Source organism: Papaver somniferum, chromosome 9 (assembly GCF_003573695.1).
Source record: "Papaver somniferum cultivar HN1 chromosome 9, ASM357369v1, whole genome shotgun sequence".
In the NCBI taxonomy this organism is placed as follows: domain Eukaryota; kingdom Viridiplantae; phylum Streptophyta; class Magnoliopsida; order Ranunculales; family Papaveraceae; genus Papaver; species Papaver somniferum.
In genome coordinates this window covers 158,026,835-158,098,923 of record NC_039366.1, presented here as the reverse complement: position 1 = coordinate 158,098,923, position 72,089 = coordinate 158,026,835, and the positions used below count along the sequence as shown (strand labels likewise).

Sequence of the window (72,089 nt, the reverse complement as noted above, 5' to 3'; positions counted from 1 at the left end):
AAGCCAGATCAAATAGAATCATACTACTGTTTTTAATTGCAATAAGGAGATTAGTTCATGGGATGTACTCTGAAGAAAGGAAACTTATTGATATTTTTCTAATTTGAGACATTGGATATTAGTCCACGTGAGCCAACTCTACATGTCACAATTTTTCCAAATATGTTAGTTGACATAACTTTACAGGACCGGTGTCCAGCCCGTAAAAATAGCCGGTTCTAGAAATTCACTCATGTCCAATCCACTAAATTGAGGGTCGGGTATCCACCCGCTAAATTTTGGTTTGGTCCGGATAAAATTCACGGGTATAGACGTTTTGCTCACCCCTACTAGGAAGCATGTTTTTTTCTTTCTTTATGGGGACCACTTGTATTTTTGGGACAACTTTGTGAATTAACCATCTAATATAAAAGAATACCGGGTGTCCTAGAAATAAATGTCGGAACTTCGGCTTCATAAACATCATTTAATTAATTTTAACAAAATGGTAACTTCCCTTATGTTAAAAGCATCCGAGACCCTAATATTAACATATTTTGTAAGGTAGATAAACAACATATATACAACAATCTGATCGAACTGAAATATGAATGACTTGGGTACTAGATCATAATGTATGAATCAATACATCATAGATAAAAGCAATGTCAATTAGAACGGCATTATAACGTGATACACATCACTATAAGTTCAAAAGAAAAAACCTAACATCATCAATAGAAAATGAGTAGATTAATCCTTTAACTGTATTCATTACTGTTATTTCCTTAAATATATATATAGAATACAAAACAAAGCTTGTCTAAGTTAGGTTAGATAAAGAGCGGCCGCGATTTGTCTAGGAGGGATAAATCTACGGTCGTGGTTTTATCAACTAACCATTATAAATACTTTATTAATTAGTATCATATTAATCGCTCATAATTAACTTTTAATAAATAAGTTTATTAAAAATTATATATTTATATTGATCGGCAAAGAATTTGGTGCTGGCGAGTTTCGAACTCAGGTAACTGATATCATCACCCAATGACTTTACCACTGTACTACAGTGACCCGGTTAAAAATTATATTAATAATTTTTAATGGTGGTAATGAAAAAGCGGTGGGTGGTGGAAACAGTGACGGGTATTTGTGAGTGGTGGAGGTGGTAACATCAAATATTCATTTAATGAATCTAATAAATACATATTTTTATTAATAAATAAGTTTATTAAAAACTATACATATATTAATCGGTAAATAATTTGGTGCTGGCGAGTTTCGAACTCAGGTAACTGGTATCATCACCCAATGAATTTACCATTGTACTACAATGACCCCGGTTAAAAATTATATTAATAATTTCTAATGGTGGTAGTGAAAGAAGCAGTGGGTGGTGGAAACAGTGGCGGGTATTTGTGAGTGGTGGAGGTGGTAACATTACTGGTGGTGGAAAAAATAGTGGGCGTGGCTGGTTTTTACGTACGGTGGTGGATGTTAGTGAATAGTAGTGGACAATAATAGTTTTGTGTCTTTACAAAATGGGCAACATTTTATTGTGATAGATGTAGTTGGTTGTTTTTAGCACAACTGGTAAGGACAAAACGCAGATATTTTAAGGAGGATATTAAATCATATAAGACAATGTGATCATGACCGCTGGATCACCCAAATGGGATCCCAGTTATTTATAGTACCCGATCGGATAAATCACTATTTTAGGGATCAATTTATACTTGCAGAATACAAAACAAAGTTTGGACAAGTTAGGCTAGATAAAGAACGATCAATTTATACTTGCAGAACATAAATCTACCGCTATAAATGATCACGTTTAATTAAAATTTTATAATAAATGTACAATTGATATTTCATAATAAATATTTCTTTAATTAATCAAATGAATATATTTTTGTTGATACATAATAAATCTATTTGATATTAACCATATCAGTAAGCATTAATGGTGGTTGTGATGGGAATAATGGTGGTGGGTATTGGTGAAACTGGTGGAGTGGTGACGATAGTGTGGTGGTGGAATAAGTAGTGGTAGTAGGGTGAAAAAGGGGTCCTAAGATAGGTAAATTAAGCACTAATGGTGGTTTTGATGGTGGGTGGTGGTTGTGGATTGGCAGTGGGGATCATGGTGGTGGGTATTGGTGAGACTGGTGGAGTGGTGGCGATATATGTAGTAGTGGAAGAAGTAGTAGTGGTAGTAGGGTGAGAAAAGATGTCCTAAGATAGGTAAATTATTTAGTCACCCTTGGTTAATTTTTCTTTGTTTTGTTTTAATCTGATTTTAGTTTTCAAATTACTTTTTTTATTATTTTTTAAATTTAAAACAATTTTTAAAGGCCAAATTTTTTCAAAAAAGAAGATGTTGTGATTTTAAGATTTGCCGAGTAGGTGGCAGGAAGAAAAATGAACCTATAAAAAAATTGACCAAACACAAGGCTACACGCGAATTAATTGTAATCGGTTCAGTTTCTCACATCTCTCATTATTTCCCTTTTTTGTCATGGTTTCTGTTTCTGTCATTATTTCTCCCCTACTTCATGGGATTATGCAAGGCTATGCGTGAATTAATTGTAATTGATTTAGTTTCTCACATCTCTCTTTATTCCCCTTTTTCTTTGTCATGATTTCTGTTTTTGTCATTTCTCCCCAACTTCGTGTAATTATGCATGCTTGAGAAATAGTTCATGATAATAGGTAAAAAGACAAAAAAAAAGGATCAAGAATTAAATATTATTATAAAATTTAGGAAAATGAATAAACACAAATCTATGTAAATTGGGAACCCAACAATTTATATCAAAGAGAAAAATTAAATTCTAATGCTAACAGATTTTGCAAGATTTATCTAATTGATTTTAAAGTAATTTTAGGTGTTTTTAGTTTTGTTACAAGTTTGGTGAATGACCTTTGATGATATTTTTTGAAGTAGTGAACGCAGTAATGTTCTACTACCCATAGGATTTGCTCTAACGATTAACTATGTTTGTCCCAAAGGGTTGTATGACTTACATACACAATATTAAAAGATTCGAGGATAAGGACATGTTTATTAACCAACTCCTCGAAACATTTAGACCTGTATCGATCGGTTCGATTCTTCTCAGACAATTACGACATGTATGAATAGATGGATACATTTGAAACACATATCCTTTCCCGTGCCGTTACGACACGGGTTGAGACCTAGTCATATAAACACTATATAAACATAGCATCATCAATATATATATATATATATTGAAAATGCGGGGATCTAATAACCACACCCAACAATTCATTTGACAATTTGAGAGGACTTACTCCAATATACTTTCTAGAGAATCAACTAGACAGTCAGACTCAATTTAAAGTAAAGTATGTCAAAGAGTTTAATATCTCTATTTCACAATGTAATAAACAAATCAAACAGATAGAAATCCGGGAGCCTGATTATTACGTGAAACAACTTGAACGGTACCAAAGACCAATGTTCAAGCGTCAATCAATTTAAATCAACAACCAAAGGTTGGATATTCTAATTGATTGATCTTAACGCACAACCTGTGATATTTCAATTATATAACAAAATATAATGCGGAAAAGAAATAACACAGACACCATAATTTTGTTAACGAGGAAACCGCAAATGCAGAAAAACCCCGGGATCTAGTCCAGTTTGAACACCACACTGTATTAAGCCGCTACAGACTCTACCTACTACCAATTAACTTCGGACTGGACTGTAGTTGAACCCTAATCAGTCTCACACTAATTAAAGGTACAGTTTCGCTCCTTATGTCTCTGATCCAAGCAGGATACTACGCACTTGATTCTTTAGTTGATCTCACCCACAACCAAGAGTTGTTACGACCGAAAGTCAAAGACTTGATAAACAAATCCGTCTCACATAAAAAAGTCTATAGATTGAACAAATCTGTCTCCCACAGAAATACCCAAGAGTTTTTGTTCCGTCTTTTGATAAATCAAGGTGAACATGAACCAATTGATAAACCAGTCTTATATTCACGAAGAACATCCTAGTATTATCAATAACCTCACAATAATCTTAATCGAATAGCGAAACAAGATATTGTGGAATCACAAACGATGAGACAAAAATGTTTGTGATTATTTTTATCTTGCCTATCAGAGAAATTAATCTCGAGTCAATTTTTCAATTGTACTCAATACGATAGAAACGGGCAAGATCGGAACACGCAACTACAAAGAGAATAGTTGGGTCTGGCTTCACAATCCCAATGAAGTCTTTGAAGTCGTTAACCTACAGGGTCTCGAAGAAACCTAAGGTTAAAGGAGAATCGACGCTAGTTTATGCACTAGTAACACACAGGAGGTGTGGGGATTAGGTTTATCAGTTGCTAGAGTTCTCTTTTATATAGTTTTCAAACCAGGATTTGTAATCCAAGTTACCTTGGTAACAAAGCATTCAATATTCACTGTTAGATGAAAAACCTGATTCAACTAATCTAATATCTTTCAACCGTTAGATCGAACTTAGCTTGTTATACACAAATGAAATGTACCCTCATTTAGGTTTATGTAACCGTACCCAAACGTGTACACCATGTTGGCTCACAAATAGTTAACCGAGGTTAGACATATGATTACTCTCATATTAACCTTATTCATCTTAACCATAACTAGTTCAAATGACTTAAATGAAACTAGTTAAAGAGTCGTTCAATTGCTATATTCTCATAGAAGTATACAAGAACACAATTGAAGCAAAATCGGTTTGATTCACTCGAATTAATCATGAACATTATATCCACGGTTTGCAAAGATTGCATTCTTTATTATATAAATGTTTATGTTCATGTTCATAACCGATTTTAGAACTTTAACCTTCAAGTATGCAAACGGGTACACATACTTGAAATAGCCGGACCAAGATTGGGTTTCGCCAGTACGTAAACGGGTACGCGAACTTGAAATTCCAGCAGAAATTCTCGGACATGAACCTGTACGCCAGTACACAAACGGGTACGCATACTTAGATTCCCGGATTTCTCAAACCAACGGGTATGCAAACGGGTGCGCATACTATGGTTCCTGAATATGGATTACATATGTGCAAGAGTGCACAACATGACACATCCAATAATGGTTAAGTGTTCTAAACTCTTATTTCAATTGTTGAAACTTTCTTAGAGGATGACAATAGTCGTTTTCACATACTATTAGCATCAAAGCAATTTTCAAGATATTGAAATAATCATAACGAAACACTCCAAGACTACACCAAATGATTGTATCACACAAATCATGTAAGATGTTACTCGGCAATTTTCACATGATATAAGATGAACTTGTTCGAAGCGAAAGCTTGCCAACACATATTTCGAAAAATATGTAAGCGAGATAAACTCAGCTCGAAATCTCAAATGTATATATAGAAAACTATTTCGTAATACGACTTATGTCTCAATATAGGATATAGAATATAAATAGACTTTTCAAGTGATAGATGAGTTTCAGTCTCCACATACCTTTTGTCGATGAAGTGACACAAGCTCCCCTTAGTAGTTCTTTGTATTCAAATGATGAACGTCGTGGAGTCTAAGCTTACTACACAATCTATTTAGTCCGAGACATCTATAAATAGGCTTGAAATCAAGACTTATAGTTTTGATCATTAACATTGACAAACATGCTTGAGATAGCAACGCATGCGAGTTCGACCGAGCAGTGCTCTAACAATCTTCCCCTTTGTCAGTTTTATTGACAAAACTATCAATACATATGGATTACAAAATAATTAAAAATTTGTAGCTTCTCATCCAAATGCTTGATCTCGTTGGCATCTTCAACACGACTCGAAAAATTCGTCACTTCCAAGTATTCCATGATTCTAAACGTGTTCAACTCAGCATCATAGTTGTTGAAGATCCGTAGCGATAACAATGAGAAAACAAATGCTCTCGATCATTGTTATACAATATTATACTGTTATTACACAACATCAAAGTTCAATTGTATCACAACTTTGACACCAATACTATGGTGATATGTATCATTCCCCCTTAGTCAATACTTCATCTTGACATGAAAACCACTCCCCCTTACATAATGATCCGTAAACCGTATGTATTTGTAGTATGAAACTACACATTAATTCTCCCCCTTTTTTGTCAATATAAATTGGCAAAGGTACGAAAACTAGTGGATCCTCATGAAATTTTCATACAGATACTTCATGACCAAAAGAGAATAACATACCAACTTATCTATATGCAATGATAAAGCCGAAGTTAAATGCATTCATCGAGGAGTTTATAAAGATACAAGATAACCTCTATAATATTCCACAACCGCATCCCCCACAAAGATTTGGAAATAAAGCACAAGTTCAAAAAGAACTCTCCCCATAATATGTCATTCCTGAAAGAACAACAAAGACGACCTTGCTTTTACAAGAAAATAAGGATTTCTTTGGATATAACCAAATCACATGAAAACATAAATTTGAATCCAAAAATCTCAATTGAATCAACGACAAAAATGATCAATTCAATTGTTCATGCTCGACATAAGAGAACTTACGGAGCAACACGGTATATGCACAAAGATGTGGATCGGAGATCGACCAATACTGCGGAATGTACAAGGATTCATTCTATTTTTCATCGCTATTTGCATAATGACATATAATAGACTTAATCCTTGTAAGCAAAAGTGTATCCTTTCTTTCATCAAAATTTGCATAATGACATAAAAGGCTTTAACTTTTGTTTGTCAAAAGTTCATTCTATCTCTTATCAATACTTTCATACCGACATAATAGAGATCATTTTTGAACAAGTATGGGACAGTCACAGGTTCACGGACGTAAACAACATATCCCATAACAATTTGCATTATATAAAATCATAAAGATTAAAATTGCAAAAATCATCTTCCAAAAAACTTAGAATTTAAATAAATAAATCTAAAAACATGAAGATGAAAACATTGGAAATAGCTATGTGTACTCACAATAATGGCTATTACAAACCCTTGTAATCCTTCTAAAAACATAAGAAATAAATTCTCATAAGAAGTTTCCTAGACAAAATAAATCAAAAACAACTTTAAACCCAAAGAGCAATCACAAGCGATAATCAGAGTTCCGGTACGGAAGCTTCACTGGTTCCAAGACCTTCAAGCTTGTGACAGACAGAATTGACAGCTTCTTCATACACGACATTGAGACGGTCCTTAAGACGCGTCTTCATTAACGAAAGTTCGGTGTTGACCTTAATCAATTCAGTTCTTAACCCATCTAGCTCTTTTAGAGTGTTAACAAGCAAAATTTTCGCATCGTTAAACTGACCGATAAGGTTTTGAATAACTTCATTAGAAATCTCTTCATTATCCTCAATATCTGACAAGTTATTAGTAGATTGAGAAGACGTGTCATCAACTTCCACGGGAGTTTCTTTCTCCTTCTCCTTAAGTGAAAGACCAAAACCCTTATCAAGAAAACCTCTTGGAAAATAACAAGTTCCCGGAGGTGATGTCATTCTTAAAAAAATAGCCTGAAGTATGCGTATTTTTCAAAAGTCGGGTTTGGTATTTATAAGGTTTCACAAAAACCAAAAGATTAGGGTTTTTAAAGTCGGTTCGTGACATGTAACAAGGATTACCGTACGAACAAAAACTTGGCCCATTAAACATAGACGACTCAAAAAGAGAACGACTCAAATAATATGACTATACAACGATAGTGTTTGCCAGTGTGAGAAATCTCACATATCTTAGATCAATAAAAATTGTATTCTTACAAGAGAACAATTTTTAGAGTAAGAGTGGCAATTTTGACACAACAAGAGATTTAAGATTATGACAAAAATTATTTGTCAACAACAAAGTAAAAATACTTAAGCAGAAGTGTTCGTCAATGATCATCCAACTAAGAACGATAAGAGAATATCATAGAAAATTAGAAAAACATTTCGCCATCAAGTATACCTGAATAAATCTCACTCTGTCAGGATTTTTATTGAGAGTGAGGTTTCAACCTTGTGATTAATTAACACAAGTATGAGCCTTGAGATCATTAAATGAACGTTGTTTTCGGTTAAACCTCTTTTTCCTGATCTTTGGAGGAAAACCATTATGATGTGAAAAGCTATCATAAAATTTACTATCGTCAAAATATGACGCAAAGTGTTGATTCTTACTTGAAGAATTTTGGCCAGATGGATTTGACAGCCTGGAGATAATTTCTTTATATCCTTCAATTATCCTTTTTAGGTTGATTTATATTTCTCCATTGCATCCTTCTTCTGGTATATTTTTCACATCATTAACAATATAATCTCCCTTCTTAATTGAAGAATGTCCATGAGTTTTTCTTGACCAAAAATTATTGGGGAGTCTATTAAGAACTTGAACATATGAAGAACACCTCGAATTGACTTTCCTGGTAGAATACACAGGGTGAGTACTAAAACCAATTGGTTTAGACATACGAATGTCAGTTACACCTTTGAGAATTAAATTTAAGGTGTGTTGAAGATGAATGAAAGAATTTTCATTCAACCTAGATTTCTTATTTTGTTCACCATGACCTTTTGAATTACAAAAGAGACATATTTTCTGACCACCTGAGTGATTAGAAGGAACAGACTCAACACTATTGTTGGGAGACTTTTTCCTTCCATTTGATGTGGATATTCCTTGATTAGAGGAATACACAGGCACATCCTTTTCGACAGGAAGGGATTTTGGTTTTACTTCTGAACCTGATTCTTTTACAGTTAGATCAGAAGTAATAGGTATGGTGGACTCTCTGGAACACTCTTGTAAGGAGAGTTTTATTAAGAGGTGTTCAATTTCCAAAGCATCCTTTTTGAGTTTTTCCTCAAGTAGAGTTCGTGAAGAACAGACTGAAACATTTTCCTCATGAAGGACCTTTAAACGAGAGTCAAGCTCATTTACCATACCAACAATATCATTGACTTTGTGTTTCATGAGTTTTAGAATCACTGCACTCTCTTTGGCTGCATTCCTTCCAACTTCAGAGTCAGACTCGTCAGTAAGGTAGTCAGGAAAACATTTGTCAATGTATGTCTGTTTCCTTGGAACACAAGGTTCTTCTATATTCAAGATTGACAAATCTTTCTCTTTAATAGACTTCAAAGAAACATAAATTTTATTTTTGGCGATGTGTTTATCAGAGACAACATCGTCCATCCTCAGATCGCTACAAACACAGACTTATAAGGTCTTTAATGTGTTTGCCTGCTCTGATACCAATTGAAAATGCGGGGGTCTAACAACCACACCCAACAATTCGTTTGGAAATCTGAGAGGACTTACTCCAATATACTTTCTAGAGAATAAACTAGACATACAGACTCAATCTAGAGTAAAGTATGTCAAAGAGTTTAATATCTCTGTTACACAATGTAATCAGCAAATCAAACAGATAGAAATCCTCGAGCCTGATTATTATGTGAAACAACTTGAACGGTACCAAAGACCAATGTTCAAGCGTCAATCAATTTAAATCAACAACCAAAGGTTGGATATTCTAATTGATTGATCTTAACGCACAACCTGTGATATTTCAATTATATAACAAAATATAATGCGAAAAAAAAATAACACAGACACCGGAATTTTGTTAACGAGGAAACCGAAAATGCAGAAAAACCCCGGAACCTAGTCCAGTTTGAACACCACACTGTATTAATCCGCTACAGGCTCTAGCCTACTACCTATTAACTTCAGACTGGACTGTAGTTGAACCCTAATCAATCTCACACTAATTCAAGGTACAGTTGCGTTCCTTAAGTTTCTGATCCCAGAAGGATACTACGCACTTGATTCCCTTAGTTGATCTCACCCACAACCAAGATTTGCTACGACCCAAAGTCGAAGACTTGATAAACAAATCTGTCTCACACAAAAAAGTCTATAGATTGAACAAATCTATCTCCCACAGAAATACCCAAGAGTTTTTGTTCCGTCTTTTGATAAATCAAGGTGAACATGAACCAATTGATAAACTGGTCTTATATTTCCGAAGAACAACCTAGTATTATCAATCACTTCACAATAATCTTAATTGACTAGCGAAACAAGATATTGTGGAATCACAAACGATGAGACGAAGATGTTTGTGATTACTTTTATCTTGCCTATCAGAGAAATTAATCTCGAGTCAATTATTTCAATTGTACTCAATACGATAGAATCGGGACGATCAGAACACGCAACTACAAAGAGAATAGTTGGGTCTGGCTTCACAATCCCAATGAATTCTTTGAAGTCGTTCACCTACAGGGTCTCGAAGAAACCTAAGGTTAAAGGAGAATCATCGCTAGTTTATGGACAAGTAACACAATGGAGGTGTGGGGATTAGGTTTCCCAGTTGTTAGAGTTCTCCTTTATATAGTTTTCAAACCAGGATTTGCAATCTAGGTTACCTTGGTAACCAAGCATTCAATATTCACTGTTAGATGAAAAACCTGATTCAACTAATCTAATATCTTTCAACCGTTAGATCGAACTTAGCTTGTTACACACAAATGAAATGTACCCTCATTTAGGTTTATGTAACCGTACCCAAACGTGTACACCATGTTGGCTCACAAATAGTTAACCGAGGTTAGACATATGATTACTCTCATATCAACCTTATTCATCTTAACCATAACTAGTTCAAATGACTCAAATGAAACTAGTAAAAGAGCCGTTCAATTGCTATATTCTCATAGAAGTATACAAGAACACAATTGAAGCAAAATCGGTTTGATTCACTCGAATCAATCATGAACATTATAGCCACGGTTTGCAAAGATTGCATTCTTTATTATATAAATGTTTATGTTCATGTCATAACCGATTTTAGAACTTTAACCTTCAAGTATGCAAACGGGTAGGCATACTTGAAATAGCCGGACCAAGATTGGGTTTCGCCAGTACGTAAACGGGTACGCGAACTTGAAATCCCATCATAAATTCTCGGACATGAACCTGTACGCCAGTACGCAAACGGGTACACATACTTAGATTCCCGGATTTCTCAAACCAACAAGTACACAAACGGGTGTGCATACTATGGTTCCCGGACATAGATTACATATGTGCAAAAGTGCACAACATGTCACATCCAATAATGGTTAAGTGTTCTAAACTCTTATTTCAATCGTTTAAACTTTCTTAGAGGATGACAATAGCCGTTTTCACACACTATTAGCATCAAAGCAATTTTCAAGATATTGAAATAATCATAACGAAGCATTCCAAGACTACACCAAATGATTGTATCATACAAACCATGTAAGATGTTACTAGGAAATTTTCACATGATATAAGATGAACTTGGTCAAAGCGAAAGCTTGCCAACACATATTTCGAGAAATATGTAAGCGAGATAAACTTGGCTCGAAATCTCAAATGTGGATATAGAAAACTATATCGTAATACGACTTATGTCTCAATATATGAGATATAGTAGAAATAGACTTTGCAAGTGATAGATGAGTTCCAGTCTCCACATACCTTTTGTCGATGAAGTTCCACAAGCTCCCCTTTGTAGTTCTTTGTCTCCAAATGATGAGCGCCATGAAGTCTAAGCTCAACTACACATATGTCCTAGTCTAAGACATCTATAAATAGGCTAGAAATCAATACTTATAGTTTTGATCACTAACATTGACAAACATGCTTGAGATAGCAACGCATGCGAGTTCGACCGAGAAGTGCTCTAACATATATATGTATATCATATAAACATTAAAAAAACTAAACTAAAACAAATAAAACAAAAAGCTAATTCTTCTATTATCATACTTCTTCATTTGTTTTCCTGAAAGGATTACATCGTTGACGATTAAGCACGAGGTATATCCAAACGTATTATGGAAGCCTATTCTCCTTTCATAGTTTTGATTGATGAAGCTGGTTAGGATCAATATAAAAGTTTCAAAACTGGGTTCAACTAAGAATCTTTTTGTTTTCATCTTATCGGGACTTCAGTTCGTTCTTCACACACGAAAAACAACATTGTGATTTGGCTTGGAAATTTTCCCCGACCCAGTTGAACCTCAATATTGTCTTCATAGTTCATATGTATGCTGAGAAAAAACTATGGTTTGACTAGGAATTATTTTCCCGACCTAGAGAAACTTCTTCATATGTGCAGAACATAGTGTGGTTGGGATGGAAATAAAATTACAACCAACCCAAACTTCGATATTTTTCTTGGTACCTAACTCTCGCTATCTAAAAACTATAGCTCTAACTAAGGCTGCACATGGTCCGGTACGGTCCAGTTTTCTTATAGAACCGGTCGCTGTACCTGGTGTTGACCGATACCTCATTTTGAGGACCGGTATCCATGTACCTGGACCTGTAAGACCGGTTCGGTACAAGACCGGTTCCGGTATTTTACCTTATGTCAAATTAAATCAAATCAGAACTAGGAAGCCATTAACATGAAACCAAAGAATCAATTCTTCAGCTTGAAACCCTGTTAACTCACGGGTTTGAGCAAAACTTAATGTACCACTAACATAGTGAATAATAATTTCAATTTAGTATTACAAGCTTGATCATTCAAGATGCTCTTCGAATCCAACAACAAATACACTTTACTAATCAAGTACTCCCTCCGTTACTTTTTAATAGGCCAGTTTCTATAAATAAATATTTCAAAAAATACGCCAGTTTCCTAATTGGGAAAGTCAAATGTTACTTTAATTTTCTGGGACCACTTTTCTTTTAACTTCTTTTGATGACAAGTGTTATGTGGACCATTTCACTTATTTCTTTGGCTGACAAGTGTCATGGGGACCATTTCACTTCACTTCTTTTATTGACAAGTGTCATGAAGACCACTTTTAATGATTAGTTCTCTTAATTTCATTAATTTTCTCAAAAAAAAAACTAGCCTATTAAAAAATAACGCAGGAAGTACTAAATATCAACAATTTCCAATACAATCAACATAATAGTGGTAATGTCAACAAATCACATGGTAACAGGGAAATACAATCACAATACTTCAAAAAAATTAATGTATCTATTCGTTTACTTCTTGAATCTCAAACTGAATCTCACCCACAACAAGTAACCAGGACGACTTGTTTAATTCAGCCCACATCGATGATTGCGAAGATTATTGCTTCAAATCATAATAAATTACATTTTCAATTGGTAATCCATGTGATTTTAATACTTCATATATATCTTTAGCAGGATCTAAATATAAATATGAAGAAGAAGATGATACATAAAAAAATTGAAAGATTAGAAGATTAAACAGAGAAAATGAAGAACCCATTTTGATTTTGGGGAGAGTGATTTTGAGACGGGAAGAAGATAAAGTGAACAGAGATTCAACATGAAGCAGAATAAGAAAAAGAAGTGATAGAGAAACAGGAGGCTGCTCTTTAGAGAAAAAAAGAAAAAGAAAAATGATGAGTAACTCTCGAAATAATTTCTAAACCTAGAATGGAGGGCTGCGATTAAATACTCCCTATGTCCCTAATTAGATGACCTACTTGGTTTTAAGTTTTGTCCCATAAATAGATGACCTATTTTTGTTACTATAAGAAATATGTATAATTTGATAGTTATGTTTATATTCGTTACGTAGGTATTTTAAAATGCTTTTAAACGGTATAAAGTTTACGAAAAACCGTGATATAGTTTAAGAGATAAATCATTTCTAAGCTTTACTAACATCCTTGTCTTAAAAATTGTGCAAACTACAACTAGGTCATCTAATTAGGGACGGAGGGAGTATTATAAAAAAATCTAACGACTGATCTTAACCGGGACATTTGGTCCGGTACAGGCCGGTCCCCCCAAGAACCGTTCCCTATACCGGTCTACTTCGGTTCTCAACTTTCTGTCCCGGTCCCTGTACCACCTACACCGGTTCCGGTACGGTTTTCCGGTTACAGTTCGGTACAGGGACAAATAACCGGTTCTTGTGCAGCCTTATCTCTAACCTTCTAAAAAAAAATTGGCTTAATCATAAAAAATTTATTGCTGAATATTTACAAAATTATAACAGAATGTTCATCAAAACAGGCTAAGACCAACCACAATTATGCAAAAGGAAAAACAAGACCAAACTCATATCAACACAAAACATGCCTAAATCTAGCAAAACTTGAAATAAGTAACTTAAGGAAATTCAAGGCACACCGGAAAATCTAGCTGCTCACTACACACATTTATCCCCATCTACTCATTCTTGCTCATTTCTTAGCAACTGAAAATTTATACAACTGAAAGCATTTTTAACTTTAAACCACCTTGCTTGGAACCAAGGGATATTATTCTTCAAGAAGGACAAAAACACTGCATGTGAATCAGAAGAAAAACAAATATTTTGATGATGCAGAATTATCTCCCACCCCCAACACAAATCAATGTTATAGCTTCATCTATAAATCGAAAGATACACCTAAACAATCAACAGAAACACCAAAAAAAGCAACTTTGTGATATCTTCCAACAAATCCATATCCGGACAAACCAAGATTGCCCCTAGAAGCTCAGTCATAACATATAAGAACTTGGTTTCCAAGAGGGGAATCTGAAACATATCTCTATTGCATATATGATGTGTACTTTCCTAATTCTTATGCCAAAGAAACTGCAGAAACTGCATAATCTTCCAACCATAAACTGAGATCCTCATTCCACCTTTTGATATGCATTAACAGTATTTTGCGAAATGGATGATTCTTAATTTCACCAGTTTTAAATTGGGCTGGACAGAATTATGCATAATCTTGTATCTCAACATATATTCCAACCATATCTTTGAAACTTGAAAGATACCACATCTCTTTAATTACAACAGTTTGATGTTCTGTTCACTTAAGTATATCTTCAAAGGAGTGAGGATCCTTAAAACTATTCCACCCAACCATTTCTACCACAAGTGGATGAAGGTGCAAAATCACAAAACATGCTCAATATTATCTTAGCAATATCCACAAAAATAAACATTTAGATATAGTACTTGTTAGAGCATCGCTCGGTCGAACTCACAGGTTTTGCTATCTCAAGCTTGTTGTCAATATTAGATGTACAAAACTATACATTGATTTCTAGTCTATTAAAGTCAAGTCTCAGACTAGGATTAAAGCATGGTAGTTGAGTATTAGATATCACTGAATAACCCTTGAGGATTGAAGATTAAACAACAAATGAAAACATTTGCGATAATTTCATCAACAAAGAGGTATGTGTTATCCTAGTTACTCATGGCATATACCATTCTATTTTATGAGATGATGTTGTATGATTGTGGTAGATTTAATATTACAAAGAAAATATTTTCAAGTTAAATTTTATCTTGGTTAAAATATCAAAATTTGATTCAAACAATGGATGTTCTTGGATCCTTAGCAATCTTAGTTAGAACAATTTATGGTTCACAAACTATTTTTGTTTAAGATGATCACTTGGAAATTGTCTAAGAAAAAAGTATATACTGTCTGGGGATATTTCAAATTTAAGAATGAGAGATTTCAGAACTGCATGGTGCAAGGTACATATACCTAGTCAATATGAATTTTATGAATAGTAGATGTTTGCAACCCCTTTGATCTGACTTGAGGAACTGACAGAGATTTGCAAACCCAGTTAGCATACCCCTTGAGCCGGAATTTGCAAACTTCAAAGAAGTTTGCAGAGTCGGTTTGCTAACCTATCCAAATCTACCTAACTCTATATAGCAGAAGATCACGAACTGTTTTATATGATTATGTTCACTTTTGCTACAACTCTCATAGACACTTTTAAGACATTTTTATTCACAAAATCACTTTGGAATTGTGGATCATTGGTTTAGTTTTCAGTATTTTTGAACACTGTTATTGCTTATAAGTTCAAAGGCTTACTTAGCCATCATGGACAATCATTATGCACAGTTCCAGAACTCCGTACAATATGTAGTGCATATTCTTCTAAGTAATTTCAAGGTGGAATTTTCACATGCTTACATAAATTCCTAACTAAGAATATCATCTAAATTGAGAAATTCTTTTCTTGAATCTCAAGCAACCTTAGCTTGAATTAATAGTTATATGTGGCCTTGAAAAATATATAAATAGAGAGATTCTTGCAACTAGATTTTTTAATCTCCGACACTCTTGAGTCCTAGTTGCATAGCTATAGTCGTCCTCTACAACCTAGGTTTTGTTATGAAACTTTTCTAGGTTACGACTCTGAAGACTTCACTTAGGGATTCGTGAAGCCTGGTCAGTGATAGACACATTTTTGTGTCTAATTTGACCTCAATTGATTATTTTGTTAGCACTCAATTGTGTAGTTATTGTGTTATTTATGTGTTTGTAGGTATTTTTGGGAAACAAAAATATGCAAAAAAAGTTGGCTCAGAGAAAGTGATAAAAGCACCCCAAGAAAATTATTAAAGACACCCTCATATTTGATAGGGACACCCCCAGGCACCCTAGTGTTAAAGGCACCCACAGATTGGATATGGGGCGCTCCTTCTTCTTTACCAGTTCAACATAATTTGGCGGGAATCTTCATTTTGAACTGCGTGGTTTTCTAGATCGATTTTTTACGAGATTTTCATGAAGAATCTCTTGGATTTTGACTAGGATTGGTTTGATTAATCGAACCATGGTCGACAATGCTTTTGGAATAGAAAAATAAATAAATTTTCATATTTTTCTTATCAAAACATGGAAACAAATACACATGATATGGTTGAAAGATGCGTAAGCTATGAGAGGATTGAGAGAAAAGATATTATCGTAAGATTATCTCTATCAAATCTTAGAAAGGATATTTATATCTCAGCAGACGCGTGAAAAGGAAGAGAAATAAAAAATCCGGAGGATATTCTCTTTCACATGTGAGAAGATTTTAGGGTTTTCGAGGAGAGATATAGCCCTGTGAGTATATAAACAGGTTTTAGGGAATCAGAGAAGCATTGTTTGGGAAAATTGCGGAGAGAAAAAATAGTTGCAGTGGGCGATTCATCACCAGCAAGAAGAATAGAAGAACATGAAGAACAAACAGTTGAAGGCTGTCGTTTATTAATTGTCGCCTTTTCATTCAAAGAAGAACAACCGTTCTGTGGCTGTCTTTTATTTTTGTTCTCTGTAACAGTATAAACGTTGCATATTTTCTGAGTTATTTTTATTTTCTCTTTTTATTTTGAATATGAGGAGCTAAACTCCGTTACTGAGGCAACATATGAAACCATTTTTCCAATAATAAAGTGGTATTTTTCTATTTAATTAGTTTCTGTAATTATTTTTATGATTATTTGCATTAAACGTTTTTTGTTAATTAGTTGTGATTTCTTTTGATGGTACATGCTTGGTCTAGGACTTTTGATGTTCCATGCTTTCGATTTACAACTATTATTTCAAAAATCACTTAATGGCAATATTTTAGAGTCAATTTGAATGATGAGTTGCGTGAGAGTAATATTAAATCACTTAAAAATTGGTTATTGGTGGAATATTTTTTCTCTATAATCTTAATGTCATCTTTAGTTTGAGTTTTCAATTTTAGTATTAGAATTTAATTTTATGACGAATCTTCAGAAGACTGAGCGAATGAACAATATTTTTTACCTGTCAGACTATTTTTTTACGTGATAGTTCTTGTATCCGATTTTGTTCTGCTGGTAATTGAAGTTCAGGAACTTTAGATCAGGAATAATATTGATAGAAATCACAAAATTCTCTTCGTCTCAGATTTTGTCCACAAGATAGAATCTAAAATCTTCTTTGATTTGTTTGGATTGTTCTTGAGAGGTGGTTAGTGATCTAGGATTCTATTTGGTAAGAGTGTAAGTGTTTCGGATCTGCGAGGTTTGCTAGATTTATCTATTACAAAAATATTTCCAAACCTTGATTGTATATCTAAAGGGAAATCAAATAGGCTTGTTTGTTAAAGGAAAATAGGTTTTAAAAGTCTTCACCAAGGTTGAAGTAACTCTTAAGATGGAAAGGACGTTAGCTAAGGGAAAGTGTGTATGGTCTTGCGAGAGATCCAAGAGACATGAGGAGCACGGGTGCAACTGAATTGCTTGGAGGGTTACTTCGGTCTCAATTACATTCCAGTCTGAAGTCTGATACCAAGATAGTATCTCTAGTGGTTTAATACAGTGTGGTGTTCTAAGCTGGACGAGGTCCCAGGGTTTTTCTGCCAGTGCAGTTTTCCTCGTTAACAAAATTTTGGTATCTTATGTTTTCCTTTTCCGCAGAATACCGCATAATATTTATGATATAAATATCACAAGTAGTATGTAATCAATCTAGATAGTTTGTCTGAGATCAAAAACAAAACTTGTTATTGTTGAATACATATCATGAAAGATAGATTGCAAGTTTAGTACTTGTTATAATTCAGATCTTAATAACTCGGGTACAACTAGATTGATCTTGGATATTGATTTTCGAGATCTTCCATATTAATCGCCGAAAAGAAAAAGAAAAACTTCGTATACAATATGATTTTGTGGTTTTTGTTTTGACCTACTTGTGATTGTATTAGGTTTTTCCTTACAGGTTGCCGAACGAAAAGGTTAGTTACTTTTTTGATTCTCTTTGTACCCTCTCATTTCAGTAGTAAAACCTTTTTCATCGCATTCTCTTTGTAGCACAAATATTATTGACTATTTTTCAGACATTACTTAAAAAAGGGTGAATACTAGGTTCCAAACCTTCTTAATCCAAGAGAGTGTAGGTATCTTCAATCTTATCCTTTGAACTGCTGAACCAACAAATCTTTTTCTAGAAATATCATGCTTGGAAGATGCGCCAAGATTAATAAACTTTTACATGGAAGTAGGAATCTGCCAAGTTCTATTACTTATCAAATCAGAACCTTTCAAATATTTATGAGATTAAATAAAATCATCATCTGGAAAGTTATAAAAAATATATCTATCAGAAATCAACATATCTTCCTAAAAAAACTCAAATACTTAGAGCCTGTTTGGTACAATGTTTAAAAACAGTTTTCAAAAATTGTTTTCCACTGTTTTAAAAACATACCTTTTTTCCTTGTTTTCATTTTCTAAAAATTGTTTAATAGGATAAATAAAAATGTTTTTGAAAACCAAAGAAAATCAACTAAATCAGATCAAATGTAAAGACTCGTCTAAGAGATAGTAATACTAGCCATGACTCACTTGCAGTCATTCCCTCAATCTCTTACTTTGTTCTGAAAAGAAGAAGAAAAAAAAAAGAAAAAAAAAGAAGAGAAAACACAGAAAACAATAATTTGTTGTTTTCATTTTTTATTTTTGCAAATAGAGAAAACAAATAGAAAACATTTTCTAAAAATGTCTATACCAACCGCGTTTTCTCCTGTTTCCTGTTTTCTCTGTTTATAAAAACAGAAAACTATTTTTGAAAATTGTACCAAACATGCTCTTATATATCTGATTCATTTAATTTGATCTGAGTATCAAATATAGTTTAGTACTAATGATTCACAAATAATAACATAAAAGAATTTCTGACATTAAAAAAATCTCCCTTATAAAGCATAGTTTGGACAACTTAGGCAAGTTAAAGAGTGGTCCGGATTCATTTTTGGGAAAGCTAAACCCATGGTTATGGTTTGCTTTAATCTCCCTTATAAAACATAGTTTGGACAACTTAGGCAAGTTAAAGAGTGGTCCGGATTCATTTTTGGGAAAGCTAAATCCATGGTTGTGGTTTGCTTTAATTAAAATTAATCATTATGAGTATTTTATTAATTAGTGTCTCATTAATCTCTCATAATGAATAATTTATTAAATTTTCATCATTTAATGTCCTCTTAATTAATCTAATAAATATGTATTTTTACATTAATAAATAATTTTAATAAAAATTATATCAATAAAAATTAGTGGTTAGTAGTGGAAGAAATAGTGGCTGGTAGAAGCGGTGGTGGTGGAGGCGATAATATTAGTGGCAGTGAAAAAATAATGCCGAAGGGTAGTTTTATGGTGGTGATGTTGGTGAATAGTCGTGAACATTATTAGTTCTGTATATTTACAACACATGCAACATTGTATCGTGAAAGATGTAGTTGGCCATCATGATTGACAAAAACATATATCATATTTTGTGAAAATATGAAAATTTGGCTACAAAAATTTGTGATTAGCCAGATTATGAAAATTTGGCTATCATAGGTCGTCGGGGTTTCAATCTATTCAAAAGTTTTTGGTCTATAAATGTGAGATTTTCTCAAGAACCAATTTTTCGTTCATATTTGTTTAGACTTGGTAGAAATAGAATTTTGATTTCATCTTGATTCAAAAACGGGTTAAAATAAAATTGATTGCAATACAACAGAGTATATAACAATAAAAAATGTAATTGAATAAATTAATTAACAATCTAAGTTTGTTCAATCAAAACTTTACTCATGATGTGTGTGATTTAAAATTAGAGGTACAACAAACGACCAACGGGAGGTCGCGGCGATTGTGGTGGAGAAATAAATGGTATTAGATGGTTTTGTGGTGGTGGCGGCGGTTGGTGCGTAGCAATTGGCTACGTTAATTTTGTGTCGCTACAAAATGAGTAACATTATAAATTAGAAGTTGTGGTTGATGGTCTTATTAATATGTGAAAGATCAAAAAAATAAAATAAACCAAAAAATGTCATGTTATATAATTACTACAAACAATCGGGCACAAGGTAAAATCAATACAAAAAAAATTACTTATTATCGGGAGGTGTCGTTATGGTAAGGGATGTACCTTAGGTATGCATACTTTTCTGCCTATTTCTTTGTATTGTATTATACAATGAAGCTTCGCTAAGTTAGGAAGATAAAGACCGGTCCTGATTTTTCCTTCCAATTGGTAAATTCACGGTTTCTGTCAATCCCATGAATACACGTTTATTTGAGAAAAATTCATTACATATTCTTTTATTCCCATCTCAAAAGTCAAAATCAAAATGGAAAAATTTGATCAACTGAAAATAACAAACATGCCTTCCCATAAAATTGACCAATAGATTTGTCGCTCACATTCGGTAGGATGAGTGGTTCTGAAAACTCTAATTCCTTACTTTAGAGCAAACGAAAATCAGAAATAAAGTTGGGAAGGGAGATAGATTGCGGAGAGGAAAAAATTCAAATCTAAGAGTATAGTTCCGCTCAATATTGTTTCAATTTTCTCTCAATCTTCATCCACCAAAACGTACATCTGCGACCTTAAACTATTCTGATCTAACAACATATGAGAAAATCCTTTTTTTTAATATAAATATATATATATATATATATTGTTTCATGTATGATTTTTTTGGAATTTCTATCATTTTCTTGAATATCATTTGTTGTATTGTATATTTAGCTGAAGCATACATTTTCAAAGATAACCTTATTGATTAGAATAACCTCATGGTTGAAATTTAGGGGTGCCTGTATTTTGTGATTAGTCAGGTTATGAAAATTTGGCTATCGCATGTCGTCGGGGTTTCACTTATTCACAATTTTTTGATTTCATCTTGATAGATAAACTTAGAGAGAAACTTATAAGGTTATTCAGATTACACATTATAATTTAACAATAGATTGGTATTTACAAAATAATCTTACATGTATACAAAAGCCTTTGTTCTCCGGGCTTATTTTTCAAAGTACAGAATAATTTGACTAGAAGTTATTTTCAATAAATAATCTAACATTATTATACGTAATTTACTAGGGTATGACCCGTGCCATAACGGCCCGGGTTTTGGGTTGGTGTTGTTACTATGATGCGACGTTAGGGGGTTACTGAACTATAAGAAATACAAAGAATTCTAGACATATTCCAAATCTCTTGTTAGTAGATATGGAGTCTTTAAAAAACTCCGAGAATTTTTATTATTGGATAAATATTTTTCAAAAGCTTTTAAAATTCTCTGTTATTAGAATTGGATTTTTAAATCAATGATTTAAGGTTTTGGAGGATTGTAGAGATTTTGATGTCAAAATATACTCCCTCTGTCCAATATAGTTGAAGGTGTATTTTCAAGCAGACCAAAAGAAGTGAGAGAGGCTGATGTTTTTCCAAATACACCTTTTTATGTTTTTACAATATTTAAATCTTCTAGTTTTTTAATTTTTTGTGTCTAGTGTATGATTTTGACACAGGGACAAATAAGGAAAAACTTGGGAAATATAGAAAAACCTTCACAATTTTGGGACTACATATAAATCATAAACCCATCAACTAAATTGGGAAGCTTGAAGTAATATTATTAGGAAATAATATATGAGAGTCTATATTTAGGAGATATGCACATTAAGTTGTGAGAGTTATATTAGGAAAGTGTCTATGTTTAGAGTTTGATCTTAGTTAGGAAAGTACCTTGAGTGGTCGTCAAGTTTGTGAACAATATAAATAGGCTGTTGAGCCATGAAAGTTGATACACCGAATTATTATCAATGTAGTCTTTTATGCTCTCCTCTCTCTTTCTCGATCCTTAACATGGTATCAGAGCAAGGTGAGCAAGGGAGAGGAGAGCATAAACGCGGAAGCATAAAAGACTACATTGATAATAATTCGGTGTATCAACTTTCATGGCTCAACAACCTATTTATATTGTTCACAAACTTGACGACCACTCAAGGTACTTTCCTAACTAAGATCAAACTCTAAACATAGACACTTTCCTAATATAACTCTCACAACTTAATGTGCATATCTCCTAAATATAAACTCTCATATATTATTTCCTAATAAATATAAAAGGCTTGAAAAAAGTCTATCCAAATTAAAATATGTGAAATTTTGAAAGACATTATATAATTTTAATATATGGTCCGCGAGTTATAACCCCAGAAGTGTCACCATCCTCCACAAAAAACCCATCAAAACAAAAGTAACACAAAAATTCAATTAAAACAAAAACCCCAAATTTAAATGTTGGTTTCATCAAATTTGGGATTTTTGTATCAATTTTTAAAAATTTGGAGTTTTTGTATCAATTTTGTTTACGATGGAGTTTTAATGGATCCCAACATTTGAGTGGGGTTTTTGTACCACAAGTTTGGTCACCTTAATTTTTATGATTAGTTTTGTTTATTCAAAACTAGTGACAAAACCCCTAGGTGAACAAACTAGTGATAAGAAAAAACCGGTCATTTTATTTTTAACAAATAAAAACCGTTTCAAACAAAACTGGGACAAAAACCCCAATTCAAATAAAAATTTTAAAATTCAGTTTTTATTTGATTTCTAAATTCCAAAATTAACCTTCCGCATATAAAAACACTTTCAAAGGAAAGTTTGGCGGAAACAAGAAAGAAAAAAATTTCCTCTCTGAACCGAACATATCAGATGAAAGTGTGATTCTTCTTTCCTAGTTTTCTTCGTTTTTTTCGTTTCAATTCAAAGATTCGTCATCATATTCTCCCAATTTCAATTCAAAAATTGAGAGAGCAATTTTAGGTTTGTTTGATTGAAGAACCGGAGGAGAAGCTACAAGTTTTGAGATATGTTTATTCGAGATACGTAGAAGAATCCAATTCAGTTGTTCGAAGAAGAGAAGATAAACGTAGTTGTTCGAAGAAGAGAAGAATCCAATTCGTTATTCGAGATCTGGTTGCAATTCAGTTTAGCTGAAATCATATTTCCGCTTTTCAAGTTGAAATTGAATCTCGAATTGAAGAATCCAGCTGAACAATCAATCAACTTCGTGTTGATCATCTTCGTCTTCAAAGAATCAATCAACTTTTCAGGTATTCAATTCTCTTTTTTGTGTTGATTTTTGATTTTGTTTGTGTGAATTTGCTAGTCACTCTTGTCGAATAAACTGAATTGATGTTAGCATATGTTTTTTTATGTTTGTGTTGATGTTCTTATGAAGGATTCCATCTCTTTGGAACTGTTTTTCAAAAAAAAAAATTGTTGTTGATATTCACATCTGGTGAAACTGTTTTTGGTTTCATCATTTTGTTCTGTAGATTATGGATTCTGTTCTCGCACTTGTATGTCACAAAGAAGATTGTTTAACTCTTCGTATTGGCCTCCAAGAGTCTTTTGCTAATTTGAAGACTAGTATATGCTCAAGTTGGTGTGAATTATCTCCTCCTTCTATGGAAATTTTTCACATGGTTGATGATCAGCAAAAGGTCATTCATTCTGATTTTGATCTTCAATGTTTGGTTCTATTTAGTATGTATAATAAAGAAGGGATTATGGAGTTACTCGTTAGTCATAAAACTGAGATTTCTGGTTCAATAAGTTCAGGAATTATAGCTTTTGATGACCAGCCACAAAGTTCTGGAATTATACCTTTTGAGAAGCCACGGATTGATTATGATGTTCCAGATAAAATTAAGGAACCGTTGAAGTCTGCTCACTGGTTACATCTCTTTCAAGGAGTTGAACAGTTGTTTCCGGGAGGTGTTGAACAAGTTCGTTGTGATTTACAGAAGTATCACGCAGCAGCTGGTTATGAATACATGGTATATAGGAATGAGAAGTTGAGGATTGGTGCACGTTGTGCTAATAAGAACAAAGAGGAGAAATGTGACTGGCATTTATATGTTGTGTCTGTTGATGGTGTTGTAGGAAGTCCTTTTATTATCAAGGAACTAAATAATCAGCATACTTGTGTTGGTGGAGTTGTTAACATGCCACGGATATCGAAGAAACTAGTTAGTAGCTTGATTATTGATGAAATTAAACAGGATCCTAATAAGAAAACTAAGCATATTATGGAATCTTTTACGAGAGACTTCGGCTTTGACATTAGTCGTTATTATGCATACGCAGGTAAGAAGCATGCACTGAATACTTCATGGGGAGAGAACGAGAAATCTTTTATGTTCTTGAACTGGTATAAAAACAAGTTGATTGAAACTAATCCTGGTTCTCACGTGGTTTTGGAAGTTGAAGAAGGGACCCATAAATTTCAGAGGATGTTTATCTGTTTTGAAGCTTGTAGTCGTGGATTCAATTTCTGTCGTCCTGTATTATTCGTTGATGCGGCTCACTTGAAAAGCAAGTACCTTGGTCATATGATGGCAGCAACAGGTCTAACCGGAAATGATGGTAAGGTTTTTATCATTTTTTTATGTTGGTTTCATCATTTTTTTATGTTGGTTTCATCATTTTTTATGTTTGGTTTTCATCCCATCTTATGCTTGTGTTATGATTTCTGTTCATGTTACAGAAATCTTCCCTCTTGCTTATGGTGTTGTTTCATCGGAGAATGAAGCGAACTGGAAATGGTTTTTGGATAATTTGAAGAAAGTCCTTTCTCCTTTGCGACCAAAGCTTACTTTTGTGAGTGATCGAGGTATTGGATTGGTAACACAAATTCCTATTGTTTTTCCTGAGGCTTTTCATGGTTGGTGCTACTGGCATATGGAATGCAATATCAATACATGCTTACCAAAGAGTTGCAAAGTTTATAACAAATATGTATTGGGACTGTTTAAGAAATGTGCGTATGCTTCTACTCATAAAGAATTTTCAGAGAATTGGGATAAGTTGAGGAAGGTTCAAAATCAGAAGTTACAAGACTATCTAAGTAGAGCTCCTCTTGATAAATGGGCAAGTTTTTTCTTCAAGGGTCGACGATATGGTAGGTTGTGTTCAAATATTGCTGAGAGTTTCAATGGTTCGGTCGTTGAAGAGAGAGAGAAGCCTATAGCCATCATGGTTGATGAGATCAGGGTGAAGCTAATGGACCAAATGTGTAAACGTCGTGAGGACTCTGCTAACTTAATGAAATGGCGTCAAACTCTATGTCCAGAATATGAAGCTCTACTCCACGACAACAAGATGCATGGATGTAACTACCAAGTCACCAAGTCGTCGGAATATGTGTTTGAAGTTCATGCTTCATTAACACAGACTGTCGATTTGAAAAGAAGAACATGTTCTTGCAACCGTTGGCGTATTGACGGTTTCCCGTGTGCCCATGCTGTCCGTTGCATCATGGTGAATGGAGAAGATCCTTACAATTATGTTGAGCACTATTTTACAGTAAAGTTCTACCGAGAATCGTATAAACATGCAATCAATCCTGTTCCCACAGTCGAAAAGCCCGTGACAGTGTCGCCGAAATCGATGGTTTTTGGTCCGAATAATGGACCACAACCAGGACGTCCATCGAAGAAGAAGAGGATTCCTAATACAGGTTCAGTTGCCAATAAGATGAGAACCTGTGGTTCCTGCAAGTTTTGACCACCCATAATAAACGGACATGCCCTTCTCGTCAGATTTCATGAGAACTTGGGGTCATTTCGACTAGACTACAATATGTGGTTCCTGCAAGTCATCGAATTTTACTCTTAGTTTCGTTTGCTAGACTACAATATGTGTTTCATTTACTATTTCATATTTTTTTTTTAGAAGTTAATATGCTGCAGGTGTTTTCATTTTATATTTTGACTAAGAATAATAATTTTGATTAAGTTTAAGTTTTTCAGAATTTTTACAGGCCTTTATAGTTTGGTGTAACCGAATCAGGTTTCATCATTTTTTTGATGAAACCACAAAGGGTTTCATCATTTTTTTGATGAAACCAGAAAGGGTTTTATCTTATTTTTGGTGGAACCATTGTTTTACTGTCACTTTTTCTTCTATATTTTTTGACAACACAGTAGATGATGTTTTGTCTACTGTTTATTGGTGCCGCAAATATATGACACATCATTTATGGATAGTTTTTATAAAAATGAGACATCATATTTTTGTAGACATAAGCTTTTAAGGAAATACAACTGAAATAGCACGAAATCGTTTTTTATATAAACTGTAACCATTTCACAAGTACATTAAACTTCAACTAAAACTTGAATCTGCAAGGAGAACTGTATGTCAAGGAGTATCATCATTACAATAACCATTTCAAAAGTAATTTAAAATTCAACTAAAACTGAATGTTCAATAGGACTGGCACGACATGCGAGTATTATTCTATATTGTCAAGGAGTATCTTCAACGCCAACTTTGGTCTCATATTATGCACCTTTTCTCGTATATCATCTGTAGACATGTTTCCTTTCAAGAGGCTCTTCATGTAATAGCAAACATGCAGGCCACAATCGTTCCTGAAAAACCAAAACAATGTCTCAATTGTTACAAAGTGACTAGCTGAGAGTGTTCTGATATTAGTATCTATATGTAAAGCATTCGGTTACAAGTGATGTAATGATTTCAAGCATATGCATATGTGAAATATAAACTTCCAAACATAACTTACCCTATTTGTTCACAACATGTAGGGTTGTGCAAAGAGTATGTTGTTGGCTGACTTGCCTGCTGATCACAGGGGAGCTTTGCGTCGTGCTGTGCAAATGCTGATACTATACGTTGTTTCATGCTTTCAGCACTTTTTCTGCATTCCTCTCCCGTGGAAGCCAAGGAGTTGTAGTGATAAAATTCCCCGGTTTCAAAATCAAAAGTAAGCAATGTCCAATGGTTTACATCTCCAAGTGATGTCAGCAACGGAACGAACAAAAACCGCACGCTATAATCCATTTTGTCGATGAAGCCTTCTATTACAGCACCACATTTCTTTCCTAATGAGTGACATGTCTGAAACAAAATACCAGATAAAAGCTCCTTAATTAGTTACAGACATGCAAGTTTGATGAAACCAAACTTTGTTCCATCAAAATTAACCATATAAACAACATCATTTTTTGTTTTCCACAACTATTTTTTATGCCAAAAAATTTACATTAAACAATTTCGGAGTAAACTTACATAGGCAAATGTGCTTATAAACACAGCTCTCTGGTACTTTGGAGAACCATCTTGTTTCAACTTATTTTTTTTGATGTTGTTTTGCAGCTTCAAAATGTAGAACTCTATAATGTCTCCTGCGACGTCACCCTCTCTCATCAAATTATCCATCATCTTCCCCGATATATGTAATTGAAGATTTAAATGCTCCCACGCCGTTGACCTGTTAATTTTATTTTTTAAAAAGCTAGTCAATGATGGATAAAAAAAGGAGAAACAATGCATAACTTGGAACAAAATTTTGATGAAACCAGTCTTGGTTACATCAGTTATTTCCCAATTACCTTTCATTATTCTTTCTGAAAAAAGTGGTCACGAGGGGTTTCTCATTTCTGTTGAGTACTTTCAAGATCTTCAAGTTATCAACTGGTTTCAACTTCACCCCCTGTACTTCCTGCACCTTCTTGTTCTCCTTGCACTTACGAGCTGTAACCTTTCTTCTTTTTTTCACACTGGTGTTGTAATCCTGCATTCTGATAGGTGGAACCAAATTCCTTCTGTCTTCCCTCATTCTTGTAACCATGTTACTCATCCTTTGCGCAGCACTGAGTTCTCCATGTCCTTTCTCTTGACTGTCACACTGCGACAGTCCTAAATCAAATCCAGGTTGTTCATTCTCTAACTCAAGTAAATCATTCGCCATCTTTACAGCTGAGTAGTAGTATACGCTTCCAACATTTGGCTTTGACGACGAACAACCTTTCTTATTGTATTCATATTCCATTTTCCTGATAACATCTTCATCAATTACAAATTGAGTTTCGTTTTCTTCTTGTTCAATAATTTGCTTCATTTCAGATTCTACCCGCTCTGCCACCTTGATATCCTCAACGGTATTTGGAGTCAACTCAGTACCCTCTCCTTCTTGTTCATCATTGGTGACTGGCATCGACGAAGAAGCTTTGCTCATTTCAGATTCCACCCGCTCTGCCACCTTGATATCCTCAATGGTATTTGGAGTCAACTCAGTACCCTCTCCTTCTTGTTCATCATTGGTGACTGGCATCGATGAAGTAGCTTTCTCCATTTCAGATTCAACCCGCTCTGCCACCTTGATATCCTCAACGGTATTTGGAGTCAACTCAGTACCCTCTCCTTCTTGTTCATCATTGGTGACTGGCATCGATGAAGTAGCTTTCTCCATTTCAGATTCAACCCGCTCTGCCACCTTGATATCCTCGATATTATTTGGAGTCAACTCAGTACCATCTCCTTCTTGTTCATCATCGGTGACTGTCTTCGACGAAGAAGATATGACCTGCTCTTGTTCAGATTCTTGTTGATTTATCATGTTAACATCCCTTGTTATCACCTGCAATATTAAGATACCTAAGTTATTTTACTTTTCATCTTCCTGTGTCAAAACCTAATGCTGTAAAAATCAAAAACTTCTGAAAGAATAAAAAGAACTGGCCAATTCATCAAACAAACATTAACTTGAAATGATGAAACCAAATCTGGTTTCATCAAAAAAATGATGAAATGTATAAGAAAATTGTAATATATGCGAGTAATTCAATTGTTACTAAGAAAAATCAAATCTATCTTTGTACCAGTTGTTGTTCCCTGTCCTCGGCATCATATTTTGCTAGCAGTGATTCTTCTTCTTCAGAAAGAACATATGTAGCATTGGTCCTAAGCTTTTCAATCAATGATCGCGCAAATTGGTATTTGGCTTTGAAGGAGTTAGCTTCACTGCTAGCACCAACATTTTCTTCATCTTGCACTTTGACCGGCACTTCATTTTCTTCATCTGGCACAACAATTTCCACTTCATCTACGGGATCAGCCAAGCGCATTTCTGATTCGTCATACTGAAGCAAGAATGATCCCTTTCGGTGACCAATATTCTCCTGCAGTACACAAAAAAATTGGTTTCAGCTAAAAAATTTGATGAATCCAAAACTGGTTTCATCAAAAAAGTAAATCTGAACAAGAAAATATTTACCAAAATTCGTTTAAAATAAAACAGACGACATACCAAGCATAGCATTTTTAATGGTAACAAGTAATGGTAACAACTCATAGCAATAATCTAATAAAACCCTCGAAGATTTCGAATATTGTCTAACAAAAATATCAAATAAAACCCTCGAAGTTATCTAAGAAACAAAAATTCAGCTAGAATTTTTGATGAAACCAAAATTGGTTCCATCAGAAAAGTAAATCTTCTAAGTAAATATTTACCTTAGACCAAAGTTCTGTTTTTTCTTCAAGATTCTCAAAGTTAGACAATACTTGTTGACAGATGTTGCTAAGGTTCCATCTAGCAAACCTCGGATACTTGTCTAGCCCATGCTTTCTTTGTGCGATCTTTGTCATCTCTGCCAACCAATACTGCAAAAAAAAAAAACAACCAATATTCAAATTAATCATCAAAAACAAGTCGCTTAATATTCAACAACCATTATTGAAAAAAAATACTGAACTTATGAAAAAAAAGAACAAATCTTAACTTACCAGAGGGTATATTACACAACCAACAACATTTTCTACGTCTGTTCTGTTTGTCATTATCGAATCAAGTACATAGTCATGGAAGACTTCCGGCCAGCACACCTTGTTCATATCAAACACCATATACAAGTACTTTGCTGCGAGAGTCTGCCCACATTTGTTAGGGACAAATACTGAAACCAACAGAAACATTACGAAAAACTTGACAAAGTCATCCGCTCTGGTTTCATCATTTGCGGCTTCCAGCATACGCTTTTCAATATCGGTTTTTTTTGTCTTTTTATTTCCAGCAAAATAATTAGCCACAAAGACGTTAACCTTTTTAACCAGATCTTCATCAATGTCGTCTGCTTCTACATAATTCACCATTTGGAAACCAAAAGTCACAGCAAAATGTTCTGGAATTGTCCGCAAAATCATTTTCCTTGATCTTGCTAATTTGAAACAATACGGGAGCTTACCATCAAGTCTGTTTTCAATTGTACTTAAAAACATTATTACTGCTTTTGTCTTTTTGATGAGCCCATCTTTGCTCATTACGCCATCATAGAACGGCTCAAAGAAACGCCAGAAAGGACATGATTTAAGAGCTTTCAAATGCAGTTGCTTATTTTTTATCAACTCCTTAATTTTCACTGCTAGCTCGCACAAATGATGCAACGAGCACCTGTATGGTTCCTTATCTCTTTTTTTACCTATTGTGAAACCAAAATTAAACCATAAGAGAATAATAAATAATAATGATGAAACCATAAGACATAAACTTGTAATGATGAAACCATAAGCACGAACAAAGTGATGAAACCATAAGCATAATTGAAACTTGTATGAAACCATAAGATTACGTAACATAGCGCCAATCTCCACAGTTTGAATTCAAATCAACAGCCAATAACAACTCTAGAAGTAAACCAATAACTAAAAATGATGAAACCAATTTTGGGTTTCATTAAGAAACAGAAAATGATATCTGGTTTCATCGCAAATCTGTTACATCATTCTTGCAGACCTAAACCTAACAAATGAAAAGTGATGAAACCCAGAATTGTTTCATAAAAAAAAACAGATTATACTTTGGTTTCATCAAATAAACAACAAATGAAATATGGTTTCATCAAATAGAAAAAAAAATATCTGGTTGCATCAAGTATCAAACAATTGAAATCTGTTTTCATTTGGTTACATCAAACAAACTGAAACCTAAACCTAAACCAAAGAAACGATGTAACCAAATGAAACAGAACCTAACCTAAGAAATGAAACCTAAAAGCAAACAGAAAACCAACCCATAAATTAAATGAAACCTAATAATCTTTTGAATTCAAACTCGAAATCAACTTGAAAGCAAGTTCGATTTCTTACCTTTAGGAGATGGTTTCGCTATTTTCTTTAGCTTTTCATCTTTCTTTTTCGCCTGTTGATTTTGTTTCTTCACCATTTGTGGTTGAAAAATTAGGTCAGATTTTGTAGCAGTGATTGAAATACGCAACCTTAGAATAAGAGAAGAAGGTAAAATCGAGAAGATGATGACGAATACAGATTGATTTTGAACGATTTTGGCTTAGGGATGAGCAGATTGATTTTGAATGAATACAGGAGCGGATTGATTTTTGAACGAACAGAATGATTTTGAACGAACAGGAGCGGAGGTTTTAAGAAACTTTTTCCGTTAGTGGGTCGTTTTCTTTCTCAGTTTCTTTTGGGTTGAATTAGGGGAGGGTAGTTTAGACAGTTTATGATATTTGGGGTTTTTTTATCACTTTTGTTTGGATGGGTTTTTTGTAGATGGGTTATAACCCCTTTGGGGTTATAACCCGCGGACCGTTGTTTATTTTAAGGATTAAATATTGATTTTGGGCGATTGTAAGAGTGTAAAAAATGTTTTAGGGAAAGCTGGCTTCCGGGGAAAGAGAGTCAAATATGTAATTAAACGGAAGTCTAACCTTTGTTTCTTTTCCCTGCCACCACCACCAGTAACATTCGCAGACGCTACCATATTTTCTCTTCCGCGTTTACTGGAAATCAAAGGGAGTGATTTGATCACTAATGTCTCTTCATCTGTTCACTCGTGTACCATGTTTTTCACTCCCCTATAGTAATAATATCTTTTTGCCGCTATGAACCATTTGAGAATTTTTTTTCTTCATAATAATGATCCAAAGGGTACCCTAAAATTAATACTGAAAGAGAATCTCTCAGTGTCTCTATATGTCTCAATTAACTAACCATTGTAAGTCATTGTTTAAAAGGGTGAGATCCGTTGACATGGTTATATTGACATAATCTTCACATTTAAACGCCATTTTTTCTACTGAGCTCAACCGACAATGAATTTGAAGTTAATATTTTGGTGACATGTTCCTCATATAATACTCTACATTCCTACCAAAAATGAGAATGTTCCGAAATAAGAAACTTCATCATCCGCAAATTTTAATTTCAACCGTTAATATTCAAAATTGTAGATGGCGGTTTTATACATCTAGGAATGCTCTCATTTTTTGTTGGAATGTGGAGACTTATAAGAAGAACATATTATCAAAAAATTAGCTTCAAATTCCTTGTCGTTTAGATTCAGTAAAAAAATTATAACCATGTCAACAGATTATGTCAATATAACCATGTCAACAGATCCTACCCCTTGTTTAAAAAGCAAAGTGAAACCAATAAAAGTTACAATATTTATTATAGCGTGGTCATTTCTTGCCTAATACATCAAAGCGTCAAAGACCCTTTAATTGTTTTAACAAAACGCCCGGGGGAGGTGCGCAAACTTTATAGATAGTTTGTCATCATTTGATTGTTGTTGAGGTGATTTCTAGATAGCCATGTTGCTCTGATCATAATTTTTGGCCTTCCTCGTAAGGCTAACTCCTATGGGCTAGATTGAACTGTTAGATTGGCCAAAAAGTGTTGCAAATCAAGAAAAAAGTGTGGAAAAAAAGTTAACACTACTTTTTGATACTTCTCTCTCCTAGCAACTGCTCGCAGTCCAACTATCAGCGAGATTGAAACGCTATATCATTCAGCATTGAAAAAGTGACATAAACGCTGAACCATTCAGCGCTCTATATTTTTTATTAAATTTTTAGAGAGAAGGTGATGGAAAGAGAGGAAAAAGAGGGAGAAAGAGAGGGAGAACGTGAGAGAGAGAGGAAAAAGAGGGAGAGAAAGAAATGATAATAATTAGTTTTTTGGAAAATAAATTCATGTGACGCTGAACCATTCAGCGTTCAACGCTGTTCTGTTCAGTGTTTCGCTGTTAGATTAGCAATACCATAGGACTTAGGAAGTTGCCCTAACTGACGTGAATGACCAATCTAACTGTTAGATATCTAGTCCATAGGGTTAGCCTAATGCCGGCTTTGGTCATATTCGTGGAGTTTATGAAGTGGAATTGATAGAGAAAAAGTACATTTGCATTATCTGAGTGTGGTGTTATGGCTTCCCATTTGGGATTTAACACTCATGCACGAATCACGATGAGTGGTGCATTATTTGTCACATCAAGACTTCACACATTCACTGTGGATTCGAGGGTAGATCAATGTTGCTTTACTTTGGATTTTACTAATTAATGTTACGGAAAATGGATCATTTGTCCAAATATTTTTAAATCACGGTTCAAATGGGCGAGTAAAAAATAGTTTGGGTGAAATGGCCAAAAAAAATAATAGTAAGGATGAAACTGGTTTCATTCTAGCTTAAATTTAAAAAATAAGAAGGATGAAACTGGATACATCCTGTGTAAATTAAAAATAAGAAAAAATATTTGAAAATGGGCACGATGAAACTGGTTACATCTTGTCTATTTTTACATTTTTGTCCATTTAAACAGTATCAAAATCTAACTGTCCATTTCACCCAGGAATTATTGATTTTGGTCTTTTTAACCAATTTTGTGTTAATGTTATATGGCAAGACAACCGACTCTAATATTGTGTCAGCCAACAACTTGGTTCCAAAAGTTATCGACTGTAATATTGTGTTCACTGGCTAGGCATCTATTGATTCAAGACGCACACTGTTCGATGAAGTTTTATCAAGTCCTTCAAAAATATAAATGAAACACAAAGTTTATTGTGAGTCAGTCATTTGACGCTTGTAATTTGTCCTATCACTGTATGAATCTTTCTTGAAACAGATACCTCCGAAGTGAAGTGAAGTAGAACATTTTTCTCCACGATTCTTTTAATGATTAACCATAACCAAGAACAGTAAATCGTATCCTGCTGCAGAGTTCCATATTAAATATTTTTCCTACTTGAAACTAATACAATTTACATAAAGATAAGTTAAAGTTCCCACAAATTTTTACATTGCAGTCTTGCAGAGCTCCACCACTATACATTATAGTTGTCATCCATATTTCCTTTAATTAATCAACATAACGTTATTTCATTTTGTTGATTACTGTAATGGTCATTCACTGAATGATACTATAATAAAGGATACTCACTTATGCTGAAAGGATAACATTGATTGGATCAAGGTTTGAAAAAAAACCGTTTTTCGTGAAAAACGGTCGTTAGCACTGTCACACTCATACACCGCGACCGTGAGAGTCCCCGAATCCCGTGTCCATATAATGTCGATAAATAGGAAATAACGACAGTTTTTTAGGACCGTTTTTCCGTTTTCATACACGTTATAACCGTTTTTCTAAAATTGAATTTTACGTTTTTTCCATCTAAATAACATTTTAACGCAAGTTTTTTAGACAATTTTTCCCATTTTCAGGTCAATTATAACCGTTTTTAAATTAAAAAATAATATAAAATTATTTTCTTACAATTCTTTATATTTTATATTAAAGATTAAAAAAATATAACTAATATTTAAAAAATAAAAGAATAAAATAATAATATACAGAAAACGTTATAACAACGTTATTAGACCCGTTATAACTGTTTTCACGCACGTTGTAACCGTTAGATTGGAATTTCAAATCATACTCTTTTTTTATTTTCTATTTACACGTTATAACGCCGATTATTTTAAAATAACGTATAAAAAACACGTTTTATTCCTAAATAACATGTTTTTTGTTCGAAATGTGTTCACACCCGTCAAAACGCGTTATAACGATCACACCCAGTGACCGTGACTTGAGCAGTGACCCGTTTTTCAAACCGTGGATTGGATCACCATGAAACCAAAAAAAGAAGACACAAAATAAGACAACCAAATGCGATTTTCATGAAAAGAAAAAACTGACGCAATACCACTACAAAGTAGACAGAGAAAATATAATACTACTAAAGCTATCTAATCTCCAATTTGGCAATGCATCGAATCCGATAACACTGTAAGGTGACATTTTGGATAGCAATTCTCATTGACAGAGTTCACACCAATGGGTTTCGTCTTTCACCATCTCATCAGCCAAATACTCATTGGGTTCGATTGTCATGCTATCCGTAACACATTTTGTGGAAAATGCAGATTGATTGACCGCACGATATGCAGGTAACTTTAAAGGTAGGAGGCATCAGTTTCTTCATGTTAAACGCCCAGTTTCTCAATGCATGATAACATTGAAGGCGGACTGCACTTTGACTTTTACTTGTCCTTGCAGTACCAAAAAACTCCAATGCATCGGAAGCTATGGCACCAACCAATTTCTGGACCTCGATATCTAGGGCAGAAAGACAGCAAACCCTTTCGCTTGCAATTCCTTTCAGCTCAACCGACATTATGTCTTTCAGCAAATTAGACAACAACCTAATTGTCACAAAAAAAGAAGACATACATATGGTAAAGAGAAAAGTCATTTTGGTTTTGTATAATGTTTCAAATTGTGTCTATTAATATGTTCTTTGCTAAAAAAAAGGAATTTCATATAGAAGAAGTAATACATGTCACTTTGGAGAGCATATATGTTACATTTTGAAGGATCCATGCTTGCATCGCTTGAAATCGAGATGAGCAATTTCAGTTCTTCGGTGAACCTGTTTAACTGTGTGCAATGTCTGTATGCATCAAAAACTTATGGTTAACAGTTGCAAAATCAAGAAATGAAAGACAATAATGTGTATTGCACTCATAAACTACGAAAATCAGAAAACATTGGTGAGATAATTTGGTTTATCCAGAGCTACTATAGAAGCCATCGATGAACAACATCAGTAGAAAACTTGGTTTGTACATTTAGTGAATCCCATTTGCTGGAAGCAACGTTATCGGTTTAGCTTAACGAAATATCTCAAAAGATGAGCTTTGAATCCACAACTGAACAGATTTCATGATTACAAAGATAGTATTCCAATCAAAAATACAAATCAAATTCAAACTTAAAGTAAAACTAATCCAAACTAATATAGTATTTACCTAGTATTCTTGGGAGAGTACGCTGAAGAAGGAATTGGAGCCTAGGAAGATGATAACCCGTCTAGAGGTCTATATATTCGAACATTTCAAGAGGTTCATGTTGTAATGTAACGTAAGAAATTGATTGTCCGGTTGTGAATCGAAGGGAATGAATGTTGCAAATAATGGTTTTTGTAACTTGCAAAAATGGGAGGAGAACTGGTGAAAAAATCCCTAATTTATGGTGGTGTTAATGGGATTTTGTAACTGAAGAGTATATTCAGTGAAAGAAGTGATCTCAGCCATCAGATTAGCGCTGAAAAGGGGGCTTCATTCTCATCCACGATTTGTCTTCTGCATTTTGAGAGAATGAGAGCCGCTGCTCGCTTAAGAAGATCCACACAGAGCCGTCAGATCATCAAAAACACATTTGTTTTTGTAAGATAGATACCCTTACCATTATGGAAAAATAAAGAGTGGCCAAAATTTGTTTAAGGAAAAGCTAAATCAACAGTTGTGGTAGTTTACATCATAATTGTATAGCAATAATTATGATTATCTTATGATTGTCTTTATAAATAAACTTTCATTAATCTTACATTATAAATATCTTTTTACATCATAGATATCCTTATAATTATTTTTATAAATTAACTTTCATTTAATATTTTATTAAATTTTCATTATAAATGTCTTATAATTTTTAATCTGATTTTCCTTTAGTGGGAAAGAGTACGATGGAGAGTGGAACATATTACAAGAAATTGGATGGGAGCCAACAAGATGGGGCTCCAATCTATTTTTGAATGACAACCCTAAGTTCCTAACCTAGGAAAAAGAAAATCTCCCACTTTAACTTTCGCAACATTAAATATTCATCATTAAGTAAATATAGTTTCATTATTAAATCTTTTGTTAAAGTTTTAAATGTTTTATGATTATCTTAATAGATACTTTAATTAAATAAATAATAAATTCGTTAATAATCATATCAGTCGGATGGTATGTGCGGGTGGTGGTCCATGGAAGCTGGTGATGATGGTGATGAGGTAGTGGTGGTGTGGAAGTGCACGTGGTCAGTGTGGTAATCAGGTAGTGGACAATTCTTATTCTATGTTGTTAGGACACAAGTAAACTATTATGGAAGTTGTGGTTGATTTTTTTAATGTGAAAATGGAAATTGTGGTTGATTTTATTAATGCGAAAATGAGCTGGTTATAATACAGAAGAAACTATTTGGATAGTAAAGGTTTTTAGTTGGTCCCACTACATGTTTCACTCGGTAGTTTCTTCGAGACAGCTGTTACGGTCAACCTAACAATTCTCAAAAAAAAATATCAAAAAAAAATATCAAAAAATATTATCACTATATATATCCAACAAAAATTACAACGATTAAAACTGACATATTCTTCTTTTATTTATTATGAAGACCGTGTCGTTGCGGTACGGGTGGAGTTTTAGTATATAAATAAAGGACGAACCTTACTGCATAATAACCTTATTTTGTCTCTTTCCTAGCAGTCGCTGTAAAATACTTCATGACTAGGTGCATATGTTTGTTGGCCAATAATTGCTGCACTACAACTCGATTACTCATTGCCCAATGGTCATGGATTAGATTTCAAATTGTTCGATTTTTCTTTTTAATTTTAATAATCAAAGATTTGAACAAGAGTCATCTGTTCGCCATTATAGCTTGTAAAAACTAAACTGAAATATGAAACTAGTAGGGTTGCATGTGGTATGGTTGAACTTTGTTTTGATTGAACCAGAACCTAAATCGAAGACCTCGATTTTCATAATTTCAAAATCAATGATTACCATTACATAATTCATTTTGGTATATAACTGACCAGTTTTCGTTAACCAACAACGATGAAGACATTTCTCATTTCGTCTTTAATAAACATAATACATATCTTTACATTTTGAAAGAGAGAACACATCCCTAACCCCTACCACAAATCATATAATGCAAACACAAAAACTTTCCAAAAATATACACAAACAAATAGATCGTATAATCAGGAACTTTTTTTGGGGACATGACTCAACAACAAAAAAATTACACCCTATAGGATGGGTAAAGCAACAAAACCATTATCCGAAGGAGGATTAGGGATAAGAAAAAGTAGTGATCATAATACAAACCTTCTATTGAAAAGAATCTGGAATTTGCATGAACAACCTAATTCCATATGCGGAAGCCTTTTCAGTGCAAAATACCTCAATGAACAACCAATTCTACAAGCAAACATTACCATTCCTTCCTCTTCCAGTCCTTAATGGAGACAACTAGCATCAATTATTCCTACCATGCAAAACTTAATTTTCCATCATATTGGAAATGGATTATCAACTCCGATTGAGGCTAATTGGATTCCACACTCTACCAATCTCGACCCAACGCAATGCTACCCAGTCCAAATGGTAACAGATATCATCGACCCAATATCCCACTCCTGAAATCATGAAAAATTGAACACCTTTCCCAACCCAACAATTCAGAAAATCATCAACATTCACCTACCCCAAAACAATACTCCAGATAAAATTATTTGGCCGCACTCAAAATCGGGAAGCTACACCACATCTTCAGGATACAAATGTCTAACCCATGGTCAACCAACCCACACACCTGTACCACCTACCAAATTCTTATGGACCTTACCATGTCCACCAAAAATTCGGCTTTTCTTGTGGAAAGCCATTAATGAAGGATTACCGACCTTCTCTCTCTTACATCGAATCCATTTGACCAACTCAGACATATGCCCTAGATGCAATACTGATACGGAAGTAGCAGACCATCTTTTAATTCATTGTCCAACAGCGGCTTCTTCTTGGAACATCTTATTCAACCAACTTCAAAATGCACCAAACACCAACCCCAACCCAAACTTCACTTTAAATCCTCAAACAACCATATCCCAAATCCTCCAGCACCCAACATCAACATCTATAATCTCCTCAGTCTGTTTCCTATTTTGGACCCTATGGCTATCCAGAAATGATCTAATTTACCAACAAAAACAAACAACTTCAGAAGAAATCGTAGCCTGGGCACAAAAACTACAACAAGAATTTTTTTGGGCACTGCACGCTTCACCACCAATCATACCAGGAGATACACCAACATTCAACAACACGATAACAAACAAAAGAACATCAACAATATTGGTAAGTTAGTCCACTCCGAATATCAACTGGATTAAGATTAACACAGATGGAGCAGCCAGAGGACATCCGGGATTTGCAGGAGCTGGATTCATCTGTAGAGACTCTAATGCACGAACATTAACAGCTATGGCTCAACCACTAGGAATTACGACAGCACTAACTGCAGAAACGTGGGCCTTATTATTGGCTTCAAGAACAACATCGGAGAGACAATGGACTAGAATCCTAATTGAAACAGACTCGGAAAACCTCCTGAGGTTCATCACATCAACTACGTCGCCACCTTGGCACATAGCAGGAATGATCGAAGAAATAAAAATGAGACTTAGGAAAATACCGAAGGTCGCTATACAACACAACTACAGGAAAGGAAATCAAGCAGCGGACGGATTGGCAAAGCATGCAGCGGATGGAATCCAGGCAGGAAATTTTTCAACCAAAATTTAGGATCAGGCAATCCCATCCTTTATCAGTCACATTTTATTTCAAGACTCTATGGGTACCACATACCCACGACAAGTTGTAAACTAATTTTATTATAATAAATTGTATGCTTCAAAAAAAAAATCCATTTTCACAATATGATACAACAATGGGGAATACTGAATCGAAAATTAACATTTTTCGCCATGAATCTCTATGAAACCCCACCATGAACGTAACACTAATCACTTTTTGGGATAGGATTAACACTTTAGTTTTAGTTTTAATTTTAGTTTTAGATTTAGGACGGAAAATAATGACAGGAGGGGTAACCTCAGTGTTATGTAAATAGGGGGGTAAACCCTAAATAACATTTTGCAGGGGGTAACATCAAAAAACCCCTATATAAAAAACCAAACCGGGGCAAACTGATTTTTTCCTAAACCAAACGGAACCGTTAGTAAAATTGTAATCAGCTTAGATTATAGAAAAACCGAAATTTCTCGGGTCGGTAACAGTTTATCCTGGAAATCGAACTGAATTCATCGGTTTCAAAGCGATATATGAGTAGTTGGATCTTAGTAAATTAAATTCTAATATTACCACTAACTATCAACATTTATTTTTGAATGATAAATTCGGTTTATTAGCTGCATTATATGATGATAATGCTCGTCATAATAATCATCTATAGTAAAAAAAAAATGTTTGGATTCACCTTTATCAACTACTATAAAAATGATTCCTCATATCTCAATTCAATGGTCTAGTGGTAGTTCAGGTATTAGTTTTGGTGTTGTTGGTTCAGATAGCGATAGTGGATGGATTTTTTTTAGCTTTTTCATCTTTGATCAAGCATCCACATAATCAATCTGCACCTATGAATGTTCCGATTTGATTTAATCGAAACCACCGACCCAGGTTGAGAAGGTATAAAAAAAATGTTTGGATAATAGTCGGATAGGGTTGTAACCATTGGTCTTACCTAATCATATAGCTAACCAAAAGTACAAAAAACTATGCAACAGCTAAGAAGGTCAACTTTGGCAATATGACCCAAACTCGAATTGGAAGCTTTCCGGACCGGAACACAATACTGATCACTCTTTTGAGAACCAAAGTGAAAATAAGAATGATCTTTTCGGGGACAATGACTTTTTTGAGGGTACCATGATTTGATTAGACCACCTTCATTATGGTTATAAGGGATGACCTAAAAGGTGGAGATGATTAAGTTATCCTTTAATTAATTAATTAATTAAATAATTAATTAAATAATTAATTCATTCATTCTTTTTATTTTTTTTTATTTTTTTTCTTTATTTTTTTTTATATTTTTTAAACTTTTTTAAATTTTAATTTTTTTTTGTTTGTGATTCGGCTAAGAGAAAATATATATAAAAGAAATTTAGATAGAAGTTCGGTTAAGTAAAAAATTTCTAAAATTTTTGCGAACTCACCGAACTCTCAATTCGGTTTGCAAAGATTTTTATGAAAATAAACGAACACTGGTCAGTGAAATTTCAGATAAGAGTTCGGTTAAGTAAAAATTTTCTAAAAAAATTAGAACGGACCGAACCCAAAGTTCGGTTAGGTACAAAATTTCTACAACTTTTGGGAACGAGTTCGGTGCGCAAAGATTTTTATGAATATAACCGAACACTGTTCAGTATATTTTTTAGATCGGAGTTCGATTAAGTAAAAAATTGCCAACGGACCGAACTCAAAGTTCGGTTAGGTACAAAATTTCTAAAACTTTTGCGATCGCACCGAACTTTGGGTTCGGTTTGCAAGGAAATTTTCCGTTCTTATCGACGTGTTCTATGTTTCAGGGAGTTCGGTTAGAAAACTAGGTTTTTTTTAAACAACTCATAACCGAACAATACTCTACAACTAACAATTCAACCTTAATTTGATGATTTCTAATCGATTTTTTTCAATCAAAAACAAATTAAAAGCAATGGGTTTGTGGGAAAATACCTCCGAATTTGCATATAGCTTAAGGGTTTGCGAGAAAAATACTTGCGAATTTGTACTTGTCGAATCAAAGCTAATAATAAAATAAAATTAAAATTTTGAAGAAAAAAAATTGGAAAAATAAATAAATTTACATTAAAAAAAAAAATTTGAAAAAAAAATTTGAAAAAAAAAATTTGAAAAAAAAAATTCTGAAAAAAAATAATTTTAAAAAAATTAAATTTAAAATAATATGAGGACATTTTGGTTATTATATAAAAGATATGGATAAGGGGTGCCTTCACTTTACTTCTAATGTCTTACTCAAAATAAAAGGATGGTCCCCCTCAAAAAAACAGTGGTGCCCAAAAAACCGTTCGAAAATAACTATTGTAAAAAGACACAAAATAGACTCAGTTGTACACAAGTGTCAACACATGACTACCACCCATTTCTATAATAGATTCCCACACTCGGTTAAATACTAAAGAAATTTTTTCTCTCCTCTTCCTCAAAAAAAATAATAATCTAGTAGCCGTTAAATGTTTCTTGCTCAGATTGGTCCTTTTAGACTACTATGAACAAGGTTTTTTTTCTTTCTTTTTTTATATTAGTATAGTTAATCGAAAAAAATGTTTTTATCTTGTTTTGGGCATCTTTTGATATATATTTTTGCCGTGATGGGACAATTTTTTTTCGTCCTTATGGGACTAATTTCTTCAAACTATGATGACTGGTTTTTGGCTTGTAATTCTCGATTCAAAAACATCAACGATTCAACATGGCATCGCTTGAAATCCATATCCAAGCAGGCATCTGATTTCGATTTGATGTACACGAATACAAGCAAAATAGTCCTTTCAGTTAGGAGCATCACTTATCAACAAGAAGACAATCAGATAAATAGTCGGACTTGTTCCAGTTTACTCCATCATTCATACCTTCTAATATAAGAAATTTTGGCATCTTTGCAATTTATTGGTCCTTATCTTCGCAGTTTATCTGTAATTAATATTTGAAATAATCCTCCCTATGTGTTTTTTTATTTTTGACCTTCATTCCAGTCATATTTTCTCAATAAAATTTTAAATATACTCCTACATCTTTTATACTCATAAATTCATTTTTAAACGGACTCAATTGAAAACCTTAAAGAATGTTTGTATATTTAGGAAATGTGTGTCTTTCTTGTTTATCCTTCGTTGCTTTGAGAAAAAACTATTCTTTGCTGGAAAAGTTAAATTCCTTATAAAAGTTTATATTTTATATTCTAGAATATTTTTTCCCTTACTTCTTTCATAAAGTTCCCGAAACTTTAATATCTTTTTTATTTCGTATTTAAAATCCTCATGGAAATTTAAGGTTGGTTTAATAGTAATTTTTTTATTAATTGCTGGTAGCGGTCCAGGTAGTTTTATTTTCCACAGATTGGGTGTTACTATTCAAAAAGGGGTTGGTGCCCAGCTTGTAGTTCGGTTGACAACTAAAAGTGTAAAACTTTAATTTATTTATTAATGAATAAAATTATATTTGTTTTGAAAAAAAAGAATAGAAAAATAATATTAGGGGTATTTTAATAAAATTTAATGTTGTGCTTAATATTATGACGATGTCAAGTCAGACTATAACAAAAAAAAAAACGGAGGGAGTATTAAGGTTTCTTGTATTCTGATGTCTTTGTTATTTTTAATTTGAATAAATTAAAATATTTTGGTTGTCCATGGAGGTTTTCAATAAAAACAACTTTTACCATGAAATAAAATCACATTTGACCTTTTTTTTTTTTTGTATCTCTTGTTCTCTTAATATAGTCATTTTTCGGTTAAGAAAACTCACATTTGACCCTCCCACCTGTGTAAAAACATGAAGATCATGTTTTATACTAATGATTTCCCACTAATTGGCTTATGTTTTCGTTATGAGCTATTAGTACAAAACTCATGCCTAAAATTTCCTGACCAAAGAAAAAAGTAATAATTTTAAACATTCTGTATATTCTATTAGGAAAATAACGAGTCTTATCCGAATGCAATGAGAATCACCAAAAAAATATATTTTATGTGTCTAAGACCTAGGAAGTTGTCGGGGAGATTTTCTCTGCAATTTTCCTATAAAATTTGCGTACTTTTTTCTAGATGGTATACAAATACAATTAAAGTCAAACAATACGAACTTGAGAGTTTTTTTTTAGTATAAAATTTTCATATACTGGCTATTGAATTTATTTTACAACACAAAAATGAACGAAACCATCTATATATAGAACAAGTCTCTGGAATAACGATATCACATGGGCTTCTTGTTGTGTGATAAAAATTTCATGAAGAAAGCTTTCATCATAAAACTTATAATGATCTAAAGGTGCGGTGGGAATTTCGTTGGAGCTGCTCTTCCTCTTTAGCCTCTTCTTCATATTACAACTTCTATTTTCAGATAATACAGCTCTTTTTGGATGAACTTCGACCCTACATGCTTTTATATACGATATGCGATAACTAAATGTGTTTTATTCGAAACTATGAGTAGACACTCATTGTTTTTGAAGGCCCTCGATAGCTTCCTTCCACTGCCATGCTCTTTGCTTTGCATCCTCAAAGCACATTACCTTCTTTGGCTGAACTTTTTTGGAAATAGTAATTCAGAAAGGCAGAATGCAAAAACAAGCAAGAAAAGAAGAAATCAAATATGGAACCTACCGTGGTAATCTTGAAATTTGTAGGACTTGTGACTACTATACTGAGGTAATTTTGGTTGTCCATCCCATATGTATTCACCTTCTGCGTCTTTGCAGGGTCCACGCAGATCAACTTTGGTTTATCTGTTAGAATTAGCTGCATCTTCCTACTGCTCAATTTCTGCAGTTTTTTTAATGTTGAGATCATCACAACACACTCCCCAGGATCCAGGAATTGTTGCCTGTTATTAGAATCATAAAACAAAACAGAGTTAACATGAATACATAGAAATAGTAAAATATTTTGTTTGGTAAAATTTATAGATAATCATAAATTGATAGATGGTTATGATATAATCATTTTCATATTAAATTCTTACAAGCATTTTTTTTCTTCAAATAATTGATTATCTTAGAAAAATGCTCTTCAAAAGGATAGTAAAGAATAATGATTTAAGATAGTTTTTTTTAGTTCATTGTTCTTTCTTTTGTCTCTCTTTTGATAGTTTAAAGAAAATAAGAAGAGAAAAATCCAATTCAATTTTAATAAAGAAAATAATTGATTATGATAATTTTTTTAATAAAATAATGGATTCTTTAAATTATGATTAAAATAATTATTTATTATTATAGTTACCAGACATATATAGAATCCACTATGAGATGCACAATGGATTATAGGCCGATAATGCATTGTATTAATGGTTCCTTAATTGATCCCAATTTTCAGGTCCGTTTAAACAAACAGAACTGAAAATTGGATCCTAAGAAATAATAAAGATACGAATTTCTAGGAGAAAGTAACAGATTAATGTGAAATATGCATCAATTTGAGTTCTTTTTCTTTTGCTTTCTGATTCAAAGATTCAGTTCATAAAAATACCATCTTGAGTCAAAGGAATCAATAGAAGCAAGTCTAGGTACAGGACCAGATGCTTCAGAAGATCTGGTGCTACCATTCCCGTCATGTGCATGGTAAAGCTCATGTCCCTCAGTTGCACCTGTCTGCAGCCGAGCAAAAAGAGATATATTAGGTGTACGCTTCTATCTAGCAATATAAAAAACTTTGTAGTATATTCACCTCTAAAGCAAGTTTAGGAGGGGTTTGAGATCTTATATTATCCCAGTCAACTCCACTAAAGAACGGATGTATCTTGAGTGCGACATAACCTTGAGGTCCAGCGCCTAGTCTCTGAGCCGGATCTGTATGCTGCATTGAAGTTGCAATGCTTCCAGATTAAAAAGCCAAAGGAAGACAATTGTTAAGTAAATTTCTGAAGTTTGGAATTACCAGTAACTTATCGGTAAGGTCTTTAGCTTCTTCTGAAAAATAATCAGGAAATATGAGATCCCTGGCTATAATTTTTTGAAATATTAGCCATTCACTTGCGTCTTTGAATGGAGAAGAGCCGGAAAGCATCTGATATAAGGTGCAACCCAATGCCCATATATCGTTTCTGTATCAGTATATTTTTATTACAGGAAGAAAATGAGTTGTCTTTTACAATACAAGACTTGATGCAGAACAGGAGTAGAGGCACTCGGCAAAGCTCATGCCACATTTTCATGCACAAATTCACATATAAATGATATGAGATGAAAATTGCCCCTTACCCGAAAGTTGCAGGAGAAGAATTAAGCACTTCTGGAGGAACATATGCAGCAGTTCCCACAAATGTACAAGCTTTGTCGTCTGAAAGAAAGCAATGTCGATACTAACATTTTCAGTTAATAATATTTTTTAAGTCGTAGCGAGAATATGCTACAATGAACATTGCGAGAACGAAACCAGACAGTTCGCAAGCAAAGCAATGGCAACCTAACCTGATGGTAATGTAGGTAAAAAAGAAACTTGGCCATCTTTTGTAGGTTTTACACTACCAAAATCAGCGACTTTAATATGTCCTTCCGCGGTAAGTAGCAAGTTCTCTGGCTGGGATCAGAAGAACAATGTTAGACATGTTAGAAAGATAGAGCTTATGTCATTTGTTATAAATAACTTCGACATACCTTAATATCCCGATGAATCAATCCAATGTTATGAATGTATTCAAGAGCATTAACAACTTCCGCCGCATAGAAACGAGCTTCATCTTCTGTCAGACGACCTTTCTGTGCCAATGCAAATAAAATCAAATAAACACATATAGAGTACTCAAAAGACAATTCATTCTAGATTTACCCACCCTAGTAATTTGATCGAAAAGCTCTCCACCTTCACAAGATTCAAGTGCCATATCTTCACAATAACAATCAACAAGAACAACGTTAAATAACCAAAATCGACGTGGATCGATACGTTAAGGAAATGAACACACAAATGGGTAAAGCCAGAAATACCTACACAAAGATTGGGAATCCTGAAACGTGAAGAACAGCCGGACGATCCCAGGATGATCCAACTGATCAAGAACAACGCGTTCTAACTTCACTAATGATGTTTTATTTTCTTTGGTGATAAATTTTTTATCCATTATCTTCAATGCATATACAATTCCAGTATCTTTCTTCCTTGCCCTCACAACCTGTAATACAGAAATAATGTGCAACAAACAATTAAAAATGAGGATTATAGCAAATGAGAAACCAAAAATGGGTTTGAGACAAAATGAGAAACCTTTGAATAAGAACCAACACCATATATTTTCCCCAACTGGAAGTCTTGAATAGTAAATTGTTCTTGCGGAGCTCGAAAAGTGAAGCTTTTGGTTCTTTGAACAGAGCGAGCATCAGGGTTATTCTGAGCAGAAGAAGGTTTATTAGATTCAGAATCCTTCTCCATTTCTTTTCCTGCTTCAACTCCAGCTGCATCATCAACTTTCATCTCTACCTATTGTATCTATCTGTTAGTACCAATTTTCTTTATCGAATTTTCTTGAAAGAATGAGGAGAAACTTCTTCTTTTTGGGGGGTTGAGGATAATACGGCCTTCAATGAAGAAAGGGTCAAAGAAGAAGAAGCCATTTTTTTCATAATTATGATTCCATTTTCTTTGGTTTCTCTGATAAAGCGATAAAAAAGCTTGGGCTTACAACTCGGCCTTTTCCTACACAGAAAGAGTAGAGATCGTGTTGGTAGTTAAAATTAGTTAAGCATATAACCGTTAAAAGACTACAAAATTATGGATTTTAGCACCCACCCCTTCACATTATTCGAAAAAGGAAGAATGAATTGAACTTTGTTTTTTCCCCAAAATTTTAAGCAATGAAGGTTTCCAAACCTTGTCCATGTCCATCACATTATTATGTACGGTTTGTATAAATTTTGAACACGGGGATATGTGAAGCCTGAGATGAAGATGCATGTATGTTTAAGTCTTGGAGATGTTAGGTAGATGATTTTGATTGTCTTGTGCGGTGGTAGAATCATTGATCATCTTTTAAGAAATTATTTATAGGTCGGACTCGGAGGACATGAAACGATTTTGGTGAATGCCAGTATCACATAAGAACAAAACCCATTCCAAAAAGGGTGTACAGAACTAAGGAACCCTGACCACTTTGCTGAATCCTTCAGTTGATCTTTTTGTTTCAAGAATGATTGCTGAACAATTTGATGTTTGGACTTGCACATTTCTGTTCCTATCAATATTTAACAAGGATACAAACTATGCTTTCAAGGAATATACAATAATGAATGTCGACCCTGCGAAAAACAGATGCCACTTCCCTATACATCCCAACCATCTTTCCTACCTTTGAAAGCCCATTTCCTACCCAAGCTTCCGTATAACTGTGAAAACTCCAAAAGGCAGTTTGTTCTGAATTGATAATGAACTTGTGTATTCCGGCTTATTGCCGCACTAGAGAATTTAGACGTATCAATCGCCCAAGCAGGTTTAACATACTCCACTACTCGAGATGAACTACTAGCATTTGCATACAAGAAGTTCAAAAGCAGATCTTCGCAATTAAAATATTTATCAACAAAATCTCTACCTTCTTTGGCTTCTTCGCTCCAATACCTCTGAAATGCTACCCTGTGGTCGATGAATGCTGCCCCAGTTAATATCATGTTATATCCATGGTGCTTACGGGCGTACTTTCCATCTCTATATTCCAATGGGCTTCCATCTATGGCCGAGGATAGAACCCAACTATCCTATCTGGGTGTTGCCTCCATGCTAGGAATCCTCGCTCAATATCATCACATGTCATCATGATATCATCATCAAGTTCAAGAACAGACTTGGTCATTATTAGGGAGTTCTGCTTCTCTACTCTGATTCTAACTGGCACAGCAGAATTCAGCTCACTTATATTAGGAGGCTGACCTTTGTTCCATACAATAACAATCTCCCTCACTGATGAACACTTCGAGTAATGCTTCACATACATTTTCAGATTCCACAACCTCGCATCATATGTCATAGTCAGTAATGTGAACTGAGAAAAGTGGCCCTCCAGTGGGTAAGCTTCTTCTGCACCACTACCACCGTAAGTGTAATTAACACCATAGCAGACTAGTGCAACCGCTGTTACAAATACTAAAATGAACAACAATCTTCCATAGCAAGTATCACCCTTCATTCTACATCTGGCAAACGAAAACATTCTGTTCAACCTGGTACTAATGCGCCTCAGTTTGAATAACCACGAATCAGGACGCACCCAACTTGAGATTGTATCACTTCTCTTTCCGAAGCTCTGGGAGGACCAGCAAATTGGTAACACGCAATTGATAGCTCCAACCATAAGTCCAACAAGAATAACTAGGGCAGATGCAACTGCAAAATCCATAGAACCAATTAAGAGTCTATGACCAACGTCACCTGAAGGGACACGATCACCATCCATCACCCCGACCCATTCACCGGTAGTTAACTGTTGTACGTCTAGGCTATGATAACGAGCACCATTCCAAGCATTTCTGCCTTTTCCAGACTCTTCTATACCTAATGGGACTTCCACTTCTCTGTACTCATTCTTCGTGAGAACCTCCACCTTGAAAGAACGGACCTGACTCCCGTATGTTTCACCACAATCTTGGCCCAAGCGGTAAAGGTTTCCCTCATAGACAGATGGCCTGCCTCCATTCCGAGCTCCGTAGCTCCGATCAGTGTTGTAAATTGGATTCTGGTCGTGTGGTTGCCATGGACCCATCGGTGAGTTACTATACCAGATTTCCAGTTGACCATTCTTCTTAGTCCCATAACCACTGTGATCTGATCCGAAAAGCCAGTAATTACCATTGTAATTTATGAGGAAGGCATCTATAATGGGCTTATTCATAATAACCTTATGCAGTGTCCACTGCAAGGGGAAATCCAGCGCTCTGTAGAGACGAAGTTCCCCTTTCTTGTTGCTTTCAGGCATCATGTATATCTGTGTCACAACGGAGTAAAACAAAAGCCAAGAAGTATTGAGAAGTGAGCCTCAACTAGAGGCCAATTAGAAAAGTCAATCCCCTTTAAAACAATAATAAATGTGAACAAGCAAACCCTTACATGGCCTTGGTAGTCAAATACATATGGATAAAATAGATGACAGTCTTCATCCAAAGCGGTACCCAACTGCTGCCATGTAGCACCTTTATCCGTACTCTTTGCCACGGCGATGTCCCCTTGGAAAGTAATGGAGTTCTTGCTTTCATAAAACATATAAAGTACGTCATCCTGAAATACAAAACCAGTATGAGTTACTGTAGAGGATATCATGAGTCCATTGAGAGGCATGGCTTAAGCCAATGAAGTCGTACAAGTCATACCATGGTTTATCAAAACAAATACATAAAAGAGCAAAGAGCTTTTTATAAACTAAAGAAGCTCATACAAACATGTGGCCATGTAATCAGGTGTAGTATAACAATGCTCCAATGATGTTTCAGGGGCTGGCCCAAGTAATCCTTTTATTTTATGTGTGACAGCAACAGGCAGAGTCATTTTGCCAAAATGACCACAAACAAGGGCTGAGGCCATGAGGGATCTTAAAACAACTACAGCCTAGTTTTCCAAGCAAACAACGGACAAAATAAATGGAAACTAACTTAGACAAGTCAAAAATTAGACCAATTGGATTCACAATATTTTTAGTTCTTGTTCTTTGGTGATGAAGGCCAACAGGTTGGCAACTTCCTCTTGCAGTACTAGTAGCCCTTCTAAAGCTGACTAGTGACACCCTTTATTTCCATCTGGTTTGAAATCTATGCACAACTCGATTATCATGGTTGACAGCAAATAAATGGCAGCACCTATATTAGGATCACAGCTCATTAACTATATTTCGACCTCTTGGGAGTTTCCCTGAAACTAACTAACGTCATATACCAATTTAAGTAACGAAATACAAGGTAAGCGTACTTAGAAAAACAACACAAGAGGGTAAAGGTGGCATTGCTGCAAAGAAGCTCAGCCAAAGGAGACAAAATGCCTATTCTACAGAATATAAAATTATGAACTGAGAATATCCAAGCAACTATGTACCTTGCTAGGCTAACCTAAAAGCTCAAGAGACGGTCACACTAATAATTCTCGGAAAAACCCGGAAGTAATCAACAAAGCAGTAGCAAATAGCAAATCAACTGTTCATCAATTGCAAACCAATCTACTTGAAGAACTGAAATCTCCAGAGTTTAGTTTGTACCACTCCCAAAACCCTTAGGACTTCACCAAGTGAAGCAATACCATTCCCCACAAATTCCCTGGTTATCTTGTCATAAAATGCAGAGATGTAACAGTTGAACACACAATGGGATTACCTATCCTTAACAATACCTTCTCACTTGTTCAAAGCAGAAAAACACCAAAGCAATTCCAACTCGCCTGCATGCATTGGCAAACACTCATATAGGATAATAACAATACAGATGTCTATCCATTACGGTGGTGAAGTTTCTGGACATTAAACTTAAGTACTGAATACCCAATACCCGAGCTTGAAACTCGATTGCGTCCTAATTCATACGGATCGATCAAAAAAAAAATATATACATAAACTGATTCCATAAAAAAGTAATAATCAGTTAAGAAATTAACAAGAACGGAATTCAGTAAATATAAATAAAAATTACCTGAATATAGATAAAAGGATCGGCAACAAAATTACTAGGGTAACCAGCATTTGTAGCAGACGCACAAGTGAGAACTGGATTAGCCACTGGCCAAGCGGCAGTCTCATTTTTCCAAATATTTGCCTATTTTTCATACCCAAAAATGTAAGGAACTGTCAGCCGAGAAACATTAGATAGACGCATTTTTAGCAAACAGTTTATATGCATGACATGGATGTGCATGATTTTGTAACCTGACCAACAAATTTTATCTATGAAAAAGACAGAGATGCATTTCAGCACACAGTTTATATATACATGATGAAGAAGGCATCTCAAGAGAATGGAGATGAGCATCAAATTCATAATCCTACACAGGAAGTTAAGTCAGAATTTGATCACCTTCAACTAAATCCAGTCAAACACCAGACGACATAAATTTTCTCTCTTGTTATTACGAAGTAGCTGGTAACAGTGTATCCTTACGACCCCGGAAAGGCTTTGTGGCTCTCTCTAGTCGTGATGTTCCAATTCAAGTTATTGTTTTATTAGGAAATAATATATGAGAGTCTATATTTAGGAGATATGCATTTAAGTTGTGAGAGTTATATTAGGAATTGTCTTGATAATCAAGTCTTGTGATTGTATAAATATCTTGAAGAATTAATGAGAAAGACACATCAAGATTATTATCAATGTAGTCTTTTACGCTTCCGCGTTTATGCTCTCCTCTCTCTTGCTCGATCCTTAACATGGTATCAGAGCAAGGTGAGCGGAGAGGAACAGAAGTTGGATGTTTCTGTAAAGAGTTTGGGGTTGCGATAAGAAGGAGAAGAAAACAAGTTTGAACCGAGCAGTTTGATGGATTTTGTGACAAGTTTGATGCGGAGAAAACATGGCAGACGAGATACTGCTGATGAGAAGAAAAAATATGGCTTGATTGGAAGGGTTGTTTCCGTTCGAATACAATGGTTGGATAGTTACATTTTAAAGTTAAAAAAAAAAAGAAGGTGATGTGTACCTAGGTTAGGGTTATCATGTGAATCCAAGAAGACCGAGAAACTAGTCAACAAGGAAGGGGTTACTGCCGTAATTGGAGTTTGCTGCTGTTGATTTGTATAAAAAGTTTTGGGTGATGTTTCAAAGACAATATACCCAAGGAAGTGAGCTGAAGCCATTAATCTCGAAGGTGTTTAGTGAGGTTTGAATCTGTTTTGTGAAAGAAAAACAAGAAGAAGACCTTGTTACCGTACAGTTAAGAGATAGAGATGCTTCCGGTTGAAATCAGTAACCGGTGGAAGAAGAGATGGTGACGCTACTGTAGTGAAGCTGTTGACAGTGATTAATTGGAAGAGAGGAGCTAAGAAGTCATGTTGCTGATGGAAGGTACTCGAGCTTGGCAGTGACGATGATGATCTGCTGCTATTGTTGAAAGATGAAGATGGAAGAAGAAGCTCATGGTCGGAGACAAAGATGGTTGGCAGTAGAACAGGGACAAAGAGTTGCTGCCAATGGTATCGCCATTAACGGAAGTTCATGGTAATGATTTCTGTGATGATGACGACCTGGAAGCAGGTGGGATCGAGATGTGAAAAAAAAATGCATGGCGCTTGAGTTAGGTGCTGCTATTTATGGAGTCATGGTGCAGGTGATGTTATACGGGCTGAAAGCCTCAAAGAAAATAAAGAAGATGCAGACAAGGCGTTTGTTTCAATGCCTGAATGGTTTGCAAACAGAAGTGTGACAATTGTGTCACTGCATGGAAAATCTATCACAAATTCAGAAGTGTGGCATCTGAATAGCGTGATAAATTTGTAACAGAAATATAACAAGAAAAATAGTTAGCTTGTGGCAGAAGCGTGACTTAAACAGAGAAGAAGAGAAGAATAAACAACAACAAGGTTGTGAGGAAAAAGAAGCAATCACCAAGAGGTGATGACAGAGAGAAGACAACAAAAATAGGTTAAAATCCTATGAGTTGTGGAGAACGTCACAACAACGGAAAGTTGTGATTGTGAAGATAAAGCAACATGTGCTTCTTGATGAAGTAACATGTGAAGAGAAGATAAAATAGAAGATGAGCTACAATGCTCGGTGATGAAATACTACAATTGAAGTAGGTGAAAAGAACTATGACGAAGGGGACCTAAACGTCCTTAAACTACGAAGAAACTACGAACATGGGACCGTAATGTCCTTAAATTACGATGGAACTTGTATGTTCTAAAACTACTAATGGGACTGCAACGTCCTAAAACTAAGAAGGGGACCGAAATCGTCCTAAAACTACGAAGAGGACCGAAATGTCCCTAAACTACGGTGAGGATCGAAAAGTGCTAAGGAAAGATCAGTTTAAATTTCTTTTGTCCAAGATAGACATTCGTGATCTACATGCTCCATCTTGAGGGAGGGTATTAGAAAATAATATATGAGAGTTTATAGGAGATATGCATTTAAGTTGTGAGAGTTATATTAGGAATTGTCTTGAGAATCAAGTCTTGTGATTGTATAAATATCTTGAAGAATTAATGAGAAAGACACATCAAGATTATTATCAATGTAGTCTTTTACGCTTCCGCGTTTATGCTCTCCTCTTTCTTGCTCGATCCTTAACATGTTTAGTCTACGCACCACTGTTGTTATACGCGGAATCAAGCTTCCTATTGGTTTTCCTTATTATATTGGTTTTGTTTTCCTTTTTTCTTTTTTACCATTTGATAGTAAAATGTAGACAGGTGCATGTTTACTTCACAACCGTAACTTTTAATTCTACATCACAAATTATTCTTTGCCTCCATTTCGCATGTCATATCAGTGTCGTATTTTGGAACAAGAAATCGACCTAATTGCAAAGTTGGCTTTTAAAAACTTAAAAAACTGTAAAAACAAAAGGAAGAAACTTACATGTTCAATGGGTTTCAAAGAAAAAGGAGATTCTCCGTAGAAAACACCAATGGACCATGATCCTTCATTATCTCGACGACAGCCTAATAAAGGTATCTCATGTCTTTGATATGGAGAAAAAGCAAGCCAGATATATATAGTAACGATGGAACCGAAGATTATGAAAGAAGAAAGAAGAAATGGAAATGTTTGTTGTGTTAATAAAAAACAACGATGTAATTTCATTTCGAAGAAAAGAAATGAAGGGTGTTCGGTTTTTTCTATTAACCGGCTATGGGTTACATTTCCATTTCTTGTCCCCCATCATCATCATCAGCTTAACATCCTCTGTTTGTACCAATAGTTTCTAATAAGAATTGAATGAAGAAGAAGAAGTCGTTCCAATTATAAGTCTTATGATTCCATTTTCTTTGATTTTTTTTTCTTTTTTTCTGATCATGCGACAAAAAAGGTTGAGCTTCCATTTGCTTACATCTCACATTCTAATGGCAGTTAAAAACATGATTGCTAAAGGCTGATGCCAAATCTTTCAGGGGTACCATTACATATAAGACAAAAGGGTGAAAAACGATCCTGGCCGTTAGATCATTCAAATGGTATCCCTTGAAAGATTTGGCATCAGCCTTTAGCAATCGTGGTTAAAAAGACCACATTTTCTAGGATTTTAAACCCTCCTTATTTATATGGGCAGCCCAATCATTCTACACCAATCTCGAGGAGTGTTGAGGTAACAACCACACGTGTTGTCAAGACCCTGGTTGCAGTGCCGTCTAACGTTTTAGAGGCTCGGGACGAGCGTTCAGAAAAGGACCTTTTTTCTCTTATACATATGAGATCATTTTCCATCATAGGATCTCTTAACGGACCATTTTCTACTAAAATGTTTCGTGATCTTCTATCAAGATTATTCCAAGCCGCAAAATTAATAATATTCACAGTGCCTGGTCGAGTTTGTGCTTGTTCATTACCTAATTAATACAATCACAAACAAAATAGCTCGAAACATAGTTTCCGTCAATGTAGAGAAAAACTACGATCTACAACAGATATGACATAATAATACATTTGAGAAAGGAAGTAAAAAAACTTTTGTTGTTACTCAATTAGCTATAATTCATGTTCCTATACCATAATATAGGCATACCACAAAAACTTTTGAAATACATGTCAAAACACATAATCACGGAAAATTCAATGAAAATGTTACCTTCAACAGGAAGCCCTTCAGTTTCATGTTCTAGTTCTTCATTTCTTTCGACGATAACATTACCAATTTAGAGAGTCAAAAAAATCTTTCTTTTCTCTTCCTCTCCTTCATTCTTTTAATTAGAAGACTTACACTTGGGAAGCATTTTGACAAGATTATTTACCTGCGCAAAATTTAAACAACACAAACACGCAATTACTGATTTAATAGACTGCCCACAACTATAAACAACCGTTGAAACATGCAAGTATAATCATGTTTAGCAATCTTAATGAGAATACATAGCTCATAGGACGGATCAACACCTTTCATGTTTGATTTTAAGTTTAAGATTTCTCAAATAGATATAATAATGTCAAGTTTCTTCAAACTACCCCACCCCAAGCCGTGTTGATTAGAAATGTTTCTGAATTTTCAACCGCTTTTTAGGGTAAAGGAACAAATACTTCAATTAAGTCCATTAATGTAAAATGCAGCATAAACTATCCAATTAAGCTAGGGAAAGATCAAAAATACACACCTACAACCTCAGTAATCCAGAGGCAATTTTGTGCCTAGATATTCACGAAATCTCGTTGAGTTGTTCTTCCTCTTTATTTTTCACGACCACATGACACGTCTTTGGGAAGATATCTAACCCATATATATATGTAGGTTGTGAAAAAGAATTTTGGGCCCCTCAAAATATTGGGCCTAGGGCGGTCGACCATTTCGCCACATGACAAAGACGGCCCTGCCTGGTTGTATTACCTTAGTTAATGGGTTGAGTGTAAGGGAATACCCGTTGCTATGGGCATCCCGTCGTTACTATTTAGTTAGCTTGTATTCAGTTTTTGTGAGAGTTAGTAAGACGGAAAAAGTCATTGAATCTAAATCTCCTTTATCTTCTTCTTTGAATTGTTTTTGTGTCGTTGTAATGTTGATCGTTAAAATTGGTATCACAACACTCAATCCGAGTGTCCTGTAAACAATGGTGAACAAATTTTTTTATGATTTACATAAGAAGTTTAATGCCCTCATCAAGAGTCATGAAGAAGTTCTCCGGAAGTTTGCTGATGAATCTCAAGATAACATTAGTGAGTCAATGAACGTAGAAGTAGAATTAATTGAGGAGAGGATACTAGACAAGCTGGAAACTTGTGATGGGTTGTTACATACACCTCAGGTTCTCATTTTCAAGATAGATCTGCAGGAGGTAGCAATGGTGGAGGTAATCGTCAAATTTTAAATCAATTCTCTAATTTTCATAAACCTAAGGTTGAATTTTCAAAGTTTGATGGTACTAACCCTAGATCTTGGATGAGAAAGTGAAAAAAGATTTTTCAATTACATGTAATGGATGAGGAACAGAAGATGATGTTGACGTCTCTATATTTAGAAGGAAAAGTATATGCGTGGTTTCAGGATTATCAAGAAGGTCGGGACAAATTGTTTGGGGGGAGTTTGCTACTGATATCAACTTCAAATTTCAAGAGTGAGGATATGATGATACAGTAGGAGAGTTCAACAAGTTGATTCAGGAAGGTACAATTCTTTGAAGAATTGAAAGCTCTCATGTTGGCTAATAATAAACATCTTATAAAAGAGTATTTTACATCCAGTTTTGTGAGTGGTCTAAAGGAAGAATCAAGGCTCGCGGTACAAATGTTCTCTCCAAATAGTCTCCAAATGCAGGAAGCCATACTTGATAAGACTATGAAGAAGGCTAAGTGTATTCCTACGCTACCACCCATTTTCCATCCCCAGTAGCAGCATCACTAGGAGCTTTGTGACATCATCAAAAACATTCTCCATCACCAAGAGGCAACACTAGTCCCAGGTTACCACTAATTAGATGTCTAACTTATTGCTGAAATGAGATCTCGACGTGAGAAGGGATATGTTACAACTGCGACGATGTATACAAATAAGGACATAGGTGTGCCAGACAACAATTATTTATGTTGGTAGGAGATAATGGAGAGTGTTGATACATAAAAATGGATACCCTTTAGCAGGGCTAGGGGTCCCTAGAGAAGACATAGACTCATTAGCTAAATATGGGGACTTAGGGACTAGATCCCAGGCCCAAAATAGCATATCCATGGAGTATGAAGGATGAGGAAGGAATTAGTAGAGAAGCAAGAGGTTATGTTGGGAGGAATGACAATAGTGGTAAATAAGGAGGGGCCTATGACATGTGGCACAATGTCATGAGAAGAAGGATTTTGGGTAAATCCTATAAAAGGAAGGACATAGTACAATGGAAAGCAAGCTCTCTCTTATATTATTCTAATAAAAGGTGTTGTCATTGTTGTGACGAATAGGACGTGTAGGACCTATTGTTAGAGCACTGCTCGGTCGAACTCGTCATCATTGCTATCTCAAGATTGTTTGTCAAGTTTAGTTGTCAAAACTATAAGTCTTAATTTCTAGTCTACTTATAACCATGTCTCAGATTAGGATAGAATGTGTATTTGAACTTTAGACTTCACGGCGTTCATCGATTGAAGACGAAGATCTACTGAGGCGACCTTGGAGGAACTTCATCAACAAAAGGTATGTGGAGGCTTGAACTCATATATCACTCAGAAGTCTATTTTATTCTATATCCTATTGAGACTAAGTCGTATAGCTATATAGACTTTAACATTATACACATTTAATATTTCGAGCTAAGTTTAACTCGCTTATATCTTTCTCGAAATATGTATCGCAAAGCTTTTTGCTTTAACTACGTTCATCATTATTCTTGACGAAAGTCAAAAGATGATCATGTGAAAATCGCCTTGTAACATCTTACATGATTTGTGTGAGACAGTCATTTGATGTAGACCCGGAATGTTTCGTATTGATCATTCGATCACTTGAAAATTGCTTATAAGCTAATAGTTTGTGTGAGACAGCTACTTTCGTCTTCTAAGAATGTTTCAATGATTGAAATGGGAGTTTAGAACAATTAATCATTGTATGGATATAACACAGTATGCATACCCGTATGCAAACTGTTGTAAGAATGATTCAGGTTCGGGAACCAAGTATGCGTACCCTATGCAAATGATTTTTACTGTGACGGTCCGGGAACTAAGTGTGCGCATCCGTTTGCAAATTGTTTCACCTGAATGCGTTCTGGAACAACAATATGCATACCCGTTTGCGAACTGTCGAAAAAGATCAAGTCCGGAACGACAGTATGCATACCCGTCTGCGAACTGTCGGAAAGGATTAAGTCCGGAACTTAAGTTTGCGTACCCGTTTGCAAACTTATGTGGTTAAGTTCTAAAATTGTTTAAGTATGATTTCATACTCATGAAAAATACATTATATATTGAGGAATGCAATCTTTGCAAACCGTGGCTAAAATGTTCATGAACTGATTCTTTTGAATCAATCCGATTTCGCTTCAATTGTGTCTTGAATACTTTTATGAGAGTATAAACATTTGAAAAACTCTATGAGTAACACAATTAGATTCATTTAATTATCATTTGGTCTAGAAGTGTTAAGATGAACATAGTTAAGACAAAAGTGCTCATATGGCTAACTTTGGTTAACTGTTATTGAGCCAACTCAATATACACGTTTATGTACAGTTACCCATATCTAAATGAAGGTATATTTCATTTGTGTGTAACAAGATAAGACCATATAAACGTGGAAAGATATTAGCTTGAATCTTAAATCAGGCTTCATCTAACGGTGAATATTGATTGCTTTATTCTAAAGTTATCAAACCCTGATTTGAAGACTATATAAGGGAGAACTCTAGCAACTGGGAAATCTAATCCCCACACCTCCTATGTGGTACTAGTTGCGACTAGAGTCGATTCTCCTTTAACCTAGGTTTTTCCTAAAACCATTATAGGTTAACGACTTGAAGACTTCATTGGGATTCTGAAGCCAGACTCAATTATTTTTTCTGTAGTTCCGTGTTCTGATCTTACTTGTTCTATCATATTGAGTAATATCTTCTCTAAGATTTGCTCGAGATTTATCTCCGATAGGTGTAGATGGTGGATTTTCGACAAGGGCTAAAATCGTAAACTCATAATTATACGAAGCTCTGATCCAGCAATCATACGAGAGTATTGAGACACGAGTCTCTCACCGAATTCTCAACGGAGAGTACTTTCTCTTAGAGTACATGTAGATATGTAGTATCACGACTGGACAACGGCATATCTCATGAATATTGAACACTTTCAGTGATTATTCCTAGGCAGCTTGCTCTGCTAGTGTAGAGCGATAACGTCTTCAGGAACAAACAACGAGTTTACCCTGACTATATAAAGGATATGACTTACCGACAAGCTCATATCGGGATAATTAATGCTCCTAGATAGCTTGCTCTGCTAGTATAGAGCCACAAAGTTAATTATTCCTAATTAAGATTAATTCTGCCGTGACATTCACTACTGAATTCCCAGAATAATCTATTATTGCTCCTATTCCATGGTCGAATCCACGACTGGTCCCATGGAATGGCAATAAAAATTGCTCCTATTCCATGGTCGAATCCACTACTGGTCCCATGTAATGGCAATAAACAATTGTTCTGATTCTATGATCGAATCCACGGCTTGGTCTCATAGAATAACAAATAACTATATTATCTCATTACTCCGATTTCATGATCGAATCCACAACGGGTCTCATAAATGGTAATAGATAAATCTTAATTACTCTGATTCTATGGTCGAATCTACGATCCCATGCAATGGTAATGCTCACTTTATTATTCTGAATTCGTAGTCGAATCCTCAGCTGATCTTATGAATTAATAATAAACATCTTATTACTCAGTTTTGTGAATTATTCTCCACCGAATTCCAAAATTGGTAACAAATAATCAACAACCGGGCGTCAGAGCTACCTATAAGTAAGCCCTGATTCAAATGGTGAAGGTGTATTCAACGACGATACACTAACAGTCACCGCACGAACGAGTATTTCAAAATACAACGAAACGATGAACCTATGAAAAATAGGGAAGAAAATAATAAATAATTAAAAATATTGACCAGGGTGCTGGGAGCACGGACACACGACCGACCGACCGTGTCGTGGTCAATCCCACGCCAGTTTTATATTTTTAATGCATTTTTATTATTTTCCATGATTTGATGAAAATTCTCTCATTTTATCAAATCTCCTTCGTCTCGAGGAAACTCCTCGGTTTCATGGTATTTTCATAAATTCATAAAAAATAATATAAAATTAAGAAAAGAAGTGTGGGGAGTGACCGTTGGCCAACAGGCCATGCCTTGGTCCCAGCCGGCCCCACACCTCACGGTTCCTCGTTATTTTATTATTACTATTATTTCTCTAATTTCATGAAAAAACTCCTTGATTTCATGGTATTTTGCACAAATCATCAAATAATAAATAAAATTATGAAAACTTGTGGGACCGGGCCACTAGCCGACTGGCCATGCCCTAGTCGGTCCCACATGCCCCTTTTTTTATTATTTTATTTTTCCTCGAATTCATCAAATTCCTTGATTTCATGGTATTTCTCTCAAATTAGGAAAAATTCCCTCAAATCATGAAAAATACTTAAAAAATATAAAAAATTATGAAAACTCGTGGGACCGGGTCCCTAGCCGGCCGGCCGACCGACCACGCCCCCACGGTCTCACACACCCGTGTTTTTATTATTTTATATTTTTTGCTTCCTTGAACTCATGAAAACTCCTTCAATTCATGGAAACTCCTTAAATTCATCAAATTTCTTAAAATTCATGAATTCTTCATAAAATCATCAAAAATATTACAAAATTAAGGAAAATGGCACCACAGGACCGTGGTCACGACTGGCCGACCATGCCTTAGACTCGGCGGTCCCACGCCTCCTTATTCCTTATTTTATAATTATTTTCCATCATCTCATGGTGTTTTCCTCAGTTTCGTCGAAACCCTAATTTTGGCATATTTTCTCGAATGGATGCTCAATTGCACGTCAGAAAATATCAAAATTATCAGGATTGAGACGCGGACGCCTTGGGGACACGAGCACACTATCTTGACCGACCAAGATTGGCTCTTTGGCTTACAAAAGCCGGTCCCATCAAGTTTCACAGTTTTGACCTAATTTGCACAATTGCACGTATTAGGTCCAAGACTCTTCCAAACACTTTGGATTTTCATGAAGTGATCATCAGGCGATCACGTGACTACCCAGGGCTGGTTTCATGTCCCCATGGTCGGTCCCTCACTCTGTCATAATTAATTAGGTTTTCTCACCTAAGGCTCAGACGAGCATTTTCGAATAAATGATTAAACCGGTATTTAATCATTCTTTCACTAAAAAATCGTCAACTCTTCAGGAGTTCTTTGTATTTGCTCACGTGAGCATATGGACACTACATGGTTGATCCACGGTCCCATGTAGTCGCTCCCTCCTTCGTCCCATGGTTAAACTTCTGACGAACCATGAATTGATCATCAATTGATCAAATTAGGGTTTCTGAATCCAAGGATCATCATTCCAGATTCCAACCTTAATAATTTTACGACGACCTCATGGTCATTAATTTTATTAATTATGATCGGTTCAACGACCAGTATTCTAATTAATATTTTTGGTACGCTGCCAATAATCCATCAGATGAGCAACACATGCTCAGACGATCAAATATTCAACAATTCATCACATGAGCAACACTTGCTCAGATGATAAATATTTTCGCAAACCAAGGAATACTGGTTCAACAATCAATATTCAACGATCCATCGAATGAGCAATACTTGCTCACTTCATCGTAAGAACTATACCTATGTCTCATGACATGTTCAATTCATGAGTTTCAGAACATCATGTACAACTCAGCAACTACATGGACTCATCTTCCCATCAAACCACGAAGTCATCAATTGACTAACATACCACGAGACGTCAATCGTGTCACTTTGGGGGGATATCACTTAGGGTTTTGGTCTGGCGGTCTACGGCACGTGTGTTCAAACACACGATGGAATGTGAGCAAGTCGTGCAATCAGTTGAAGGAATTCACGAGGTAGTGGGTAGAAAATCAACCAAGTCTCCACACGTTGAGCAACTGGTTTCAAACACGATCTCCACTTCCCCACTCCTTGATTCCATCAACTGTCACACTTCATGGGGTCATGGTGTCTACAATTCCAGCAATATAAATAAGTCTCTGAATCATGATCAGTATCATCAATCTTACGTCAAACTGACAACACGAGATCATCAACTCATCAATTGAGCAACTACTCTCAATTGAGCAATTTCAATCATTCAGAGCTTATCATATTCAGAATTCACACACCCACAATCTTTGATTACCATTGATTCCACACATTTCCCAGCTTCCCTCCTACAGATCAACCCATCCTCTCTTGTGACCGAATTTACTCTGGAACGGTCATTGTCTTGATTTAGTCCGGAGTACTACAGATTGATCTCTCGAATCTAAAGCACCCCCTTTGCAGCGGTGCATCTGTGTGAGGTTTAACATTTCGCTCGGTTCGAGGAGTCTCCTCCGTACGGTAATCTCCTCAATTCCTTAAAAACCAGCAAATCATTTTTCCCCATCTACAGATTGGCGACACAGTGGGAGATTAATCTCTTGGTTGCAATCTCAAGCTTTCACAAGATGGTTGATCTTAGGTCACTCACGATCGCATATCCTAACATAAATGATGCTAACACTAGAAGCGACACTAATGATGATATTCCAGAAACCATTCCTGCTTCCAACAATGGCGGTGGCGTCACTCCTCATCAGACTGGAGCACATCCCCTGTTTGGTCGTTCCCCTGAGGAAACCAGAGAAAACCCACCTACCATTGCTGATCTCATCAAAGTGCAAGAGACTCTTGCAAAGAATCAAACCGATATGGCTACATCACAGAAGGAGCTATTTAATCAACTGAAGGCTCTCACTGATACAATGTTAGGGAAGACCCAAGGAAAAGGAAAAGAGAAGGAAAAATCCTCAGACGCTGATCCTGAGGTAATTTCGATTCATACAGTAGATGATGATGAAGTCCGCAAAGTTGGATACGATCCATCAGCGAAGGAGTCATCAAACTTCATCACTCAGGAGGATTTGGAACGCCTTCTGGAGAATCGTGGAAAAGATAAGACCCCACATGTCCATCGTCACCAGCCTCCATACCCTGCTGCTACGCAGAGGATTCCTCTTCCAAAAGGTTATATCTCTCCAACCTTTACTTTGTACGACGGAACCGGCAATGCTCGGGAACATGTTTCTCGGTTCCTGGAAGCTTTGGGTGAACATGAGCATAACCATGCTGTTCGCCTCAAAGAATTTTCAAAATCCTTGAAAGGGAGAGCATACACCTGGTACAACAACATTGCACCAGGAACTATCAACGGTTGGGGAGAAATGGTTAATGCTTTCTATAGGAAGTATTTCTTCATTTCAGAGCAAATTACCCTCTCTGATCTCGGAAGGATGTTTCAAAGGAACAACGAACATCCTAACTATTATGTGAAAAGGTTCAGAGTTCAAGCGTTGGATTGCCATGATCTGAACGTCACAGAGCAGCAACTGGTAGACTTGTGTATCAACGGCATGATCCCGGTATACAGATATTTATTGGAAAATATATGTTTCCATACCTTCTCAGAGCTTCATGAAGCGGCAAAGAGATCGGCAACTACTACACCCTCTTTACTGGAAAGAAAAAAAGCTACAAAGGCTGAAGAACCGTGAGACACTCGAGGTAGCAGACGTCTGATTAAGAAGCAGTAAAACCTACAGCCTTCCAAAAAAAACTGTTGCATAAGGGAGCAAACGGAAATCCAAACCGCCGCGCAAGCATACCTCAGCTCCTTCAAAAGCACAAAGGAAGGATAAGCAAGATGCGCAAGCCTCTGACCAACGCACAAGAGTTCCTGATCAAGAAGCACCTGACTTTCCTTTTTCCATTAAAGAGGTGATCGAACTCCTGGATTTCTGGGTCCAAGATGGTGCAATCAAGTTGCCATATGTCAAGAAAGAACCAACTGAAGAAGACATGGAAAGTCCTCGTTACTTCCGCTTCCACAGGTTCGTCAATCATCCCACAAGCGACTGCGGAGTTTTGAAGCACATTTTCAAAGAGAAGGTTGATACACAATAGCTTCAACTGGGGACTGAAGGAGTACACAAGAATCCTCTCCCAGTCAAAACCTTACACTTTCTGAACAACCTATCAAAGAGGCAGTTCAATCCTTGGTCGAACATGAATTTCGTTATTTGTCGAAGGCACAAAGGAGAGACATGTTCACAGTACTGAACCACATAGTGTCAAGAAGTCCATTCCAAAAATACTTCTTGAGCCTCCAACCACAGACCAAGATATGTACGACTGGGGACTGCTTACCACAGTCAATCTCAGAAGAAACGAATTTGGAAGAACGTTGATCGATGCTGACACCTCCATCAACAAAATTCCACTGAAAACCATCAGATCCACATGCATCACTCGACAAGAAGATACTCATGCTCCATCTCAATCAGAGACCTTGAAGGATCACTCGGAAATACTTATGGCTACATCATTCTCAAAGTGAACATAAGTTCAACCTGGACAGAAACCAAGTTTCACATAATCAATCAAGAAGATCCAGGATATGACATGTCCTTCAGACGAGCGTGGATCCAGGCTGAAAAGATGAGTACTTATAAAGCGTCTTTGGTCACACATCTCTCCAACGAAGAAAGTTCTAATCCAGAAGATTTGACGGACATTCCTTCATCAGAGTACTTTGAGTAATTTCGACGAGGTTGAAGCAAGAACCTGCAAAATATGCATAGACATTCATCAAGAGGTTCCGCGCTCAGGCAAGTCTCATTCCATGTCTATGTCATTTATTTCCCCATATGCTATCCTAGCATGGGGACTTAATTATGCTAGCAACTCTACAAGACGTTATGAATGGTAGCTTCACCGCATTAGTATTTTACCAAGTGGTTGAATCTGACGTTTCTCCGAATCAAGCACTGAAATATTCATTATTGACGTCCAAACATGGCAAAGAACATTTTGGGCGTTTCTCCTGCAAGTCCATGTGTTCCACAAAATCGGAAAGCTCTGATGTCTGCACAAGTGTCGAATCCCACTACTGCAACGAAAGGGATGCTGAATCAACAGAAGATACTCCAGGGCCGAGACGATCAAACCCCTAAGACATTCGATGCTTAAGGAATATACGTTTCAACGCTCAAGCATCTAAAAAAGACATCAAATTGTACTCCCAATCAAAGAGTACAGCTTCATCACAAATATCTCGACGATGACACATTGATTCAACACCAGCACGATCAAAGTGTAACTAAATGATAAGTCTTCATTATCCCATGATAAGACTTCTGAAGCATATGTAACATCATGGATGACGCTAACTCCTTCAATATACACCGGGCAACCTGAGGTGATTCCGTGAAACTTCATCAACGGGTTTTCGTTATGTCACAAGCCCCTGCATAATTGAGGAACTTTCTCTCTTCACCAGTCACATCTAGTATGAAAACTCTTGATGCCATCTACCGCAACAATGTTGACTCACTAACAAAGCCAGTTCGTGGTAAAGTTATGCTTTCAGGAGCATTCAGGTTGAACTCTCAGTTACCTTCATCTTACAGACGCTCAACTCATCAACTAGTTCGTGAATGTAAAAGTCTCACTGGATGAAGTAGCAAAGATTATATCTATAATCATGGTTCTAGCCTTTTCGGTCTTTGGAGAAACTTCATCCATCTTCTTCAACACGGCATCACTGGTGGTGAAAGGAGTGTCACCTTCCACTGCTTTCCTGATAGCATCAATCTTTTGACGAAGCCATTTCAGATTGGAGCCAAGTTCTTCAACTTTCTTCAAGTTGTACTCCCAATAAAAGAGTACATCCCGGGCGACAGTATTTCCAGCTGTGATGCGGATATCATTTATAACACGCAAGATGGCTTCTACTTGCCTCGTCAAGAAATAACTATGCTCCGGATCCTTGGTAACGACGATGTGCCCATACGTCTTCCACAGTTTCTTGTACATAGCAGCATATCTAATGGGAACGCTAAATCCACCAACAAACCTGTGATATGGGAGTATCTCACCAAATGAAGGAGTAAAAGAAATCCCTGTGTTGGGATACTCATGCACTATTATCCGGTTCTCAGTCGCTGGAGAAGCGTCAGCAATCATAGGAACAACTTCGGTTGAAGCAGCTTCTTCCATTCTCGATTCGGGTTCCACCATCCCACGCAAAATTGGAGTTTCAGTCACCTCAACGGCATCGAAAACAATCTTTCTATGACCTTGAGGTACAGTGATGGAGGTCTAATTATCAACGGCTCTATAGTTTCTCAAGTCATCATTGTTGGATCCATTATTCCCAACTTCAGCATTTGGCACCTAATGTGAAGATTACATGGGATTAGAATGATTCAAGCGTGGAAACCCAACACAACCATAGAATTCAGAATGTAAGTGAAATAACATCATCTAAGTTCCTTATTATGCACCCAAGACATGCGCAAATAGTGTAGAAGTCATGAAACACGTTTTCAAACAAGCTCAGCTGAAGAGATTTTACACTGCCATGTATTCAACGGAGAACTGGGATCAATTGGTAAGTAATTTAAGGTTGGGTCATACACCATTATCTTTGTATGGATGTTGAATACAACATATCAAAATTTTATAGCAATCGGATGAACAATCTAACAGATGTGGCCAAAACGTCGGACAACATGCAATCTGGAAAAGTTCTGAAGGTCTCCTGGAAGTTCACTATTTCGCCTTTTTCAGGCCCTAAACATGCTCAAACTTCAAAGAGCTTCTTTGTTAAAGCTTGGAATTTCCTGGGATTGAAGATACATATGCAAACCGAGAAAGTCTGAATTCAGACGAGGATTCTACAGCGTTTCTAGTAAAATCTGAAGTCTGAAATTTTCTGGTGACGTATTTCGGCAAAGTTATCCATAAATTCACATGGATTTTCATTCATTCATTCACGAATCAGCGATATCATACTTCTTTGAATAAATTACAGGAGTTATACTTACTAAGGGAGTCTCTAAATCATTTGAAGCCTCAACAATGCAAGAATCTCCGTTGACAACACCACTATCTCCATTCGATTCGGGATTTCGGGAATTCTCCATATTCCCATGTCCCAAAGAAGAGTGCGCTTCATCAACATGATTCTTATCTACAATGGTTTCTTCCTGGATTCATCAACAAAAATTATTATTATTTCATTCAAGGAGATGCCACGATCACCTGCACGAAAGAGATATTTACATTGACTTCTTCATCAGTACTGGATTCCTGAATTGTTCGCCTGGGAACAAGTTGAAGACCGTCAATCGATGGAGAAAAGGTCTGAAAAGAAATAACAAAACCTTGGTCTCGTGATCCTAATTGCACGGGCAGGAAAAAGTCATGACACAAGGAGCGCTAACAACTCACCAAAGAAACGGCTGGGGAATGTACGTCATTTGCTAACATCCTGTAGTCCTTACTTCTGGGTGCTCCGCCCCGAAGACTTTCTTCCATTTCCGAGGAGTCTACATTGATCTGAAACCTCACTACACGATCATCCTGTGGTATAGATGATGAAATAACTAGGAGTACAACTCGGTATGAAGGATCTCTCACCATCACTCAGAGGTCCCAGAAGTAGCATTTCTTGAAGTTGCACCCGCGGAGATGTCATCCCTGGAAACATCGTCTTTGAAAGTGTCATCATGGGAGTCAATCATTCTTGCAAAGTGGTTGTGACAGATGCATAACATTCAGCGCATCATTCAACAAAACAACGAATCATAGAATAAAGATGCTCACATCAGCGTCTGCAAAAATGGTAACTTTCAACTCTTACCCGTTTACGATTCCACTAACAGTACATGAGTTAATACTTCAAATCTTGCTCGTTCCTTCAAACCTTCTAAGACGAGCAAAATTCTGACATGATTTTCATAAAACCGTGAACAACCCACGTAAATTTTACAATGTGAACATTCACTGGTTTCTCAAAATCTGGACAGACGTCCATTCTACGATTGTGAAAACTCACATATAGACATTATTTTACCATGTATAATGGTCTACATTCAACAGTTGTTCAAAATCAAAACATGATTTTACAAACTATATAAATATTTAACGTGAAACTCACGTAAATTTGGAAAATATATCTATATATTTTTTCTCCCTCGCACGAGCATCTGTCTCTGAAGCGAGAGTATATTCTCAAAGATTTCTGAAAGCTCGAGATAAAAAATTTTCATGAAAGCTCATAAAATTTTTTTTATTACTAACAGACGCACGTCTATTTAAAAAAAAAACTTTTCTCTCGTACGAGCATCCACCTTTGAAACGAGAGTTTATTCCACTTTGTGAAATCTCACATATTTAAAAAATAAAATTTTGTTTTTCGTGAAAGCTCATAGACAAAATTTTTATCATTAGACTCACGTCTATTTTGTTGTTTCTTAAACTAACGAACGAACGAGCGTCCGTGCTAAAACGGATTCCTTTCTTGGGCCCGGCCCGCGAATCCTAAACGACCAAGGTTCCATCACAAATCATCGGTGCTACCACTTTATGCTCATCAAACGACGCTCCAATCATGACATTGAAGCCTTCATCAAGTCGTGGTTTGCTCATGCTCTCTAAACCCGGTAACGTCTCAACTTACGACTAAGTTCAATTACTGGTATTATTATTTATGGCCGGAAAATCACCATTTAATGCTGACTGAGGAACACAGCTTTCCTCAGTAAGCAGGGGACTTAATGTACATGGTGGATTTTTGACAAGGGCTAAAATCGTAAACTCATAATTATACGAAGCTCTGATCCAGCAATCAGACGTGAGTATTGAGACACGGGTCTCTCATCGAATTCTCAACGGAGAGTACTTTCTCTCAGAGTACATGTAGATATGTAGTCTCACAACTGGACAACGGCATATCTCATGAATACTGAACACTTTCAGTGATTATTTCTATATAGTATCACGAGATGGACGGCTCCTAGACAGCTTGCTCTGCTAGTATAGAGCGATGACGTCTTCAGGAACAAACAACGAGTTTACCCTGACTATATAAAGGATATGACTTACCGACAAGCTCATATCGGGATAATTAATGCTCCTAGATAGCTTGCTCTGCTAGTATAGAGCCACAAAGTTAATTATTCCTAATTAAGATTAATTCTGTCGTGACATTCACTACTGAATTCCCAGAATAATCTATTATTGCTCCTATTCCATGGTCGAATCCACGACTGGTCCCATGGAATGGCAATAACAATTGCTCTTATTCCATGGTCGAATCCACAACTGGTCCCATGGAATGGCAATAAACAATTTTTCAGATTCTATGATCGAATCCACGACTTGATCTCATAGAATAGTAATAACTATATTATCTCATTACTCCGATTTCATGATCGAATCCACAACGGGTCTCATAAATGGTAATAGATAAATCTTAATTACTCTGATTCTATGGTCGAATCTACGATCCCATGGAATGGTAATGCTCACTTTATTATTCTGAATTCGTAGTCGAATCCTCAGCTGATCTTATGAATTAATAATAAACATCTAATTACTCAGTTTTGTGAATTATTCTCCACCGAATTCCACAATTAGTAATAAATAATCAACAACAGGGCGTCTGAGCTACCTCTAAGTAAGCCCCGATTCAAATGGTGAAGGTGTATTCAACGACGATACACTAACAGTCACCGCACGAACGAGTATTTCAAAATACAACGAAATGATGAACCTATGCAAAATAGGGAAGAAAATAATAAATAATTAAAAATATTGACCAGGGTGCTGGGAGCATGGACACACGACCGACCAACCGTGCCGTGGTCAATCCCACGCCAGTTTCATATTTTTAATGCATTTTTATTATTTTCCATGATTTGATGAAAATTCTCTCATTTTATCAAATCTCCCTCGTCTCGAGGAAACTCCTCGGTTTCATGGTATTTTCATAAATTCGTAAAAAATAATATAAAATTAAGAAAAAAAGTGTGGGGCGTGACCGTTGGCCAACCGACCATGCCTTGGTCCCAGCCGGCCCCATACCTCACGGTTCCTCATTATTTTATTATTATTATTATTATTTCTCTAATTTCATGAAAAAACTCCTTGATTTCATGGTATTTTTCACAAATCATCAAATAATAAATAAAATTATGAAAACTTGTGGGACCGGGCCACTAGCCGACTGGCCATGTCTTAGCCGGTCCCACACGCCCCTTGTTTTATTATTTTATTTTATTTTTCCTTGAATTCATCAAATTCCTTGATTTCATGGTATTTCTCTCAAATTAGGAAAAATTCCCTCAAATCATGAAAAATACTTAAAAAATATAAAAAATTATGAAAACTCGTGGGACCGGGCCCCTAGCCGGCCGGACGGCCATGCCCCCACGATCCCAGACCCGTGTTTTTATTATTTTAATATTTTTTGCTTCCTTGAACTCATGAAAACTCCTTCAATTCATGGAAACTCCCTAAATTCATCAAATTTCTTAAAATTCATGAATTCTTCATAAAATCATCAAAAATATTATAAAATTAAGGAAAATGGCACCACGGGACCGTGGTGACGACCGGACGACCATGCCTTGGCCTCGGCGGTCCCACGCCTCCTTATTCCTTATTTTATAATTATTTTCCATCATCTCATGGTGTTTTCCTCAGTTTCGTCGAAAACCTAATTTTGGCATATTTTTCGAATGGATGCTCAATTGCACGCCAGAAAATATCAAAATTCTCAGGATTGAGACGCGGACACCTTGGGAACACGAGCACGCTATCTTGACCGACCAAGATTGGATCTTTGTCTTACATAAGCCGGTTCCATCAAGTTTCACAGTTTTGACCTAATTTGCACAATTGCACGTATTAGGTCCAAGACTCTTCCAAACACTTTGGATTTTCATGAAGTGATCATCAGGCGGTCACGTGACTACCCAGGGACGGTTTCATGACCCCATGGTCGGTCCCTGACTCTGTCATAATTAATTAGGTTTTCTCACCTAAGGCTCAGACGAGCATTTTCGAATAAATGATTAAACCAGCATTTTATCATTCTTTCACCAACAAATCGTCAACTCTTCAGGAGTTCTTTGTATTTTCTCACGTGAGCATATGGACACTACATGGTTGATCCACGGTCCCATGTAGTGTCTCCCTCCTTCGTCCCATGGTTAAACTTCTGACGAACCATGAATTGATCATCAATTGATCAAATTAGGGTTTCTGAATCCAAGGATCATCATTCCAGATTCCAACCTTAATA

At 35.5% G+C, this 72,089-nt stretch overlaps 1 protein-coding gene, 1 long non-coding RNA gene and 1 pseudogene across 2 annotated transcripts; all 3 read right to left on the bottom strand.

The window, feature by feature from the left end:
• Positions 1-35,210: 35,210 nt before the first annotated feature.
• LOC113307856 lies at positions 35,211-36,804 on the bottom strand. Its single transcript, XR_003339352.1, has 3 exons — positions 36,495-36,804; positions 36,023-36,136; positions 35,211-35,888 (listed from the first exon to the last, which is right to left on the bottom strand). It is a non-coding gene; the product is annotated as an uncharacterized LOC113307856 (long non-coding RNA).
• A 7,411-nt stretch (positions 36,805-44,215) lies between these two features.
• LOC113309171 (3-phosphoinositide-dependent protein kinase 2-like) lies at positions 44,216-47,707 on the bottom strand. Its single transcript, XM_026557581.1, has 11 exons — positions 47,327-47,707; positions 47,054-47,234; positions 46,896-46,948; positions 46,720-46,821; positions 46,534-46,642; positions 46,324-46,402; positions 46,001-46,166; positions 45,791-45,919; positions 45,593-45,714; positions 44,732-44,951; positions 44,216-44,649 (listed from the first exon to the last, which is right to left on the bottom strand). Exons 1-11 carry the CDS (start codon positions 47,531-47,533, stop codon positions 44,566-44,568), a joined length of 1,452 nt encoding a protein of 483 aa, XP_026413366.1. The 5' UTR covers positions 47,534-47,707; the 3' UTR covers positions 44,216-44,565.
• A 592-nt stretch (positions 47,708-48,299) lies between these two features.
• LOC113309021 lies at positions 48,300-54,968 on the bottom strand (annotated as a pseudogene).
• Between the last annotated feature and the right edge of the window lie 17,121 nt (positions 54,969-72,089).

What these genes read in the sequence shown, in the direction of transcription:
- LOC113309171 (XM_026557581.1), bottom strand. Translation starts at nt 47,533, where the DNA reads ATGAAAGTTGATGATGCAGCTGGAGTTGAAGCAGGAAAAGAAATGGAG. An exon ending in TTTACCTACATTACCATCAG is followed by an intron (nt 46,403 to 46,533) that starts GTTAGGTTGCCA and finishes GCTTTCTTTCAG; the next exon opens with ACGACAAAGCTTGTACATTT. An exon ending in CAAATTTCAAGATTACCACG is followed by an intron (nt 44,650 to 44,731) that starts GTAGGTTCCATA and finishes AAAAAAGTTCAG; the next exon opens with CCAAAGAAGGTAATGTGCTT.